The sequence below is a fragment of the Sphaeramia orbicularis genome, chromosome 21, assembly GCF_902148855.1.
Source record: "Sphaeramia orbicularis chromosome 21, fSphaOr1.1, whole genome shotgun sequence".
NCBI classification, from domain to species: Eukaryota; Metazoa; Chordata; class Actinopteri; order Kurtiformes; family Apogonidae; genus Sphaeramia; species Sphaeramia orbicularis.
The window spans coordinates 24608939-24681027 of record NC_043977.1 but is presented as its reverse complement, the minus strand read 5'-3'; the positions used below and the strand labels follow the sequence as shown (position 1 = coordinate 24681027).

At 38.1% G+C, this 72089-nt stretch overlaps 3 protein-coding genes across 4 annotated transcripts in view; 2 read left to right on the top strand and 1 right to left on the bottom strand.

Moving 5' to 3' along the window:
• The window catches only part of LOC115412712 (protocadherin 8), a 4095-nt gene extending 3541 nt beyond the window's left edge, over nt 1-554 (bottom strand). Inside the window, exon 1 of the mRNA XM_030125337.1 lies at nt 1-554. This exon is cut by the window's left edge and continues 2287 nt beyond it. Within this exon, the coding sequence (XP_029981197.1) occupies nt 1-179 (179 nt within the window). The 5' untranslated portion in view covers nt 180-554.
• Nucleotides 555-37851: 37297 nt separating this feature from the next.
• On the top strand, nt 37852-41495 carry LOC115413011 (protocadherin 8). Its single transcript, XM_030125728.1, has 4 exons — nt 37852-40291; nt 40421-40491; nt 40736-40869; nt 41008-41495. Exons 1-4 carry the CDS (start codon nt 37934-37936, stop codon nt 41355-41357), a joined length of 2913 nt encoding a protein of 970 aa, XP_029981588.1. The 5' UTR covers nt 37852-37933; the 3' UTR covers nt 41358-41495.
• Nucleotides 41496-56970: 15475 nt separating this feature from the next.
• Nucleotides 56971-71537, top strand: LOC115413046 (protocadherin-17-like). Of its 2 annotated transcripts, none has more exons than XM_030125793.1 (4): nt 56971-60400; nt 61777-61835; nt 61989-62158; nt 70294-71537. In XM_030125793.1, exons 1-4 carry the CDS (start codon nt 58127-58129, stop codon nt 70869-70871), a joined length of 3081 nt encoding a protein of 1026 aa, XP_029981653.1. In that variant the 5' UTR covers nt 56971-58126; the 3' UTR covers nt 70872-71537. The 2 variants fall into 2 exon arrangements, with proteins under 2 accessions (XP_029981653.1, XP_029981652.1); XM_030125792.1 differs by having other exon boundaries at nt 56971-60595.
• The last annotated feature ends 552 nt before the right edge of the window (nt 71538-72089 follow it).

The following is a 72089-nucleotide window of genomic DNA, read 5'->3' as shown; positions in this document are numbered from 1 at the left end:
ACTGTACCAGGTGCGTCCTCCTCATTGGTCTGGTATCGTATAGTATTTCCATCAGACTCAGCCACTGAGACAAAGAAAAATTGATGGATGAAAATAATAAAAATCCACCGATGCAAATAAGTTATAAATTTGACTCCTATCATCTTCTTAGCAGTCTTCCCTTCGGTAAGCAGCCTCATCCTTTCTGAACAGATAAGCCCGGTTCACCTCTGGACTGAGCTCTCCATACAGCAGCCCGTTTTAATGAACTGAACTGTGCTCAAAGTGAAAGTTACTTGCTCCTTGCGCGCAGCCAGTCAGATACGCTTGTTGCCTCGCCTTCAACACAGCTCAAAATTCTGCAGTGGCGGGGTTTATACAGCTCCTCATGCTAATGAGAAGAAGTGTGACCAATCCCTCGCTTTAGAATTAAAAATACCCCCTTATGAAAAACCTCTAAGCCTGTTTTTAGAGTGCACATTGAAGGAAGTTGCAGAATAGAAAAAAAGCAGAAAGATGTGCCATTGCTTAGAGATAGTTCCTGCACTGCTTATCATCTTACTACAGCTATTACAGAGTGGAGGTTTTACTCAGTAAATATCCATTTATTTTTTCTTTTGAGTTCGGCAATTGCGCGTATATTTTTTCTTTCTTTCTTTTTTTTCTGTGTGCGCGTCTGTGCGTGTTTAAGCGCTTGCAAAGGCAGCTCGATTGTTTCTGGCAAGAAAGGCTTTGTTCAGGCGCCGCTTATTTGAGAACAACTTAATTATCTGGTGACAAGCTCTCCTGATGCATCCACAGCCCATCCGAGAGGGCAGTGGCGCTACCCCTCTCCTCATACAGCATGCGGGTTATTTCTGGTAAAATGGTAAACGGGCAAAATATGAGCCACAGACAGTCCTGTGAGTTCCAAGGAAAAAAAAATAGATATAGACATAAAAAGAAACTGGGTAAATGGATAGTATGAAGAATTTATAATCTTCTTAATCTGTGAAAATTACTATATATATTAAGAATCCCATCATATTCTGTGCAACATCTCATATGTTGAGAATGATGTATTTATCATAACCACCTCAGGATGTCCAACAGGAATCACAGCCAAACGCATACAGACTCATCATACTGTGTATTTATAAAGACCAGTCCCTCAGCTCGCCAGAAAAATCTTAGCTGGGCAGCATTCAAGGGTATTTCAGACAAACACAGCGTCCAAATATCTCACTGCAGACTGGGGAGGGGGGTCCTGTTTTTGATATGACAATCTCCCTGAATACAAAGAGGAGGTCCACGAACACTTTTTTTTTCTGTGTTTGATCTGGACGAACTGCAGAGAGCTCTGACCTCAACCTAGTCAAATACCCTCAGGATAAACCGGGACGCTATCTTGAGCCAAGCCTTATCACCAAACATGAGTAACAGATGTCACTAATGCTCTAGTGGTTGGAATGAGAGAAAAACCTCAAGCCAGGTTTTTTAAATCTTATGGAAATCTTTCACAAAAGATTAAGGGCTGTTGGACCTGCATATAGTTTTGGACTGGGATTATCACCTCTCACATATGTCAGAGTGTCAGGGCACATGCCTAAAACCATAACAGTCTACAAACAAAGGTGAACTGTAATCAAAGAGTACATCTATTTCATCAAAAAAACAAACCACAGCGCACCGCATTAGCATATATCGCTGGACTATTTGGTTCCAGACATGTTGTTGTTATTGTGAGATGCTGATAAACAAGTCAAGCCTTGTTAAGAGAATTCTGAATTCCAAATGCCCAAAATATGATAGATTTAATTGGATGTATGAACATTTTTTTCTAGTTACACTGGAGGGGGAGAATCAAAGATCTAAACAAGAATCTGATTTCATTTCTACCAAATATTTGTAAGCATATGAGCTTGTTTTTTTCCTTTAAGCTGTCCTGCTAAACCTTCACTGGAGCTTATTAGATTTGATGGAGTTATTTTTTTTAATAGTATAAATTCCTCTTATTATTATGTTTTGCACTCTTTGCACGCTTTAGCTTCCAAACAAGGCACAGACGATATATGATGTTGACAGTTATTGAGAAACTAGCATCTAGGTTTTGACTTCATGTTTATCTCTCACTTCTTATTTCTAAGTTCTCCATCCACAGCGTTGCTTAATAGGAGGTGGAGGAGAGTGGATGAATATAACAGCTTGTGTCTATATTTCTCAGAACGATTCATTAGTCAGCCATAGAGTCCACAGCGTGCTGGAGTTGAAGCACTAACAATAATTTGAATCAATAACACTAACAATTGCAATAATTATCTGCAACACAGTGAAAAGCCCACAGAGACATATTGTAATGGAACAGGCTGCAGTAAACAACAAAGGTAGGTGGGAAATTTTACAGTATAAGCTTTACAGCTAATGGAGAGACCCACTGTGACAAAATGTATTTGTTTCATAAAGCAGAGGTTATCACACTGGGGAATAAACTGTGTTTTGATTCCGCTGTTCAGTGAGATTATATATTAAATTTTTCAGAGTACAAATAATAATTAACTTTTCTAATCCTCTAATCAGATTCTCACCACAGATGAAATATTTTTCAAGAGAACTCTCATAATAAAATATAGTCAGCTCAAATTATCCTTGCAAAAATAATAAAATGTAAATGGACTCAAAAAGCAATGACCTATATCAAGCCTCCCGACGGCAAAATATGTTCTTATATGCTCTACATCTGAATGAGATACAATATAATTAATTTCAGTGATCAGAATGTGTTCAACCATAAAAGCAACAACAGAGAAACATGTATTTGAGGAGCATCCATTCAGGTTTCCCAGTGAAAACCTTAAAATGTCATCACCTGTTCTGGATTGGATCTGATTCTATAAGCCACATTTCACTGGAAAATAACAAGGGTGAACCTTTGAGCGTGGAATGTGTTATACAATCTGATTATGGCTCAAGCACAAGGTTTTGTGTCTGTCAGTTCTTTACAGTGTTTCTGTGAAATTCTGAATTCACATCTGGGCCCATGTGGTTGTTTGATGTTGTCTTTCTAAATTTGGATGCGTTCCACTGGGAATGAAATTGAGAAAAATGGTGAAGCGAACCCCACACTCAGGGGATTTCATGTGGGTATGAACATACGGCCTGGATGAGGTTTACTGGAAATGTTAAAGTTAAAATAAAACTTCACTAATCAATGTTTTTGTGTGATGATGCGTTGTTTGACAGGTGTAGCTAGTAAAACCACCTGAGCATTTTCACTTGACTCTGCAGTTCGCTTCAGCTCTGTGGAGCATTTGGTTTTACAGCCTGTAAATTTCACCAGCTGTCCAGCTGTAGAACGCAGCTGCTTTAAATGAAAAAACTCAGATAAACCTACCTGGTCAGCAGAAAAAAACTGAGGAGCTTCTTCTTACTGAACACATATTGTATAGCATTTGGCAGCTTAACGCAAGATGTTGGACCGAACAGGATTCTAAACCAAGACAAAATTAGATGCGCATTCATCAGGTGGAAACAACTCAGCTCCAAACTAGGCAATTAAATCTTCCATCCTGAATAATTACACTATGTTGTGAATATGCTCAAACAAAAGACATGTATCAGACGTTAATTCCTTGTGGATTTATGTGTCTCTACTTGTGTTGGAGTGGGTACAATTTCATTGGCAATACTATCAGTTCTATTGAATACTGATGGAGTATGAAAAGGTCTTCAATCAAAAGAAAGGAATTAACAGTGAGAATAAATACCAAATCTGAAGTTACTATCTTCAAAACTGAGGTCAGAACACCCATCAAATATGGTGAATTTAGACATGAAGTGAAAAATATCCTCTCAGTTCTGAATCTTTTTTCTTTTTGTAGCTTTAGCTTTCCCACTTTAGCTTTAAAGCTGCCTTCATTTCTGATAAAAATCACAAAAATAGTCTCCCTGTGGTGGAAAATCTTTAAAAACAATTCTGAACCTTTATCCAGATTAGGACTGTCTTCTAGTCAAAATGTGCTATCGGTCCAAAAGATATTGAGTCGCAGATACAGTCAGACAGAGAAGGCATCCCATTTCTAGAGAAGTGGGTACATTTATAATGAAATGCAAACAAACATACAAACAAAACTAAAACAGAACAAAAACAAAAATCTGTGATCTATTAATGTATCTGAATCTGAAGATATATGATGTTGTAACTGCATTTTGTAAATGTAAATAACAGAAATGTAAAGTGATGTAAAATTTGATGCTTGCCACTACATGTGACCTGTGACACCACCTTACTGCGAAAATGAAAATCTTACCAAGTGTATTTTTCTCATTTTAGTCAAAATATCATATCACACTTAAAATAAGACATTATCACCTAAAGAGTAACTTTTCAGTGAAATATAAGAACTTATTTTTTTTAGACAATAGATCTTTAAAATCTTATTTCAAGAAATCTTACCAAGATAATTTTCACTTGTTCCACTGGCAGATTTTTTTTGCTTAATTCAAGATTTTTTTTGCTTATTTCAAGCAAAAAAAATCTGCCAATGGAACAAGTGAAAATTATCTTGGTAAGATTTCTTGAAATAACATTTGTCTAAAAATAAGTTCTTATATCTCACTGAAAAGTTACTCTTTAGGTGATTATGTCTTATTTTAAGTGTGATGAGATATTTTGACAAGAAATGAGAAAAAAACACTTGGTAAGGCTTTGATTTTTTCCAGTGCTTACATGATCAGTATATTTATGTGGGATAAGGGAAGCTGGTTGTCACTAAACACAGTCTTTTGCATCCAGAAATGCAATATAAAACTGGATTAGACAAAGAAGAGCTCTATGTCACCTTGATGAGGTAACGTTTCCATTGTCAATTTTTCAGGAAAAATGGACGCTGAATTTTATGTAAGATGAAATAAAAAGTGAAAGTAGCAAAAATAGCATCTGTGATGGTCTGGGGGCGCATTAGTGTCTGTAGCACCACTGACCTGAATACAGTATCTGTGAAAGTACCACTGATGCAAAGGCATATTTTGGAATTTCAGGTGGTGTATGCTGCCAAAACATTGACATTTTTCCCATGATGTCTGTGTTTATTTCAGCAGAACCATGCCAGACCTCATTCTGCATGACTTCCAACAGTCTGGCTTTGTAGTCACAGTGTACATGTGTTAGACTGTCCTGCCTGCAGTCCACATCTGTCTCCTATTGAAAATGTATGAACATCATAAATAAAAGGATCACACAACAGGGTTCATGGACTATTGAGCAGATGGAGTCTTGTAAACAGCACGAAGGGGCAAACATTTCACTCAAAGAATTGCAGCAAATGCAACAATTAGTATCGTCATTTCCCAAGCAATTAAAAAGTGTAATAAAAAGGAAATGAACAGTGTGTCAGGCACTGAAATCTAACGTTAGTTATAATAATAACATATAATCAGTCAGTTAACCCTTAGGGGTCCACGGTCATGGCCCCGTGACTAAATCACATGACATATTCAACACGTCGTAGCATCAGAAGTCGGTCACATAGACCACTGGGGACTATTGCATTTGAAAGTGCAGACGTGAAACACTCTCCCTCGTTTTATTTGATGTTGATAGAGCAAATACAACCGGAGATATAATGGTTTGAACTCAGAGCAAACAAACATGAGTAAAAGTATGAAAATGAGGTGGGGGGGGTTATATTTCTGACCATATCTTCATCACTTTTTGTCCTTTTTCAAAATGGAAGAAACTGGCAGAATCTGCTGATTCTAATCCACAGACTGCATTAGCATAGTTGGTGAGGGTGAGAATGACCGCACCTGAAGCCGGGAGGACTGGGGGTGAGGAGGTGGGGGGAGGGTGGAGAAAACCAGAGAAAACGCCTATGTAAAGACATGCTTTTATATCAAATATTTGAGTATAGTTTTAATTTATTACAATTTTAATGTTATAAACCTAATATTTGGAACCAATATTCACATTTAAAGTTTTTGAAAAGGTTTGTTAAGTATCTTTGTGTTATTTATGCAATACATTCTATACATTTTTCAAATTAGATTTTATATTTTTTTGTGTTTTTGGTCCTTTCGTGTTGATATAGTAGGTTAAAGTGAAAAAATAATAGGCAGATGAGATAGATAAAGTTGTGCTGAAAAAAAAAAGATACCAAACATGGGTGTAGTAAACATTTCTTTATACAGTATATAAATGCAAAAACAAAAGCACTTAAAAACGACCAAAATAGGCTCAGACCCCTGAGGGTTAAAATAGATTGAATTAATCCATTGGAGATGTTAGTCTTAATTACATTCCAGAAAGTATCACAACTTCCTGTCAAAAAAAAAAAAAAAAGTTTGTTGATTCTTTTCAGAAGGTGGGAGTTTACATAAGCTTAAGTTTTTGCCCATATGTTTTCTGTGAACTTTAAAAAACAGTGACAGTATTCGGCTTCAGGTAAAAACTCGACTCTCCTTTGCTGGTTCAAGTTGTTGTTATGTTGACTGTAATGGTGCAGTAGCTATCTAACCGTCTTAATCAAAATATAGAAACGGAAAAACAAACCTGCACTGTATAGCTTCCCCAGAGATGTCATAATTTCAAAGCTGAAGTAGGCTAGTAAAATAACAAACTGTGCTTTGTGTGCAGCAAAGAAAAAGATGGAAACCACTGTGAGAGGCTCACAGTTTTTTCTTCTTTCAGCTCAATTTATCGCCACTTGATATGTAGGTTGATTTTTACTTTAATGAGAGCAGAGGTGATCATAGATTCAGCACGGGTAATTCTCATTGGATTACATTAAACCAGGTCAAATGGCTGCGCTGATAGATGGATTATTAAACAACAATATAGCATTAGGTTGAACTGGGGCACGGAGATGTTTATGTAAACATGATTAGGCTACTAAAAGCTTGCTTATTGATGCTAAAGGTTATTTAGCAGATGGTTGGTTTTCATTGTTGTGCAAACACCTGCATGTACATATTATGTGTATATTTATTGCATTTGGTTATCTTCTTTTGCATATTTTTTGGGTGATATGTCTCCTTCTGCAAGACAGAAACACAAATGACAGACAAGATATAAAACTACCTTTTTTTATTTATAGAAAATAAAACACGTGTCCATAGGTGGATTGAAGGTCAGAATGCAGTACAACACGATCTGATAAAATTAGCTCCTGGGCTGACACCTCTCCTTAATATGTGTGATAAGGGGCATCTCGTCTAGTAATCTAAACACAAAAATGCACAGAATGGTTTTTGCAGTGATAGATCTATTGTTCCTTATGACCTGGCAGAGTTTCAGGCTACATGGATATTTTAGTTTCAGATAAGCAGAGCTCTACAGTTAGATGTGATAAAAGCAGAGAGCAGAATCTGATACTTGGAAAAAAAAAATCCCCTTTCTAATACAAGGTCGTGTCAACAAAAAGATTTCATACTGCATCCCAGGCACTGACTTCAAGTGGCAATTATATTTATATTCACACTGAAAGTAACTTACTGTCACAATCATCAGTCATTAAAAATGTCTGCATGATGCTGATGGAAAATTATGATAGCATTCTCGTGATTAATGTTATATAATTGTGTCAAGTGAAGCTATTTCCATTAAAAAGTTACTCACCAATTATTCACAGCCTCAAACAGATTCACTAAGAAAGTGAAGGAAGCAAGCGGCAAATGGAAAATGTATGAGGAAAAAAAAAAAAAAAATCTCTTGCAGGGAAGATATTTCAAATTTACTGTTGGCCCACAGACACAATTCCATATTTAATGGGATTGTAAATGCATTCAGTTTCAAGGGATGCCTTTGCATTTTAAGTTCTCTAATCACTCCGGTCCATAATGTGCCTGAAGAAATGCCATGATAGTCTGCATTTGTGGAAGGCACTTAGCTCTACATTCTTTTCTAAAGATTAGAAATCAGAAGCAAATTACAATGTGGTGGAGCTCCATTCAGCTGAATATATCTTTAGCGGGAGATCGCTTGTCTTAAAGAACTCATGATTCCATATCTTTTTTTCTCTTTGTACATCTGTCTCTCTCCTCTTTAGAGCTTCCTGTCGCTTATGCCCAAGTTCAACTTGACATTAAAATATCATTTTGGAGCTGCAGTTGAGCGCTTTTTTTATCTATATTTCATGTAAATTTATGCTTCATTGCTTTATTAAAATTGTTTTGTTCTTAGGAAGATTTAGTAAACACCTTTCATGGAAGATGACAAATGTAAAAAAAAAAAAAATTAATAAAGCCAGAATTGTTCTCACTTTCTTTGTCAAAGCAGGATTTAAGAGCTGGAGCTTAAAGGATTTGTTTCACCTCTGAGATAATACCGTAATGGGGTCACGGTCCCCTCCTATTTAGACATGCCTGTTGTCTTTCACTGGTACCTACATATTTGTTGATCTGATCCACATAATTGCCCTGTTGTGTTTTCACAATGGACACGCTTTGCAGGGTTTTAACCATCACATGAAAGTTGTGTTAAAACATACCAAGCAATGAGGTTATTTGAGTCAACACTTATTTTGAACAGAAGACTTTGAAGTCAGCCTAAACCATAGAGGGAATAGAGGAGGACATTAAAAAATCTGTGCTATACACGGAGAAAAAAAAAGATTGGCTGAGTTATTAGAGGAGCTATAGATCGTCTTAGCTTATTATAGCTGCTGAAATGCATTCTTCAAAACATGCTTTTAAATGCGGGCTATGAAATCTCAGATGGCCACAGATCCCACAGGCAACATCAGATCTTTTTGTTCTGAAGATGCTCTCCGCTGATTAATTCAAACATCAAAATAAAACTCGGGTGTTTTTATATGCGAGAGTAAAGCTTCCAACGTCACATGGAGGATTCAAACCCCATCGGAAGCCTTAAACTCAGAAAGACGCCAATGTTATGTTTTATTGATTCTTCTCCTGGAGTTTGGAGACAATAAGGCAAGTGAATATTTCATTTCTCTCTTTATGTTTGGGATGAGAGCTGTCCCAGTGTTCAAGGTGTCTCTCCAGACATGTCCCATAGCAGACATAAACAAAGTTATTAGATGAGCAAGACAAGATTCAGTGGGAAATTCAATGCTGAGAGCTTTGGAGGAGCCCTCTGACAGTACGTTCTGGTAATTCAGACTGTCATGGTTTATTGTTCATTGGGGAGCATGGTTGTTGTTTGACTTTGAATGTTACCACAGAGCTTATACACTCACCGGTGGAGAGTCTCATTTTGTAATATTGTGCATGTAAATGTGAATTTATGTTTTGGAATGAGGTGGTGCACTATGGGTTTTGCATACTGAAGGCGGATCATGTTAAATATGTACAGTTAGTGCAAAGCAGTGAAGAAATTTAGGTCATCTTTCTCAGGCAGTGAGATTTTCCCTCTTTGTATGTTTTAAGAGGAGGCGGTATATGTGTATTTGCACACGCATGGGGGGGTTGGGGGGTCATATCAGTAACGCACACAAGGCCATTACATATCACACAATGCAGATGGAGGAAACGGCTTCCACGTTCAGTGTTTTCTTGCTCCAAGCATTAATATGGCTGATTCTCCTGATGCTGTTTTGCTGCGAGCAACATGGTGTTTGAGGCATGTGCTTCACAGGACTGGATGAGGTATAATTATGTAAATTGCATTCAAAGGAATCAGCAATAGCTCATGTGGAATGGATGTGTCAACAAGGTGTCCACATTCACTGGGAGAATTTGCTAATTAAACATGACACCGTTTCTCCCTCAACACATGAGCACAGCGAGACACTACGATTCAAGCAAAAAATACTTTGGTGTATATTGTATGGCTGGCTAAAAAATAATCTTCTTGGAAAAATAAGCTTTCATTTTGCCTCTGGAAGTGTAAAAAAATGCCCCCGAGTTCACTACAGGACCATTAAACTTTATACATGTTGTTGACATGTGTGTAATGAAAGTGCCTAAACTTCAAACAGCCTGTCCACACAGCCTCTCTGATGCTCTGCTACACAAAAAGGGATGATTTATTACACTGGTTATTTGTCTGGCCCACTAAATGCTTGAATTCTGTTTGACAGCAAGCGTAGATAAACTACTTTGCCTCAATGTCTGAAAAGCACTGTACCTGAAAAGCAAAGATTAATCCAATCCATCAGAAAACAGAAAAACATTTCCCTTTTTAGTATGTGATATCTTTCCCAAATGAAATAGTCTGTGTACACTATACCTTATCTATTGTAAACTTATCAACATGGAGAACAAGACAGAGGGGAATAGCCAAGTTACAATCTCTACAGCTTCGGTTGTAGTCAAGGCACGTGACGTGGGTAGAGCACTGAGACAATTAATGAAGGAGAGACAAAGTGCTCAGAGAGCTTGTGAATGACACTTGAGCTCTGGCAATGAGTGAAAAAATGAGTTTTGAAGTTTTCCTTTTACTCCCTCCTCCTCTTGTGTTTGCCCAAGATGAATTGGCTTTTCAGATTTAAGAAAGTGCATGGCTGAAATACAAAGAGAGGCTCATCTATCAGCCCTGAATAGTGAGAGAAAATCCTATGGCTGGGAGGAAGGAGAGAGCTGAGGAGGGTGCGTTGTTGGTCCCTGATTAGACCCAGGGCCAGTTCTACTCAGGGGCTTGCAGCACAAACATCAATCCTCTCTTCTTCCACTTCAAATCCTTTGAATCACTTGAGACAATTTCTTCACTGTAAGCTTCCTTTTAAAGATATGCTTTATTAAATGTGCCAGCAAACTGTATCTACACTTATTGCAGCTTGGTTGTTTATATGTAAAATTCCAACTTGACAAAAGCAAACTCCGGGCACCATCAGTGAGAGTTAAAAAACAATATCCAAGCTACACTTCCATCAGTCAAATTCAAACTGTCTGAGTGATTGAGTGGAAAAGGAAAAAAGTAGAGCATTTAAAAGGACTCTATGTTTGGGTATGTCAATATAAATACAGAATAGGGGAAATACATTTTAAGAAGCTGGCTGTCCTCTTGATACACACACACACGCACACACATGCACATACACAAAAAAAAAGCATAACCAATTACACACAGAGTGGCATTATAGAAAGCTTTTATAATGTTTCCAGGGCGTCAAGATCTTAATTTTTGATGCTGCTTTATGTGCATCCAGAGTATAAATTGGCTTCCACAGTTTTCTGAAGTGATAAGAGGTAAACACCAAAAACCAATAACTGTCAGCTGAACATTAAATCAAACTGACATGTCTCTTAAAGGTATGGCTATGAAAAATTAACTGGGAGATTTTGAGGAGACTCAAAATGTGGAGTGTGTGTTTTTTTTTTCCATCTATCTCTGCTGGTGTGATCTACATTTTCTACTCGGTGACACACTTGAGTCTGAGCTGGAATACAACCAATTTAGATGCTGAAGCAATTTAATAGCAATTGCAACAAAGTCCATGCAAAAAAAAAAAAAAAATGATAATAATAATAACGTTCTTTTTCTTCATTCATCACATGCTGCGTGTGATGACTTATATTAGCACATCTTTTTTCTCGCTGGAAGAGCAAGTCAAAGGAGGTTACCCTGACATAAATATATTGACTCAGGTCAAAATGTTCACCCTGATTTCCTGTGAAACAGCCTCTGAAGATTCAGTTTCCTCACGGCCAAGTCTGTGACCCCCAACTGCAGACTTTAAAGATTTTATGGGCTCAGTCAGTCTCATCTGTGTCTTGGGCATGAGAAAACTAACAGAGAGAGCATCAAGTCAGCCCTGACAGACTACAAGTGACATTAAACCCTTAATAGTTATTGGTAAGATATTAAGGGATTACAGCACCATGGGTTACTGAGTCCAAATGGGAAAACTATCTGTCAAATATCCTCTCTCAGATTACCATGTTACATGCTGATGTGTCTAACAGCCCCTCTGTATATACCATAAATCTCATCAAAATGTGCATATATGGCAGTTCTGGAAATGCAGACTAAAATTAAAGGAGAAGAGCTTTATTGCCCTGACACATGTAGGTCTTGAGTCGTCCGGTTTTGCTTGGTTTTCAGAGAGCAATCACACAAAGATTGAGCAAAGGTACGGCCAACTTAAACATGTCAGCCAATTTCAGATGTGTGAAGCAACAGAGTGCTTCAGCAGCGCTAGCGGCTCATGGCCTTGGGCCTTGGGCTGTCTGAATCTGAAATTCACAGTTCACAGCACACCCGGAGATGGAGCCGTAGAAATCCTTGATGCCCTGCACAATGAGGCCATTTCATAGTAGATCAGGGTAGTCTCTTGCTGGTGTTGAAGGAAGAGGAAAAGCATTTTGACAGGCCAATGAAGAATTTATTTGAAATGTCTTGTGGTGTTGAGAAGATTTGCGTGCTCTTCAAAAAGCTCCGAGGGAAAACACTGAGGGGCACACAGATATGAATTTTTACAGCTCTTCCTCTTTCCTAGTTTAGATGTTTTTTCCAGTCTTATATCAACTAGTATTGAAGATGATCACTGCTGTATCAACAAAAATCTTGGAGTATTTATGTCTGAATTCTCAGTTTGAAGTTTGTGGTGAGTTGAGCACATCACTACAGACAGTTTGTGTGCATAGACTAAGCAGGCCACACAGATTGCATGGTATCTCGCTGTGCACAGCAGTTTATACGAAAACATGCAACCGAGAGAAAGACATTGAACATGAGGGAGCATCAGAGGAAATGATTTGGACTGACAACAGAGTTATCTTTTTGATTTCTGTGGTGACAGGCTGTGACACTGCTCAAAGTGGAAGGTAGGAAACAACAGTGGAAAAATTTGCTTTGAGTGTTTGCAGAAGCATATCTGTTACCAAACATAAATGGAAAGGATGATAACTATAAAGGGCTGGTTCAACCAAATAAGAGAAATATATTTTCTTGATAGTGGTAGTTTTGTAGATATTTTGACTTGGTTTTGGATATACAATATGCCCCTGAGATCTTTGCCTCCACACAGATACAGTGAGGATGAACAGAATTACATTTGAGGTGCACAGCGCTGAGAAAAGCAGAAAAAAACTCTACTGATATCAGTCTTTTCATAGAAAGTGTATCCAGATCTATACACCTGTCCATATGAAACCAAATCTACACGCAATAAAATATCACTGGAGAAAAGTAAGAATAAGGTTCTTTCTAATGTACTATATCTTTACTTTTACTTTATCTAATCTAAGGTCAGTTTGGTCGATATACAGTTGGAGCAAAAGTAATATCAAACCTGAAAAGACTGTATTGTATACTGAACTCAACACCTGGTATTTCAAGAAAGCTGTTTTACAATGAATAAAAATAGGATCAACGGCCCTGTAGCTCACATGTATGTTCTATAAAGAATCAAGAACAACTCAAGCAAGGTTATCAGGCTCCGGCGCTATGTTCGAGTCATGTGGTCTTGATGCAGGAGGTCAATCTCTCAATAGAAGTGGGTGGTACTTTCACTAGAGGAGAACTCAACTAATTAAATAAAAGTACATATATGACTTCCTATCAGTGCTCAACAGTAGCTATATTATTATCTCTAACCATTTCCATGTGCCGATGGTCTGCACTGGACATGGTCAGTTCTGTCTGAGGTTTAGAGGGGCTCAGCTATGGAACAGTTCTATTCAAATCACATCTCAGTCTACCTCACTTAGTTTAAGTTTAGGCCTAGGAAAGATTTGATTCAACAAATTTAAATATTTCTCATACACACACTCTCCCACCCTGACACACACTTACACATACTCTTTTTCTTTTATTCTCTGTTTATATTTCTGTTGTACTTTGTATATTATTGTTTTATTCCTATTGTCTTTCTTTAAGCTAATGCTATAATGAGGTGAGATTAATTTTATAAGCTCCACAGGGTTTTCTGATCTCACCTGCACAGTTTGTTTTTTTGTTTGTCTTAATGTGTGCAAAATAAATAAATACAAAATACATACACAAGCCATAAAATACGGCCCATTATAAGTACAGGCAAACTTTTAATATTTTAAAAAATTCATCAAAAATTGTAAAATCTAAATATCTCAAAACTGTGAACAAACTTTGTAGACATTGTCCCAAGGAAGTTACATAAATTTTAAATGAATTCGACCAGTAGTTTCAGAGAAGAAGATTGTTGAAATTGGTGACCTTGAGTTTGACCCTTCAAGGTCCCTCAAGGTCAAAGGTCATGAACCGAAATGAAAGTTCATATATGACTTCCTATCACTGCTCAATAGTAACTATATTATTATCACTAACCATTCCCATGCTATAAGACATCAAAATATGGACCATCATAAGTAAAGGCAGATTTGTAATATTAAAAAAATTTGTCAAAAATGTTTAAAAAAATCAAAATTTCTCAAAACTGTGATCAGACTTTGTAGACATTGTACCAAGTAAGCTACATGAAAAAATTTAAATGAATCTGACCTGTTTTGTCAGAGAAGACGTTTGAAGAAATTGCTAATGAAGACGACGTCAATGAAGACAACGCAGGACACAGCACCTTCACAATAGCCTCATGGCCTAAAAAACAAAGTGATTATGAGTCATTTGTTTGTTAAAGACTTGTGATGTATCATTTATGTTAATATTTTGTGCAGGCACATCATCAGTCAAGTCTAAGCCCTGTAATAAAAACCTGTGAACTAAAAAAACATTTGCTTTAAAATATACAATACTTCAAGCAGTAAACAAAGTATATATCACTGGATTAAATTGCTGAGGCATTAACATGCTCATCATTAATACTGTAGCTGGTAATGAGGCTAATTTTACTAATTATCCTATATGCTGTAAATCTTAAACTGTAGTATAATTATACATCACAAGTGTCTTTTCTTTATTTAAGTTAATGATGCACATCTTCAGAGTGAGAAGTACTTGTAGTGCAGTACACGTCTTAAATAACAGAAAAGGTAAAGTGCTGGCGCCTCATATTTATACCTGAATAAATGTATTTAGCTACATTCCACCGCTGATGATCGATTGACTGTTTTGTCTGTTGTCAAATGATTTGAAAGACTAAATCTGTGCCTGGAGGGCATGCAGACCTGTAGCTGTACTGGCTGGTTCAATATCTGTGAAAAAGTCAGTATGTACAAGCCAGAGGGCATGTGAAATAATTTACTTTATGCTGTACTCCTGTCTAACTGTCACTGTCTTTTATTTCCAGGCAAGTGCAGAATATTATCTTCTAGATTGTTTTTTGTAGGATTTTTAATATTTAAAGACCGGTTCTTCCGTTGGGTTTCCTTATGTCAGACAATGGGAGCACTGGTACAGTTTCCATTTAAGCACTGTATGCCACATGATGTTTTCTGAGAAGAGGTGCATAGCGTTAAATGTGGATCACATTGGAAGTTTGTTTGGATTTGTTGTGATAAACCTCCAGTGAGTGTCTGTCTTCTCTAATTTGGTCCCATTTGTTGAAGAGTATCAATATTTATAATATTTAAACTAATCCACTGCAGCAGAATCAGTTAAATCATTTTTTTATTCTTGATATAAATTCACAGGGTGTTTCAAATAAAATCCTAAATGTTAAAAAAAAAAGATTCAGAAAATGATGATACTACTACTACAACTACTAAACATTAATTTCTCACATTCAGGCTGCAAGGCATTTAAGAAAAAGTTGGAACAGGGTTCATTTAAGGTCAGTAATAAGTTTTAAAAAAAATAATAAATATCAACTAACAATGTGAAATAATGTGATTAAATCATGATTTGATACAAAAGCAGCCTCCAGGAAAGGTGTGGTCCTTCAGGACCAAAAAAGGAGTGAAGAGTCGTCAAACAAAAGCAAGAAAAAGCATTCCCGAGATTAGGGATCAAGATATTCCACCTCTACAGTACAACAAAAGATTCAAGGAAACTGAATGTACATTGTATGAAAAACAAAATTACTGGATTACATCAAACCTACTGCTTGTTAAACTTTTATTTTGTGATAGCATCATGATAAAAATGTCCATGTCTATTAAAGTTTAAGTTAGCCAGTAAAGACCCTGTGCTTCTTAAATTTTCCTCTCTATTTAACCTTTCTTAAGCAATTTATCACTATTTATTATAAAACTATCCTCTGAATTTTGTGTTTTTCATTGAGAATCATGTATTTTCCTATATTTAATTCACTGATCATATAGATGTTCATTAAAGCTCAGATTGAAGTTGAAGGTTATTATATCAAAAAGCGAGAAAACTAAAGAAAAAGCGACATTTTCAGAAAAATATATCAATAAAAAAAGAATAAAAAGTGTCTCCATTCACTTTCATTGATCCAACTCCATGGGTTTTACTGGTGAATCAATGTTAAAGGTGACAATGTTTCCACGTTCACTACGGAGCCTCTGAACATCCAAATGGGTCATATCTGATGACCATGAAAAGATGACAAACTGCATTTTACACCAATTATTTACACAGATTGATAGGATTAATGGATCCGAAGTTATTAAACATCTTAGAACAATAGATGGTTTTGTTTGCCAGTGGCTGTGTGCGTCTTTATGGGTTAAGGTTCACTCATTTTAGTATCCCGATGGGGAAACTGAGACACTGTTCATACAAGGGGTGATTCTTGGATCAGAGGTTTAGGGGTGCTGAGCACCCAGAGTGCCGCAAGAGAAATTTCACTGTTTTGTACATTTTAACGCAATTTTGGACCATCATTCCTACATTTGTGAAAGAGAAGCATAACGTTTTTTGGGTATGGGAAACTCTGTGACTAAACCATCAAATCTGATAAAAGTTATTTAAATGCTGAGCCACAATAAAAGAGGAATGGATTGGAATCATAAAAGAAATAAACCCTAACTCTAATTGCTGGTGGAAAACAATCCTCCATTTTGATACAGCAGCTCTTCATCATATATATATATATATATATATATATATATATATATATATATATATATATATATATATATATATATATATATATATATATATATTAGTCTACACAGGAGAATGGGTTTAACTCCAGAGGAATATTAGTGTCAGATCTACCAGATCTACTTCAAAACACTGTACATGACAATACATACAGTTTACAGGTTCTATCAGTGGAACATTTATAAATCTGTTTATAAATGGACAGAAACCAACATATATGTGGAAGAACACTCCATCATATACTGTCAAAACATCAGCAAACCGTTTTTTCTCATTTGTTTTCCAATTAATCTGATTAAAATACGTAACATTTAGCACATTTAATCTGAGGCAGATAATTTCTAAAAAAAACTGTAGACCAGTGTATATGTTAAGCATTTCTTGGCTCTCCTCTCTCTCTTTGTGCTTTAACCAAAAGGCAAAAAACCAAACAATGTGTTTTATATCTAATAAGAGATATAAACTGGTACATTTATTCAACTTACAATATCATTCTAATAGAATATTTGGTTGCTGTGGAAAATGAGGTTACATGAGTTGATCTTAGAATCTTACCTGAATCTGGCTCTTTTTTTATTTTTAGAAAAAAGCTAAACAAAACAGAACAATCATACGTTCATGATGAGGCTAGCTGTCTGCGCACACACACACACACACACACACACACACACACACACACACCAACAATAGGAGTTAATGGACATCTAGTCAGATAAAGTCAGTAGCACCTTGTCTTTAATCTGAACACATGCACAGACACAACAGCAGCTTCTGTCAGTCCAGTTCAAACAGAGGACAGAGGTGGACTGAACCACATGGAACGTTTCTTAGCTAGAAAAAACATCAGCTAACTCCTACCTAACAGCATAAACAGTGATCTACGTTTCAATGCAGCAAAAATAGGGACTGGTGATGATAATAATGTGTTAAGTGGTTGAAATAAAGAAATGTGTCACATGTCCTGGTTTACACTAAGTACATACACTACTACCATTTCCCAACTCTGGAAGGCAGCGCGCGCGCACACTGCTCTGTAGATGAGTTTCAATGTTTACTAACAACAGTGATGCGCGCGCAACTCGGAGGCAAAAACAGGAGTACCAGCTACCAGCCGGCTCACATCAGCCGCGTACACCTCCAGTCTCTCCCCCGGAACATTAACTGTCTCTGTCCAAAAGCCGGTCCCATCTTCTCTTTCACGGCCGCATAATTTGACTTGACCGCATCGGGAAGGCTGTCCCATAGTAGAAAAGTAGGCAGTATTGTCACCAGCTCCAGCTGAACTCACCAGTGTCGCCCACCCTAGCTCCGACTGCCACTTCCAGCTGCTTCACCCAGCTGAGGAAACTCAAAGGGAGCAGGTAGATCCACAATCTCTCTCTCTCTCTAGGGTGATAGGCCAGGGGAAGTCCTCCTGGTAGGTTTAAAGGGGTCTTCATCACCGTACCATATGATGACAATTCTTTTTTCCACGCCGCTAAGCACAACAGGCACGCAGGCTAACTGTACTGAGAGGCTAAGCTAACCGCGGTTATAACTCTAAACAGCGGTCGGCAGACCAGAACCACCGCTGCCACCAGTGGAACCAAGCGGTCTTTCTGCCTAACTTATAATTGGTGAAAACTAAGTAATAAATGGCACACAGGAGTTTAGCATGTCCATCGTTGAACACGCTACGAACTCGGCGTGACTTCCGCCTCCAAGACTTAACGAATGCATACGTCACATGAATCTCATCTTGTCTGAATTGAGGAAAGAGGGAGGGATGGGGAGGATCCAACCATTTTCGAGACAAGGTGGGGGGAGGGCTGTATTTTTGTTGTTAAAATATTACGTTTCAGCCATGTATTGCGTATGGTTTTGACATTTTTCTAGCATGTTAAGAATGGACATAAAGTAAACAAGAAAAAAGAAAAATTTCAGCAATCTTAAAATATTTTAGGGGTGCTGAAGCACCCCCAAAAATGGGCTAAAAACGCCCATGGTCCATACAAAGACAGTTTCGATCATATCCGCAAAAGTTTTGAATTGGATAGGCCTTTTGTTCACAGGAAACAGAGGTTTTTCAGTCACTGAAACTGCAACTTTTTGAAACAGGGTTCCAGAGTGGATGAATTTAAAAACACCATTTTTGCATCTTCATCCAAAACCAACCAACCAAACCAACCAACCACAACTTTTCTAAAACGCCACTTCACAACAACAACAATGGCAGACTACAGAGTAGTGCTCGCGCTGCAACAGCTATTGAGTTTATTGGAAATATTGACTCAAAGTCTTCAGCTACTCTTTCATTACAATGAGCAACAAACAACCATAGCTAACAATATTACCTACATGCTCTTGGATCTACTGTGGGGAAGGGCCAAAAGGCAACCAGGAAGAAATATTGGATCAGACCAAGTAGAACCAAATAAGCTTTATGCGCATGCTCCACATCTTCTTCTCCATTTTTTGCGAGAGCATTACAACGCCACCTACAGGCCTAGCATTTGTACTACATTGTTTTCAGAAGTTTTCAGTGGTTTCATCTGGACGCAGATATTTCCTGAAATGACTCTGTGTTTACGGAGTGCTTTTTTGAAAATGACAAAGAAAAAGATCAGATAGGAAAAAATGCAGTTTTGTGTGGACATTGGCTGAGTGTCTGCATTTTACACCATCCTAATACACACTCAGCTCCTAGCATTAGCATTTGTGATTAGCATCAGCACTTAGCACATTAGGGTAAGTGAGCTGCTGTTGAAGCTGTTTGGATACCAACTCCAGATCTTCATCAGCTCTGTGGTAAAAGGCACTGACACTGACACTACCTCTGGGTGAAAACACAGAAAGGCCCTCGTTCAAAAAAGAACATCTTAGCTATTATTATTGTCACTATTATCGCTGCACTTGTTGTCAATAATCGTCACAATACATGGAAAATCAATATTTCCTCTAAGTGCAAATGTTTGTGTTTTTTCTTTTTTTTGTTTTTTTTCTCGAGTTTGAGTTAATGAAACAAGAGAATTGCCTGTAGTTTAAAATGATTATTTATGGTCATAACAAGATGAATATTTCAGAAAACCAGAGGTGGAACATTTAAAACAAGAATAATGATCAATATTAAGCAAAGGGGGGAACAGTTAGCAAACATTTTAAATGACAATATAAACACAATAAAAAGGATATAGAACGCGTACTGCAATGATATTTTTCACAAAATTAAATCATACACAGCCGGGCAAGAAAATAAAGTCACCACTTTCAGCTCCGACAAGTTATTTAGTTAACTTAACTAAGGGTGTATTCACACCTACCACGTTTGGTCCGGACCAGAGTTTGTTTCCCCAGAAAGTCCGGACTTTTTTCAGGTGTGAATACAAACATGTGAACTCTGATTCGAACCAAACAAGCGGACCGCGGTCCGCTTCCAAGCGGACTCTGGGCCGGTTCACTTCTGGTGTGAATATAACCGACCTCAAACCGAACCAAACCAAGGAATCTTGAGCCTTTTTGTGCTTGACGAGCCACCGTAGCCGCTGGAAGTACCCGAGGTTTATGGGTGGTCAGAGCTAATAGCAGCAGCTATGAGCTGTGGACAGACGTGGAGCAATGAGGAAATTGAATGTGCCATTGACATTTGGTCAGATGCCCGGATTATGAAACTGGCTCCAACTGAGCTTTTCATGAGTGTTAACATTATTTTCGTAAATTTGTGTCTGTAAAAAAACAATTTATATTCCAAAAATGATAACTCTAGGTAGGAGCACCATGTCTATTTTCATCAACACCGGCTGTCTCTGATTCACCCTGCCCCCGACTTTTCTGTCCAATGCCAGCGCAGTTCGTCACATGCGTGCTTCTGTTCACGCATTTTGGTCCACTAGAAAAAAGTGCAATGTGAATGCGATCTGACCCAAATGAAAAAAATAAAGTCCGCATTTGATCCAAATCAAATAAGCGGACCAAAGGACTTTTCAGGTGTAAATACACCCTGAGAGATGCAGCAAGAGCATAACGATTGGACTGTGTCAATGTGAAAGGGTCATGTGGTCTGATGAGTCCAGACTAACCCTGTCCCAGAGTTATGGATGCATCAGGGTGAGAAAAGAGGCATATGAAGTAATTACCCATCATGCCTACCACCTACAGTTCAAGCCTTTGGGAGCAGTGTCGTAATCTGGGGTTGCTGCAGTTGTTCAGGCAGATTCAGCAACATTATGTGTCCAAAAAATGCCAGAAATAAATATTGTTATGCTGCTTGAGCTTATTGAATGGTGCCAAAGTGGATGTATGCTATAGTCAAAGCTAAAGGCTAAAAATTGGAGGGTTGTTTTGGTCATTCTATATATTATAACATTTGTCAACAACAATGTTGACAATGAAAAACATGAATTCAATGTGTCCCAATGCACCAGTGCATGAAGGGCAAGCGCACAAGCCTAAGCTGAACACTTTGTGATCTCCTATCTCACATGGCACCCTTTCAAGAACCATCATTCATCTATAGCTGATAGAACCACATGGGCTCAGGATTAGTGTGGCAAACATTTGTCAAACACAACAATATGGAGTTACATCCACAAATGCCAATTCAAATTTGACTGTGGCAACAGGAAACCTTATGTTAACGGTGTCCAGAAGCATTGTCAACTTCTCTGAGCTCTGAGGCATCTGGGATGGACCACCACTCATTGGAAATGTGGACTGTGTTCAGATGAATCAGTACTCTAGGTTTCTTTTTTTTTTTTTTTAATAAATGGGCGCTGTGTGTCCTGGCCCAAAGATGAAAAGGATCATCCAGACTATTACCAGCTATGGGTCCAGAGGCTGGGGGTCTGTTGTGGTCTGGGGTTATATTTGTGTCCTTGGCAAAGGTTATTTGCACTTCTGTGATGCTGCAGTAATGCTGAAAAGTATATTTTGAAGCCACACATGTTTCAAAATGACAACTTTCCTACTGACCATGCATATTTGAACAAGACAATGCAAAACCACATTGTGCACACAATACAAAGGCATGGTTGAGGGAGAAGAGAGGATGGGGTTGGATACAGAATGTGTGGCGAAGAGACTGGAGGAGAATAACGCAAAATTTAATATGTTGTGTTCGTACTATCTGCAAAATGAATTTCAACATCATTTTCTTTTTCCATACCGTCCCAACTTTTTCTAAAGGTGCAGTGGTAAAAGTCCTTAGAGTGGTGTAAGTGTATTAGCAGTCTTGGCCACTGACATATGTCCGTGTTTTGTTCTTCTGCATTCTCCCCACACCGGCTCATTCCTTCAGCCTCAGACACACAGGTTAATGAGGCACAGGTGCTCTGTTGACCTGCCGGATTGCTCATGGCTCTTTCCAAAGCTCACTCTATGTGCTGCTAGTTACACGGCTCTAACCAGAAATGCCAGCACCCCAGATTAAGGCAGCCACTGAAATCAGTCCCTGCAAACACTGGATTTCCTCCAGACATTTAATACAAGCCTTCCACTAAAGCACCAGAGAATTAATAGTGCTCTAAATATATGGGATAACTCTTATTTTTTGTTGTGTTTCTTGAGTCAACCGGGTTCAGTGGAGAAAAATATGCACAGTATCCGCACCAAAATCATCAATTCTATTATACATGTGTTCCATTGTCACATTGTTAAACAACACTGGATGATTGAAACAGAATATGTTTTATGTATGGAAGCCGATAACCTCTCTCATCTCCACTTTTTATGTCTCTACAACTGACTGTCATGTCAAGGCCATTCAGCCTATCGGGCATCATTGCTCAGTTAACATGAGGACTACAAAGAGGAATTGACTAGTCACTGAGTATGGTGTACTGGAAGCTACAGAGTGAATAAAAGATGGTTTAAATATTAAACTAGATTCCCTCAAAACATAAAACAGATCTCCCCTTGTTCTCTGTCTCTCTGTGTTGTTAAATATATTCATACAGGCTGGCTGCGTGTGCCAATAGTAGTAGGTGCATAAAAAATCCAAAGTTCATAAATGATAGATTGAAAAAAAAGGAACTGTTCGGATTTTCTTTTATGAGGTGAACAAAATCAGCCATGCCCTGATTATTGTTATCTCTCTTGAACTAATATCTTCGGGGCTCTGCTTATGGTCGAGGACAATACATGTTGCTATCGTCTCTTCTTCGGCTTGAATTAAATATTTAGTCTGTTTTGTGAAGAGGGTCATTTCGATTCGGCTCCTGCAGGCTCTTCTAGCCTTTCTATTGCGTAACTCACAATGGAAAAGCTAACAATAGTTCATTTCCTGCTCCTGAAGCTCCTAAATGTACTTCCCTGTTACCTGGGTTTCAACATGAAAGTTGATTTTATTCTTGCGGACTGACTGACCTCTGCTCTGCTCCGTATTCTGTGCTTCTCTCATATACCCCAAAGGAACACAGGAGCCTTGCATTATGCATTCAGCCTGGGTATGGCAAAGAAACTGATTGTATTAAGGAAAAAAAAATGTGATGCCGCCGCAATGTTTTGCACATTTCTGGTCCTGTTGTGAACGTTTGCAATTCAAATGTAAACATGTCCAATGTTTAAAATAGATTTCAGAAAACAAATCATGAACACACCTATATTCCTGATCTGTTAAAGAGTGTGTTTTTGCTCTAGATTCAACATACTAATTAGCCCCTAGGAGAACCATCTAACAGTTTGTGATTTTTTCCCTGATTTTTAATCAGTCTAATTTCTCTCTCCAACACACAGACACGTTCAGTGCCATACACACAAAGCCTCTGTTTGCATAATGTGCTCACTGTCTGCTCCTCTGAGACTAAGCACTGTTTGTGCATCCCTGCATCTATGTGTATCTCCTGCTCTATGTGTGTGTCTGTGTGTATGTCTGTGTGTGTGCACGCGTGTGCAAGCATGTGATTGTTCAAGTTCATTTGTATGTGTTTTGGGAAAGAGGGCTCAACCCACCCAACCCCCACTCCTTTTAGTCTGCTGCCCTGGCTGCGGCTCGACCATGATTGCTCTGACAATTCAACAGAAAAAAAAAACACCTTCTGCCAGACTGTTTTCCCTGTTCTGTTATGGAAATGAGATTTTCCATCTCACTTCATCTTCAGTACTTAAATACCTCTTTGCTGAGAATAGGACTGTCTAGTCTGTTAACACATTTCCTCCCATATAAGTGCTCTGTTGTTCTGCAAAGCTTAGTCGAATTTTAGCCTCTGTGTCTTCACAAAGAAATGAGATTTGCTACAAACTGTGTGAAAAGTGAACTGTCCTATTAGTCATACGTTTATTGCTCTCTAAATCACAGTTAGCGTAAGTTGTCTTGGTGGCAGAATGTTTGTATTCTTCCCAAAGTCATATTTTATTGTTCTCTTGTTTCATTCTTCTACTCAGTCATGCCACATTGTGAGCTACAGTTTTACCCACATTAAGGGTAGCACTTTACATTACAGCTCAACAATTAAATAAGCAATAGCAGAGTAATAGTTTGATGAGAAAGCAGTGATAATTAAGTAATTTATATGTTAAACAAGTTGTGCCAGGCACAACAAACCCTGCCCCTCGCATGTGTTTTGCCCTTCATAAGTAAATGGGAAAATTTTTTAAAAAAATCATTAAGAAAATTTTACTTTGACCCATCTTTCCCAATATGTAATGACATCTATTCTGGGTCACTTGCAATCTATGAACCCAATTTGGTATGAATTAAACCAACAGTTTGCTGCTAAAATGTTAACAAACAAAGAAACAAACAAACTGAACCAAAAACAATACCCCTTGCCTCCCCTTCAGGGGCCGGGGTAATAATAATAAATGAGTAACAATCAGGTGAAAGGTTGGTATTAACTATGGGTATTAGCTATGGGTGTAAGTGTAATACAAGACTGGCAACAGGTAGGGTAACAAGTGGTGTCAGGCGCAACAAACCCCGCCCCTTGCACATATTGTATTTTGTTTTGGTATTGATCCAGCTGATGTCTATGTGTGTGGTGATGTCAGCATGTCAGTTGCCTCTATATATGTGCCAAGTTTGAAGTAAATTTAAACAAAATAGTTGTTTTTATAAACATTTGAAATTTCACCCATTATAAGTAAATGGGAGAAAAGAATGATTTAAAAAATTCATAACAATTTTTTTAACTTTGATCTTTTCATTCATTCATTATCTGAACCTGCTTTATCCTCACTAGGGTCACGGGGGTCACTTGGGGCCTATCCCAGCTACTTACGGGCGAAGGCGGGTACACCCTGGACATTTTGCCAGTTCATCACAGGGCTGACATATAGAGACAAACAATCACTCTAACATTCACACCTGTGGGCAATTTAGATTAACCAGTGAACCTATCAGTGCATGTCTTTGGATTGTGGGAGGAGCCAGAGTACCCGGAGAGAACCCACACAGACACGGGGAGAACATGCAAACTCCACACAGAAAGGTCCCATCCCCCGTTGACTGGTGTTGGAATCGAACCCAAGACCTTCTTGCTGTGAGGCATGAGTGCTATCCACTGCAGCACTGTGTCGCCCAACTTTGTTCTACTGTTCCCAAAATGTAACCACATCTTTTCTTGGTCACTGGCAATTTATAAACCCAATTTGGTATGAATGAATGGTATGAATTCAACCAAAAGTTTTGCTGCAAAGAAAGAAAGAAACAAACAAACTGAACCAAAAACGATACCCCTTGCCTCCTCTTTGGGGGGGCGAGGTAACAAGTGGTGCCAGGCACAATAAACCCCGCCCCTCGCACATATTGTAGCTTGTTTTGACATCAATCCAGCTGATGTCATCATGTCTATGCATGTGCTGAAGTCAGCATCTAGACAGCAAAGACAAATTTCGGCCATTATAAGTAAATGAGGAAAAAAAAAAGGTTTTAAAAATTCATTAAAAAATTGAATTTTGACCTATGGTTCCCAAAATGTAATCACATCTATTCTGGGTCACCAACAATCTATAAACCCAATCTGGTATGAATTCAACCAAAAGTTTTGCTGCTAAAGTGTTAACAAACAAAGACATACTGACCCAAAAACAATACCCCTTGCCTCCTCCCTTTTGGGGGGCAGAGTAATAATGGCGGTAACACCAACATAACAACCATACAATGCAATTTTGCAATATTTTGGTAATTATAGATTAAATTAACTAGGTATTTCAACATGTTGCAGCCCTGATTTATAAACTACAAGCATGTCACACCATTAAACACATAATTTATACCAGATTCCCCATGAAACATAAAGAAATGTTTGGAACATGAGGATGGACAAACCATCCAGCATTGTAATATAATAAATACCATTTTTGAATTCCAAGAACTTTCATATAATTTTGAAGGTATGATGCTATTAGAAGCCTTTAATACTAAACTATATGAGCTGATTACCAGTTAATGTCACCATATTACTATTTTTATTCCAAAAATATGACCATTTTAGTATCAACATATTGTTAGCCCTTACTGCATGTTACATGAATTAATGTTCCCACAGTTAATTCCAAGCTACTTCCCTTTTTATTACTTTAGTAATTACATGGAATCACTTAATCATCAAAATATTACTGTGTTATCACTGAGCTGTACTGTAAAGTGCCCCCTTGTTGAGCTTTTTCAGTGCCACAAGCTCATTTGTAGAGTTTGGGGAATGTGAATTCCTATAGGAGTTCATCCAAAGGTCCTGCTACAACCTTTGCAAAATGGTAAATGCACAGAAATACAAACAATTATGGGCTGCAGTTAAAACAAAAGACAGCTTAAAAGTTCTATATTAAGTGTTTGTCCTAGTTCGACAGACTGAGAAAAGAGAGATGGCATACCAGTCAATTTGTAGAAGCATGATGTCAGTGACTCATAAAGTGAAATTAATTTAATACTTAATAAAACAATTAAGCTAATCTGCCCTCCACAGAAAACAAAGCAGACACGAGAAACATAGCTGCAGAGCGGGAAGAGAATTTCTTAATCTCAGATAATTAATAACCAGGCCTTCATAAAACACTCATTTGGTTTTGCTCTGGAGTATGTGGAATCTCTTCAAATATACACCGACTGTATTCTTTATCAGGCCTTGTTCTGTAAAAGCACAGAGCTGAGATTCATTTTTACGAGAGCTTACAGTATTCTATTCATAGAGCCCTTTAGAAATAGCAAGCATTCATAATGGAGCTGGAATCTGATTAACCTCCCTGCTTGCCAGCACAATGGCAGGCTACCCTGAGACTCAGCCCCGTAATGGAGTCCGCTATCACCAAGCACACTCCAAACATTCTTCGCACCGCAGGACTCGACGACCAGATTGGAATCCCTTAACTCCCCTCTGCACTCGGCACCCAGTGGGGAAACAAAACATCCTCTAAGCTGGTGCCCCTCAACATTTATCTATCTCTTTACTGCATTCATGCAATTGTGCACACACATATATTATACCCCCTAGACATCATTGTTAGTGCCTTTGTTGCAACTTTGCATTCATAATTGTAAACTCTTTCGTGTAGAAGCAAAAAAAAAACAAAACAGTTTTCTCATTATGGGAGCTTTCAGTTCAAAACACCTGAACCCCATGGAATGTGAATGAATATACTGACCATTGTGCTTATCATTGTAAATTCTACACATCGTGGTGTAATTTTACCTTATTTTACACTATATTTTATCAGCTATTATGATGTGCAATGAGCTCGGGCAATATTTTCTTCATAATTTGAACAAAGTAGAAGGTAATGCAATATAATAGAGGAGTATTTAGTAAAAATGCTTTGTTATTATGTGGTATGTATGTTGGATATTTCAAGGTTTTTATATGTAATTTCTCATGACATTCTCATCTTCATTTGCTTTCTGTATAGCCTTTTATTATATGAACCATTACAAGGTTGAATTGTTTCAAACGTGCATCTCCCCACCTCAATGTTGCCATCTCCTGGCCTAACTGGATTAAGCAAGATGATCGCACCAGCCTTTCTGTTGTCTAGCAAATGGATTGCCTGTGCCAAATATGTCAGGGGGAGTGATTACACCCCTCAGTGGTCAGTTGGCCCAACAGTCCGCCCCCAGTGGCCAGCCCTGCGGAGGCTGTATGGACCAGGCATACTGGAGCTTGGTAAGGAGCCAGTGGTACGTTTAACAGCCAGCTTCTGCTCGGCCCAAGTGTCATCCGCACCTGCCAATAGGAAGCAGTTCTCACCCATCAGATAATGGCTGAGAGGAAATTGCTTCAAGGAGGCAGCATTCTAGGATGGCAATATGGAGATGTGAAAATATATTCAAGGAGAAGGAAAGGGGGCTGGGTCCTTGAAAAGGCACAAATTAGTAATGACACTCACATGCAGCCACGGAAGCATAAATACACTCATCACCTTTTTTTTTTTTCATGCTTGCATATAGCACACACACATACACACTCAAATAGGCTATACTTAATCTTCCTTTCTTTGAATATTATAACAGTCCAAGAGAAAATCACATTTATTCACAGCCTGGACGACCAAACAAATTCTTATTTACCCCACCTGATATAGTAACTGCCAAAACACCGTGAAAATACGGATGCAAGTATGTTCATCCTGCACACACAAAGAGCCATTTTCAGCAACCCCTAGTATCTGCAATGACCGTTCAGTAGTGACATGGAAAATGAAAATTAAAGTGAAAGTTGGAAAGGGATATGTCAAGTCAAATATGAAGCTGCTATCATCGCTTACTGGAGGTTAATGTGCAGGCCTGCTGATCTTTTGGGGCCTTCGAGCATGCTGCTTAAGGCAATGGAATTCAATGTGAAGCGTGAAATGTGAAGTAGTCAACATAATTGGATTGAACCCCGTAGTGGATCCTTTACCAACAGAAAGTATAAAGAACACACCAAGGCCTCACTCTCCACTAAAAGGGTGGGAGCTGAGTCCAATTGTTTGGCGCACTATTTTGAGCTTGCAGGTGTCTGTTCTAATTAGTTTATTACACCTTCTGTGAGGGCTACACATCTCTTCAAACAACTGCCTCAAATAGTGTCTTATCATTCATTAGCAGAGAAGGTATTTATCTTTGTCTGAGTCTTGATGTAGAGAAAGGCCACATGCTTTTCATCATCTCCAACTGCTGTCTGCGGTCGACGTGGTAAACTTTCGTCCTGTAGATGGCACTCTCATCCCTGGTTTTAATCCAAACCTTAGGGGTCGACTCCCCATTTTGAAATAACTGTCCTCAATTTCAGAACCTGCTTTCTTTGTTTGTCATTATGATTCTTTAGCACGTATTTTAGTAAAGGTGTATCCGTGTGGTGACAGAGAGTTTTGTCTTTTATCCCTTGGTGCTTGAATTATAATGACAAATATTCCTTGTGTAGAGCAGCGCCATACCTGTTTTTTCTACATATGGTCAAAGCTTATTCAAAAAATGTTTATGCATAATGAAGTGCAGCTAGCAACTGTTGTTCCAATCGTTCTCAGGCAGCAAGCATTAGTTACACAGTGGGGAATGGTTGGAGTTGAGTGGGGGTAGAGGAACCTCAGCCAAACATGATTTGTCTCTGAATACTAATGCTGCTTTTGATCTGCTTCAGCTTTTAGGAGATTTAAACAACAAAATCTGTCTTTCCAAATTTCTTAATAGACCCAGCCTTTTGTGGCCAACATGAAGAAATCCTAGAAACATGTTTACACGGCATCCATATTAATGTTCTGGATTTGTTTAAAACATGTACAGTCCGTTGAGATCTAATTACAGGAAAACCCTGTATTATTCATGCTCGGCCCTAATAGACTAATTAATTTATCATAAAATAGTAAGGCGTTTAATATTTTCTTATGTTACGCATTTATTTCCATAATTGATCTTTGTTTTACAAATATATCTTTTTAAGTTGCCCCTCACATGTCCTAAATTCCAGAGCTGTGCAAAAGAGACTTCATCCCTCCTGAAATGATATGAATACATTAGTTACAGAGCTGAGGCAAAAAAAAAGAAACCAACAGGAAGGAAAAAAACAATTAGACCTAATAACATCAAGTCTACAAGCACCTATGTGATTTATATGGCCCTAAAAGCAGTTTAGGAGCATATTGTGACAGAATGCTAAGTGTGATTAGGGACAGTATGTTAAACATTTGGCCAGTTGTAATCAGTTGGAGAGCTGTGAGGATGAGCTGTGGTTGGGGGGTTATCTGTGCCTGTAACGCCACAGGAGGTGCCAAAAGCAACAGAGACCACTAGCCAGTCTGAGTATTTGGCACCTCCACAGCTGCTGCTCACATGCTTCCACCCTATCGTCTCACCAAGGGCTGGTACCAAGCGCGGAATAATCTCATTTTATCTGCCTTTCAGACAGCACAAATGGCTGAGATTAAACCCTCCACATGACCCTCACGGCCGGGGCCCTGACATCTATACCCCCAGTTTATTAGAGCACCTAAGGTTAAAGTGAGATGAAGAAACTGATAAGGGTGTGACCCCAAGATGCCTGAGTGAATTTCCAGGCTTTGTAAGAAGACTGTGGAACTTTTAAGATTAATGCATTCTTTGTGTGTGTCATGAATATCTAAATAGATAGATAGATAGATAGATAGATAGATAGATAGATAGATAGATAGATAGATAGATAGATAGATAGATAGATAGATAGATAGATAGATAGATAGATAGATAGATAGATAGATAGATAGATAGATAGATAGATAGATAGATAGATAGATAGATAGATAGATAGATAGATAGATACTTTATTGATTCCAAGGGAAATTCAAGATTCATCTGTTCATTTCATTTCGTTTCATTTCATTTATTTCATTCATGGGTGTTGCATTTCATCAGCAAACATTCAATAATCATCCAGTAAACAAACATGTACACACCCATGCTCCAAAAGGAGCAGGATGAAGAAAATCTTACATTTCCTGCCCCCTTCTAAATAATAATAACCTTAACGGTTAGCTATACACAACTAGCTATAAAATCATACTGTATTAAGTCAGACAAACCAGTCTAAATACACCCAAAGATAGTACAAAATGAATACAAAACCAAGTGCAAAACTACATGTCCAGAAAGTACAAAACATAGGTAAATATATACCTGACAAAATGATGCAAAAACATTATACCAGACCAAAATAAGCAAATAAATATGTCATAAGATGCTATTCAAATACAAAGCAGAATGTAAAACTTATAACTGTTCATATAATGTCATTGTTTCTTTCATCAAGGTTGTTTTAAAAGAACCTGATTTTAGCAACAGGGAAATGCTGATATGACCAGGTATTAGTTGCAGATGGTTAAACAAGCATTAGTCAGATTAATAAAAATGATGCATTTCTCATGAATCCAAGTGATTCTAACTTTGTTCCTAAGTAGATAAACATTACCGAGATGATGTAAGGTGAATTTTCAGGATGCATAAGTTATATCCGGTTATGTATTTTTAAGAAAGACACCAGATTATATATAATGAAGTGGATTGTGTAATACTTAAACCACAGTACATTCAATATGCAAAGAAATCTGACAAAATCTGCATGTCAGAGCTGTCATTTAAGTCGAGTGTTTAATGGTCTAGCACACAATACAACACAGAGCTGAATAATGGTTTTATTCTTGTCATGTTTTCGTTAATGCATGGCAGCTTGTCTGTGCTTCGTATTAATTATGCAGTTTTGTTCTGCATAACAGTTTGGTTCTGCTTTGTTTTCTGAGTAACTGTCTTTGCTGAACTGTGTATATTATTGCAGGTATTTGATGTATAGCTGGCAGACTCCATTTCACTTGTTGACTGCTGATCGTATATATTTCCATAATAATATCCGAAAGACTGAAAAAAATCAACAAAATAACACAAAAAGTACCAAAAATGAAATAGCATGGCAACATGGCATCTGTGATTTTCTCTCTGTATTTTGAAGAAGGGCTGGCATTTCTTAGCAGTGCTTGACACAGTGGCTGTTTTCCAAAAGGTGGGCCTCTGAGACATTTGTTCCCAGTGGCATATGCCAGGATTACTGCACCTAGTGTCAACCAAATGCTTTCCCTGCCTCCCGACCTGGTGGTAGAAGATGAAGAGAGCACAGTTCTCAAAAGGCCTCCAAATTGAGTCAAAGGTTGACATCGGACTGATTTCTGACCGTCATTGTGATTGTTGTGATGTTAGCTGCCAAGGCACGATTAACAATATTCTTACCATTAATTAAAATCACCTCAGTGAGAGAACAGATGGCCAAACCCATTAATCTGCTGTAATGCTCTTACTGTCACCACACACATCTTAATCAAGCCGTGATCTGCATTAATCACCTGACTTAAGTGACAAACAAGTATCACTCCTGTGTTAGCCTGGCTTTGTTTGTGGAGGGACCTTTGCTGACCTTCTAGTGATGTATTGATTAGGAAAATACTTTGGACATGAGTAGATGATGTGTTTTTATTAAAGAACTTGGCTCGAACACAAAGTAGGCGCCATACTGAGCACCATACAGATTGAGAAATTAACTCTCTACCTGTACAGCGGCTGTTTTCACTCATAACAATCTGCATTTTTATATCCAAACTGTTATATTTCCATCTACAGCTGCACTGTGTTTACCTCTAAAACTATCCCATCACAAAGTTTTAAGTGCGTGAGACATTTGATCAGATTAAAACATAATCCTCTTAGTGACAAACAACTAATTTGGCCAATAATTGTGTGTTACCTCCTGACTCTTTATAGCCATAAAATCCAGGATTTTAACACTCTGTCAGCATGGGGCCATTGTGCAAAAGGCTTTGTGTGTCTGGTAATGGCTGTAAAGTATCTTATGTTTGATCCCTCTTTGGCTCAGTGCTCTTTTCAGTATATTAGTGTGATCTTGCTTTTAATAAACTATAATAGTGATAAACAGGAGATAGAAGCAAAATTGCTCCTTCTGTGAAGCTATGTTTCATGGTTTATATTAAGTATTTGTAATGATCTGTGACACAGTGCAGGCCTCAGCATTCTGGAGATGTTGTTCAATTGGTTTGTGATTGATTTAAGAGTGAACTATTGACATCCACCGTTAATGTTGTGTGACTTGACTGGAGCTGTGTAAGGGAATATTACGACTTTCAATAAGCAAACCATTTCAGTCATTTGTTTTTGCTTTATCCTTTCATTTATTGTTGAAAAAAATCAGTTTTAGTATGTAAGTGCTTTGGTAATTAAACAGATAGTAGGTCCTCTTGCTGATAGATAATCACAAGTCTCTGCTCTCTGTGGATTTTTATTCTGTGCTTTCTTTGACGCCTATGTGTGTTTGCACTCTTGGAGGCTCAGACAAATGTAACCCAGACTTTTGTAAGGTGTCAAGAGCTCTTTGAAGGGCTATAGACGACATTTAATCAGCAAAAGCTAATCACCCATATGGTTGACAAAGGTCTGGTTGACTCATGCTCTTTTGTTACGACTTGTGGAGCCGTTACCAGTGTGAATGTGAGAGATGACGGGGTGGCAGTGGCAGTGGCAGTGGGGGTGGGTGGTCTTTCAATGCAATTACTTCCTCTGACTTCTTTATTTTGTTGTCTTCCAAAGCCCCTGTTACAGAACTATTGCTGAAAAGGGTAAATTAAGTGCAACTGAATATGTGTTACAACAACGATCTTGATTACACAGGGAAGTTTTTTTTTTTTTTTTTCTTCTTGGACTCCAGAGCTACAGTGATAATGTATGTGTAATTAACACGGTGGGTGTCAAGAACATAGTACTAATCAAATGACATGATTGTCTGGTCTTGTGGGTTTTCTTAAGTGCATTACTTTGAAATTCCTCCTCTGCTATTTGCATATATGAGTCAACATCTATAGTTGCATGGAACATATTGTTTTCGATTTGGCCTTTGAGAGAAAATCTATCTATCTATTATAATCTAATGTTTTCCAGGGAATTCTAACAACCAGACATATGGAAATAAGGCATCTTTGAAAATCTCTTAGGCTAATGCCGAGATAGGTTGCAGTATACTAGCATAGGATCAGATGCATTCAGTAAACGCATCACAATTTCCAAGCAAGCACTTCAAGAAATATTACATTCAGCACCAACCTCTTGAACCATGTGCAGCATTAATATCATCCAGGAGTTGTTGTGTTTCTGACTGTTTCCATATTTTGGTTCTAACACATAACGCCCTAGTGGTGCATATTTCTCCGCTCCAGTCATGTGATCCACAAATGAAATAAACGTTATGCCAAAGCTTTAGTTTTAATACAACATTATGGCCCTGTCCCCCCATAGGGGAGGCAAGGGGTATTGCTTTTGGTTCAGTTTGTTGGTTTCTTTATTTGTTAACACTCTAGCACCAAAACTATTAGTTGAGTTGATACCAAATCTGGTTTATAGATTGCCAGTGACCCAGAAAAGTAGGTCAAAGTTCAATTTTTTAATGAATTTTTAAAATCTTTTTATTCCCCATTTACTTATAATGGGCAAAATTTCAAATGCCTGTAGCAGCAAAACTCTTAGTTGAATTCATACCAAATTGGGTTTATAGATTGCCAGTGACCCAGAATAATTACCTCCACCAGGAGGTATTGTGATCGCTTTGCTTTGTGTGTTTGCATGTGTGCGTGCGTGTTTGTTTGCGTGTTTGCTTGCTAGTAAGATAACTCAAAAAGTCAAAAAGATGGATTTTCATGAAATTTTCAGGAAATGTTGATACTGGCAAAAGGAAGAAATTCTTAAATTTTGGTGGTGATCGGGGTGGGGGGGTGGGGGGGGTGGAGATCTGTCTTGGCGGAGGTCTGCGCTCTCCGAGTGCTTTTCTTGTTGTCACTACATTTTTGGAAAAGTGGGTCAAAGTTTACATTTTTTATGAATTTTTTAAGCTTTTTTTCTCCATTTGCTTATAATGGGCAAAATATAAAAAAACATCAATTTTGTTTCAATTTACTTCAGACTTGGCACATATATAGCAGTAATTGATATGCTGACATCACCACATGCATAGACATGATGACATCAGCTGGATTGATAAGTTACAATATGTGCAATGGGTGGGCTTTGTTGTGCTTGGCACCACTTGTTTTTACTTGTGTGTTTTTGACCAAGCTTTTGCCAGTTTTACATTTTTATAATGCTATTTGTGGCATTTTTCAATGCCACTATGAGGAAGGTGGCAAAGGACATCCAGGAAGGACACATCTTTCAATCCCCTGTACATAGCAACCAGCATCACTATGTGAAATGGATGCTATATGTCTTTGTTCTGTGAAATCCATGCAGTTCATTTTCACAGTACAGTACTTATGTTTTTAAAGTGCATTTCTTTGTAGTACTTACCATGCACTACTACACTACTAAGTCACTTTTAAAATAGTTTAGAATAATCAAAATTCTTATGACTCCTGTGTGTATATTTGTTATAGTTTTTACCCTATTATGCACATTTTAACTGTGTTTTTTAAAATATGTGTGAGATATTTCTTTTTTTTTTTCCTTGACTCAAGAGCGGCACAACAGAAATTCCAGTGTACGTGTCCAAATGGCAATAAACTGTATTTATTTTGTAGCACTTTTAAATTTTACAAACCCCAAATGAATTGTGAGAAACATATAAAATAGACTCTATGATTAAAATCTGCATCTCTAACAGTTACAGGCAGAAAGGCAGACAGACCTGTTTCAGAGCTGAGAATCTGTGCACATTTAGCTGCCATATAATCAGCCATTAGACAATCACTACTCTGGATATAAATGTAATAGTGCCTCTCAATTTGTTTATTTCTAGAGGGCAGCTATGGCTTCTTTTTTTAGTTTTTCCCTCTACTTTTCAATCTCTTTCTATAGCTGCTTCTGTTTGTTTTATTTTTATTTATTTATATTTTATTGGTTTATTTAATAGGAACCATGCATATTTATGAACATTGCTGTATAAAAAATACACCCATGTAAATATGCCAGAATTAGTAAAAATAACTACTTTTCATCTGCAGTCCCTAGGCAGGTGACAGAAACGAGACATAAAACAGCTAACATTAAAACATCCATAAAGACCCAAACAGCCACTGGCGACAAAAATCATCTACTGATCTAAACTGTAATCCTATCAATACATGTAAATAATTGGTGTAAAATGTAGATTGTCATCTTTTCATGGTCATCAGATATGACCCATTTAGACGTTCAGAGGCTCTGTAGTGAACGTGGAAACACCGTCATCTTCTACAACATTGATTCCCCAGTAAAACCCATGGAATTGGATCAATGACAGTGGATGAACATACTTGTTTTTATGTTCAGTTATTGATATCTTTGCTGAAAAAGTCACTTTTTCTTCAGTTTTCTCTCTTTCTGATATAATAACCCTCAACTTTAATCTGAGTTTATATGAATATCTACATGATCAGTGAATTAACACATAAAGACCCAAACATCCACCGTCAACCAAATCCATCCACTGATGTAAACTCTTCATCCACTAATCCTATCAATACGTGTAAATAATTAGTTTAAAATGTGTTTGTTATCTTTTCATGATCATCAGATATGACCCATCTGGACATTCAGAGGCTAATAAAGTGAGTGAACACAAAGACACAATTTTTCAGAGGTACAGGGATAAGGGAGGTGTTGGGGATCACTGGGTGATATAAAGATGTACAAGTATGTGGTAAGTGTGTGTATATGTATGTATAGGTGTGCATGTGTGTGTATATATATATGTAGGTGTATATGTGTGTGTATAGATCTGTGTATGAATATGTATTTACATATATGTGTTATTGTATTATGTGTTTATGTAAATCATATTATATTTGTTCATAATAATATAAAGCCAGAAACCCAATTATTTACTAGTAAGTATCAGTCATATTATGGCATAGTGTATAGATATGATTAAACTAGGGAGGTAATTATTGTTATTAATTATATAAGGAGAAGGAGTAGGAGTTTATAAGTAATACTTCTTCTCACTCCTTTTCGAATATGTATTATATGTCTTATGTTTAAGTGTTTTGTTTATTTATTTTCTTCTGTTTGACATTCATGTTCGAAATAAATACATCAATCAATTTATCAATCAATCAGTCAATCAAACCTTAACCCATGAAGACTAACACAGCCACTGGCAACCAAAACCATCTATTGATCTAAGATGTTTAATAACTTTGGATCCATTGATCCTATCAATCCATGTAAATAATTGGTGTAAAATGCAGTTTGTTGTCTTTTCATGGTCATCAGATATGACCCATTTGGACGTTCAGAGGCTCCGTAGTGAAGTAGTGAACATGGAAACACTGTCATCTTCTACAACATTGATTCACCAGTAAAACCCATGGAGTTGGATCAATGATAGTTGATGGAGACACTTGTTTTATGTTCAGTTAATGATATATTTTACAGAAAAAGTCATTTTTTCTTCAGTTTTATTCTGTTTTGATACAATAACCTTTGACTTTACTCTGAGCTTTTATGAATATTTATATGATCAGGTAGTTAAACTTTGGAAAAAAAGACGATTTTCACCATAAAAAATGTAAAATTCAGAGTATAGTATTACAATAAATGGTGATAAATCACTTCAGAAAGGTTAAATAGAGAGAAAAAATCATTTGGAAACTGCCACAAAAGTCACACTGGGTCCTAATGGGTTAAATATAGGAAAATACATGATTTACACAGAAAAAACACAAAATAAGGAGGATGATTATACAATCAGCGGTGATAAATCAGAAAGGTTAAATATAGAGAAAACTGCCACAAAAGTAGCTCTGGGTCTGTATGTGTTAATTCCTTAAAACTGGATAAAAACAGAATTATCAGTCTTTTGTCACACCCAACATGTAGATCTGCTTTGATGCTCTATTCTAAAACATCCCTCTAACTGACTTTTCTTGTTAATTAATTGCCATGGGTGGATTAATTTAAGTAACACTATTATCTGTCTGATTAAAGCTTAACAACAACTTTATCTTAAAAACCATTTGCACCCTAAACAGTGAGCAGCAGTCTCTTGCAGAGCCAAACGTTCTCCATTTGGTGAACCCCTGCAAGGCCATTGGTCGATGGGCCAGGCTATTTGCATATGCCGGGGTTTATAGTCCAGTTAACTCCGTGTTCAACTCAGTTGTCAGTTCATCTGACAGGGTAAAGGTCTGGGATTTACTTGAATTATTTATGACTTTGTGTGGCTGTGTTTTTTTTTTTTTTACACCCTCAACATGGGATTTTTCAGACTTGGAGGAGTTGGACTAGTGTTTGTTTTCCTCACACACACTATCCAATGCACAACTACACGGTATTTCACCTATGAAGAGGACGCGCCCGGGACACAAATAGGAAATTTGTCTCAAGATTTAAAGATTGATCCAGCTGAAGACCCTGAGACATCGTTCCGCTTCATGCAAGAAAGCAACTCTTCTGTGATCCAAATGAGGGAGATAGACGGACTTCTGAGCGTTGCAGAAAGAATTGATCGAGAGCAGCTCTGCCCCAGATCTCCGCGTTGCTTCATCGCCTTTGACATTGTGGCCTTCTCTAAAGAAAAGTTCCAACTCATCCACGTCGAAATCGAAGTAAAAGACATCAACGACCACGCACCTGTGTTTCCTCGCAATGAATCAAGCCTTGAAATAGTAGAGAATGTACCCGTGAACTCCAGATTTCCTCTGGATGTTGCTCTGGACCAGGATGTTGGGGAAAACTACATCCAGACCTATAACATATCCCCCTCTAATCATTTTGTTATTGAGGTGAGTGATCGGGAGGATGGGGTGAAGTATGCTGAGCTGGTCCTGATGGAGGAGCTGGACAGAGAGGTGGAGGACTCCTACACCATAGAAGTGACTGCCACTGATGGAGGAGTGCCCCCAAAGTCTGGGTCAGTGACTGTAAATATTAAAGTGTTGGACTTCAATGACAACAGCCCAACATTCGAACACAGATCTATCAAAGTGGAGCTGAATGAAGACTCTCCAGTGGGTCATAGGGTTCTTAAAGTGCACGCATTTGACCCTGACGACGGCGTTAATGGGGAGGTGTTTTACGCATTTGGTGATGGGTTAACACCTGAAGCTGAGCGCCTTTTCCACATCGATTCCCACTCCGGTGATGTGACTTTAAAGGCGTTGGTTGACTATGAGAAGAGGAGGTCGTACGAGTTGAATATTAAAGCCTCCGATTTAGGCGCAAACTCAGTCCCTTCCAGCTGCAAAGTTGTGATAGACATCGTGGACGTCAATGACAATGCACCTGAAATCAACATCAAACCAATGACCTCCAGCAGTGACGGTGTTGCATACATCACTGAAGCAGCAGCGGCAGAAAGTTTCGTGGCTCTGATCAGCACCTCGGACAGAGACAGTGGATCAAACGGGTACGTGCGCGTCAGTCTCCTCGGGCACGAGCATTTCACCCTCCAGCAGGCATATGGAGACACCTTCATGATTATCACCACCGCCACTTTAGACAGAGAGAAAATCCAAGAGTATAACCTCACAATTGTGGCAGAGGACCTGGGGAGTCCGCCTTTCAAAACTGTCAGACAGTACACCATCCAGGTCACAGATGAGAATGACAACCCTCCTCTGTTCAGCAAGTCAGTTTATGAAGTCTCTGCCTTAGAGAATAATATTCCAGGATCATACATAACCACTGTGGTCGCCCGTGACCCTGATATGGGAAAGAATGCCAAAGTGTCGTACAAACTCATAGACTCAGAGGTTCCAGGTGGATCTCTGGTGTCCACGTATGTCTCTGTGGACTCACTCTCAGGGTCCTTGTATAGTTTAAGGTCTTTTGATTATGAGACTCTTGAGCAGATTGAGCTGGTCATCCAAGCCGAAGATAGAGGCTCCCCCTCTCTTTCAAGTACTTCGACGATTAAGATAAGAGTTGTAGATCAGAATGACAACTACCCATACTTTACTTTCCCTGTCCTACTTAATGATTCTGCTGATATTCCTCTGCCTTATAATGCACCTGCTGGATTTCTTGCCCTCCGTGTTTCAGCTGATGATGAGGATGAGGGAGTGAACAGTGAGCTCTCCTACCAAATTATACAAGGTGACCCAAAGCTGTTCACTATGAACAAAGACACTGGAGAAATTGCTTTAAAACAATGGCTGACAGCCGAAATTGGAGACGTGCTGGAAATGAAAATTGCTGTGACTGACAATGGCAGGTCCCCACTCTCTAGTGGTGCCACGATCAGGTTTGTCGTCTCAGACACAGAGCCCTCTGAAGACCAAGTCGTTATTGTGTTGCGGTCAAGCGATGAAGAAGGCTTCAGCTTGGATGGCTCCCTAATTGTCATTATTATGCTCAGTGGGGGTTGTGCATTGTTGCTGATTGCAATAGTGGTTGTTGTTGTCACATGCAAACTCAGCCGTAGGCCGAGAAACCGCAGCTCCAAGAGAGAAGTGTGTCACAGCCTGTTTGATAGCGGGCCCATGACCATGATGGGCTCCGCAGGAACAAACATATACACTGGACATAAAGACTTTTTCCATGAGAGAACCTCTTCATCTCTGGATGGTTCCTGCCTATATGAGGAGAAGAGTAGGGACTCAGAGACAAAGGTGAGTCAACTGCACGGGTATTTTTTCATATTTATTTTCATATGCATGTGATATTTTCAAGTGCTGCCTTGATCTTAGTGCCAGAAATGGAAACTAAGCCCTCTGCTGTCATTTTGTTTGTTCTCTTAGATGTTCCTGCCCTCCAAGCATTTCCAACCAACATCTGTGTGGCAAAGTGACAAATATTGCTTGCAAGTGAGGTAAGACAACTCAGTGTAATGTCTTTTCTCATATATGATATGCTTTATTCATAGTCAAATCTTCCTGTATAGAGAGTACTTAACATGCTCTAAGCATACTTTTATCTGCTTGTAGCATTCATGCAGAATGAGGTTAGATGAGTAGCAAAGGGACAGGACTTGTATCCGGAAAAACAACACATCAATAATCAAGCTAATGTGGTGGGATGGTGGCTCATACAGTATTTGTTGATTGTATTTGCAGTGGCATTGGCAACACCGACCAGCTGAGCGTGAAGGACAGTGGCAAAGGCGACAGTGACTTCAATGACAGTGACTCTGATATCAGCGGTGACAGCGGGAAGAGGAACTTTAGTACCTTCCAGCCGAGGCTAAAAAGTGAGTTTTGGAGTTTGGACATCTCACAGTTCTAAATAAAACATCCCCCTAAATGACATAAATGATAAAAGGTAGTAACAGCATAACTGCGTGAAAGATTTGTCATCCTTATCATTATGTGTGTGTCTGTGTTTTCAGGTTCATCCAGTGCTGCTAACAGCTTATCTGGAGATGGCCAAGGCACTTACTGTGCAATACCAGCTCAGAGCGTCAGGACCACCAGAGATAACGCTTACAGAATAGGCTTCTCCCCAGCACCGGTCTTCAGTAATCCTCATGGCTTCCCTACCTCTTGGAAGGAATCTGGTTATGGTACAAATCGGCCAAAATCAAGGAGCAGCTTACACAGTTTCTCCAGGACAGGAACCCTTCCTTCCTACTTTTCACAACAACACCACAATGCCGCTGTGGGAAGCGCTGAAACTCCCAATCAGTGTCCAAATATAGTAACAGTGGCATCTGCATTTGAGGTTGCAACTATCTTTTGAATAATGTTTCACTAAAGGAGATGTACCCTAAAGATGTAAATATTTGTAAAAGTCTGTGCTGCTATATGCGACACAGATGTACATTGCTTATGGGTATTATTATAAATCATATTGTGTTTATTTTTTACATATTTTGGTTTCAGTTCTGTATTATATGTAGATATGATGTTTTATACCAGCGCCTTTTTTCAATAAAATAAAATGATGAAACATGCTGTATATTCAGATATTTTGTTAACTATGATATCATATGAAGGTAGACATACCTCAATTCAATTATTATTTAGAAATTAAGATTTGTTAATTGAGAAATTTCAAAGGAACATGAATATTCTGAATACAAATTATTTTCCTGAAGCTATCAGAAACTCCAGTCTGAATATGTAAACATGTAGAACTCTTCCCCCAGTTTGACTCTACATGATCAAAACTCGAGTCAGTGATGATCAGATGTAAAATCTCAACCTGCTCCATTACCTGGGAGACTAGCTTTGAAGACTCCTAGGTTGCTTGGTTGAGTTTCTTGCATACAAATGAGGGAGTTGAGTAGCGTTCTCAAGTGGAAAATAAAGTATAAACCATTATTCCTACAAAATATGCTGGGTACTGTCACACCTGCTCCAAATCTTCTAAATAATTTACATCCCTGAACACAACACGTATTAGGTTCTCTGACAAATCTGTCATTTGTAGCTACGTGGAGCAAATGTTCAGCTCTTGTATATAAATTCAACTGACTTTACCTGGTGTGAGACAAAATATGCACAATATTCCCTCCTCTAAGCTCTCCTCTGAAAACGTTCATGCTGCTTGCCCGGCATCGTTGTCTTTTGCCGAAAATGACATTATTAAATTCAACTCAGGCATGAATATGTAGGGCAAGAGCAAACTTTCCCTGTCTCGTGGATTATTTATTGATGAGATATTGATGAGTGTAAAAACCATAAACAACACTGATAAACATCAACCTGAATAATGCTCGCTTTTAATATATGTGTGTATGGAATAACTCACAGCATCGGAATTGTTTTCATAGGATAAAGAACATATTTCTTTAGCAAAATCTATCAACGGCAGCGACAGGACTATACAAAAGTAAATCAGGACACATTTGCAAGAACCCAGAAAATCTGTTACTAAATTATGCAAGATAAAATCAATTAAATACACCCCTCAATCAAGGGACCAGGTCCATGGGGAGATGCAGAGGTTTTCATCAACAACTTCAAATGTACAGGGCTGCTTTAATATTGCTTTTTCATCACCATTTTAAATGTTGTTGTCGAGTTGAATAAGCGAAGAGCTCAGTGAAAATATGCATTTTAAACATCAGTTTGTACCTGCTCATTTTCATCTCGATACGCACAGGTTTGTCGGGGCATTTTGTTGTCGGCATTTGAAGAGTTACTTTAAATGATGTAATGGAGAAAATGAGACAAAACTTAAGAAAAAAAGTGTTACAAATTACATAATAACCATCTGAAGGCCAATCCTGAAGAAAAAAATAAATAGTTTCCAAATCTGCTTCCTAGGATGTGCTATCAGTGAAAACTAATGGCAGGATGAGTCATTTTTTTTCTGCTCATTTGCTAGGAAAAAAGGGCTAAGAGCAGTACTCATTTGCATAGGCATAAATACCTGCTTTTTAAAAACTTTTGATGGCAGTTATAAAAGCTGGGACAGAGCGAAACAGATACCTTTTTACATAACTGTAAAGCACTGAGAAGACTTCACACTGCCATACTATGCATCATGAATAGAGAAAATAGTTCAAACTGAATAATCCATGATTAGATTATCCTGACAAATTTTTATGAAATATTTCCAGTTGGCAAAGTGAATACAGTTTGAGAGGTTATTACCTTTATTTCTAATGTGTCAAGGCCAAAAGGCAAGCAAATGGAAGAAGGTCATATTTATGCTCCCAGTGATGTGCACTGGTCTGACAGATAGCCAATTGTAGAGAGGGAAAATGCATTTATCAGTCAATACAATATGGCTCCCTTCATCATTGCCTCATGCTCCTTGTAGGTCACATAGTTGTGCAGTGACCGATAATTTGTGCCACAAGGTATATTCATCTGCAAAGAAAAAGTGTGTCTATTTGAAAAGCCATTGCAGAGTTCATTCGTATCCAAATGGACTTCACATTAACAGCCGCTCTCACAGCTTGAAACCTCCCTAGGTAATGGAAAATGAGTGTTTTAGAGCTGGTTTGGCATTCATCAGTAGTCCACTGGTAAATGAGTCAGATCTGTGCACATCATTTCTAGCCTCTGCACCTGTTAGTGGCGTGTTTATTTGTGACAAATGTCTAACTGTATAGCCGCGATTATGTTGTTATGGCCTCTTAGCATCTCAACTTTAAGACATAATTCCCAAGTGGAGCCAGTGTTGGAAAGATGGAGCTTTTCTGAATCGATGTCATTTGCTGCTTTAGGCCCATCCCACAGCACAATGTTTTGTACAACTCGCACCTCATCTTCATCTTTGTCTGAAGTGCCCGGCATGGATATTGACTTTTGGATGTTTTGAATTGTAGGGCTGGTGTGAAAAAATAACACCATTTGTTTTCCACTTGACAGTTTGTCTAGAAGGTGAAGTTGTGGCTATGTTTATTTACCATTAAGATGTTTTCTGCTTCATTTACAATAAGTTATATCAAACTGCACTCATTCCCACATCAATGTCTGATACTTAAGGATAGTTAAAACATGAGCTATACGAAAGGCAAATGCAACACTTTCTTCAAAATTATGGGATGTTATCACTAGGCTTTTGTCATCCCCCTGTAATTACTGACTAAACATATGTTGTTGGTACAAGTTATTCACTGTTGGCCTCCTAGATGTGTTTGTTAATCTCATCCCATTTTGACAATATACGATGTGTGTTTTACCAAAAGACAACACGTTTACATGTTAAATTTTGTTTGATTGCCACAGGAAGCAAAGTATTCTCTAGTCTTGTCTTAATATTGGGTAAAATTTCACCTAATAAGGACATGTACTCTTCTGTTTTCTTCTGTTTTTTTGCCACTGATTCACTGAAAAAGTATAAATCTTCATATTCTGATCAGTGCCTAGAGTACAGAGTTTGCTTATGCGCCAAATTACACCATATGTTTGTATCTGTGATAGTACAAAGCTGTACAAGTGGGAGCCCGGGTCCATGACTTGGATCACAACCATGAGGCTACCCACTGTATTAAACATATCAGAGCCTCAGTGTGTGAACACAAGATGCTGAACTTCGATGCTTCTGCTTTAAACATGGGCTTCTTCTTCATGTGTCATAAACAGTCAGGAATTGCTTACATTTTAGGAAAAGCTTGAGAAATGAGAAAAACTGAATTAATGTTAATAATATACCCCACTCCATTTAATTTGATCGGTTATCTTTACTGTCGCAGATGTTGCATTGATATTCTCCCAGGTTTTTACTTGTTATATGTTTCATAATTCAATTAGTGACAACAGAGACACTTTTAGCAAAGAACAGTGTTATATATTGACTAACCTCATTAAGATGCAGGACTGAGAGCTATAGAAGATCCTTCATGCCCACTGCCATCAGACTCTGCAACACCTCAGTCTGGTGATTCATAGAGTGGTGATTGCTCATTCATTAATTCTGTTTATTTGCCTGCTTTTCTTTCTTTCTTTTTATTGAGCTGATGAAAAAAAAAGCAAATTTCCATTTGAAGATCAATAATGTTCATCTGTATTTATATTAATATGCAGTTGTGTTTTATATCCAAACATTGCAGTGTGTTCATATCACATTCTAATGTCATACTCTGTGTTTCCAGTGTTTACTTATTGTTTATTATTTATTCAGATCCCCGTTAGCTGTGCCCTAGAGCGCATCTACTCTTCCTCGGGTCTGAGGGGAGGAAAAAAGAGCATCTGTAGCGTCTTTTTTGTAAAATATTAGCCGTATAGGAGAGGTTGAAAGCAAAAGATAAAAAATAATAAATGCGAGGTGCTTGGAGTGGACATTTTCTGCCGACATCTTTGCTTGCAGTTTAAATTTAGTGATATGATTTATAGCCCATCTACTGCATTAAAGTAAGTCATCATTTATTTTATGTTTTGTTTCTTGGCAGAGAGAATGTGTGTGATCCATTCAGGTCAGGTAGACCTACATAGACCTTTGGTGGTTTTAAAGCAAATAGTACTTGTAGATTCTGCATGTAGCCTGTAACACTAAGCAACATCTCAACGTCTGTCTGTCTCTATTTTAGCTTTTATACCACTAGGGGGAAACATCATGCTATGTAAGTGTATAAAATGCAGCCTACCCAAACATCACCCACACTTATGTGCCACAGGTTTGCTTCAGCAAGCTGGCACAAATGTCATGTGAACAATATGATTTAACAAACTTAATAGCACATTTATTTCTTTGCTATTGTGATAAGTTCATCAGAAAGAAAATTTCCCCCGCTGCTATAAAGCACAGTCTAATTTCATGAGCTTTTGCCATGCTATTACAAAATGTCAGCTTTTAATGGGTTTTCAGTGTCACGAGAAGCCTATGATCAGCTGTTACATCACATAATGTAACAATAATGTGTCAGTACTTTTACATTCTCACTTCTACTTCAGATGTGATCATTGCATACCCAGTGCTTTTAGGGAAAAGTTCATCCAATACTACAATTGTTCTGGCTATTTTATGAAAGGCTGCAGGTAATTTAAATATGTCAGTACAGGCTGGCATTATCTGGATGGTAAAGGAGTTGGTGTATTCACATCTGGTGAATAAACAAAGAATGAGTGCACTTTAAAAAGCTTTGGCAGTCACACTATTGAGGACTATTTTTCAACCAGCTAACTTCCATAGATGTAATATATTTTAGACATATATCTGTATATTAAACACAATTAAGAACCTGACCCACCAAAAGCATCTTGAAGCATAATAATCCTGCTTTTGGCCGTTACTGTAAACTATATTCAGTAATCCATATCTTCATCCTCAGGAGCATATTTACAATAGTGTACTACAAAAGCTCAATTCCCAATTGGGCTTGTATTCAAGATGAGCTTATTATGCATCTTTATAAATAAAAAATGTGCACTGCATGCATGACTGATCAGAGTGTTTTGAATGTTACCTCAGTGACAGAAGCGGCAACAAAAAATAACAATAAACATAAATGATCTCCCTTCAAGCCTCTTTGTTATACGGCGTCTACATAAACTAATCCAAAACAGAATGCATCACTTCATCAGGCTGACAATCACAGGCACATTAATTGAGTTTATCGCTGTATAAATGTACACACAGAGCGACTGCTGCTTTCCCACCTCAGCAGCAGACAGGTTGACCTCTGTCTTAAACAGTAATGGCAGTGCCTGCAGTTCTCTATCTGCAGAGTGTGTCAGCTCACACATAGAGCTTTGGTCCTGAGCTGATGATGATAAATCTGTGCCAGTTGTTCACCAGTTGACTGTGGTTTACTGCTGAGCAGGGAGGGTGTTTCATTGTGTCAGTGTGAGCCGTCATGGAGACAGCTGCCAAAGGAAACGCAGCCTTTATGCTGTTCGCCACTATATGGAAGAGAAAATTAGAGAGCGAGGGGAAGGGGAGAGAGGCAGGGAACGGGAATGTGAAAGGGTGCACGGAATAATATGTTGCATCAATCAGTCTAAATGACTTGCTTATGTAATTAGCTAACAATGTTTTGTTTCTCCGGTTCCCTGAAGTTATTAGCAGTTCACAGTTAACCTTGAAGTAATTGGAATGGCTCTGTTGATGTTCTTCCTATCTGTATAGGACTGACAGTTTATTTTTCTTCTGTGGATGGCTTCCCTCCTCTTTCATGTTGCTACAGTATTTATGAATTAGTTTCCTGTCACTTTACAGTACAGCCTAATACTAATTGGTGGTGAGATATATGGGTTATTCACATCCCACTAGGTGGCATGCTGTCTTCCTTCCTTCCCATCATTAACATGACTGAGAATTGTCGAAACTAATAACATGGTGTAGCTGTGGTAATACTGCTGCACAAATTACACCTTCCTTGAAAATGGCATAATATCTTACATAAATTTAAACACCACTAGGACTCTGGAGCCACTGCCTCTTCAAGCACTCCCTGGCATTTTAATTTGATGCTTCATCTGCAATTAGACATGCACTGCATGGCCATTGGCTTATTTTTATTTAGTGGGAATCAAACATTCACTTTGGACTTTCCGTAATTTAAAAGGAGTGACTGAAACAGGCTCAGTGCAGAGGTTTTACCCTCAGTTCTTATTAAGTATTAATAAGCTGGACTGTGTTTCACTGAAAAATGAGTTTAGCTGTCATACCATTGACAACTACTACATCAGTGGCGTGTAGGACACAGTTACAAGACCGGCGGTCAGGTTGACAAGGAAAAGTTTAAACATTTTGTGTGAGTGAGAATGAAGAGCAGCACATCTGTGAAAAGTCTGCTCCTCATTATTTGAAAGACTGAAACAAAGAAAAATCAATCTGTTAGGGAACATCTTGGGATGTTTGCATAGCCAATGCTTTGCTCATTTTTGTTCCATTTCAATTTCACACAGAAAATGTTATGTCCTTTTTAATTTTCTGATAGTCCCATGCCTCTGTTGGCCACTTTGCCGGATAGATATCTGCCCAAGAAGTTAATTTAAATGACTTTTTGAGGATGGTGATTGATCCATTGCATACTAAATAACTTCTCAGCTCAAGATAAAGTGCCACTGCAGAAAGAATAAGGAAATGTCATGAGCTCTCCTAAATCACACCGCTATTGTAACTATCTATTATCCCGTTTTCCATCTAATTATTGAAGCAGTGTTTGTTCTATGGCGCTCACCTTCCAATAATCCCAGACATTATTCAGAAATGCAGCTCTTGTCTGCATGAGAAATTTTACGGCTTTACAGCACGGACATATATTCAGAATGTTGTTTCACACTCTGAAATTTTAATGGTTGTTTTCAAGGGCTGTTTGCTTGGATCTGAAATTTAAAATATATAAAAACAAGAAGTGTTTTGTTTATTGTTTTCTTTGGGATTGTCAAGGATCATAGAGGCTGAGGTAGTTTTTCTTTTGTTTACCCAGAGAGGATCACAGACTGGGTCATATTAGAGATGTTTACTCCTCCTGTCAAAGGATAAGTTGTAAATTTTAGCTCACAGGAAATGAAAGATGTAGTGGCATGCTGAGTACAGACACCAAAGTAATGTCACCTTGAGTGAGCATTGCTCTTGTCTGGACTGGCAGGTGATATCAGAGGATAAACTCCATTTTGACCTTGTGTTCACTCATCACAACAAAAACACAAGAGATGAACAGAGAGAAAACAGCCATCACATTTTAAATATTATTGCTTCAGTCAGCCGATATCATCTGGCACAACTGCAGATAACTGCACTTCATACTGTCTGCTTCAGCGGATGGCTAGGTTTGATGTTAACACTGTTATTAAAAATGCAAAAAAACAACCAAACACGTCTTTATTAATATTCAGTGCCATGAAGGTGTGATTGATTCCATCATCAGCGAAGTTATTTTCGTGGCCAGCATAGGAACATCAAACGCCATGACCTCCATTATTTCCCCTTTGAAATTGCATTCACTTTATTCGCCTCTCTGGCTCTCCAATACCTTGAATCATTTCTCCTGGGAGGTGGTTTTTTCTAACCTGCTGCTTCTCTGCCAGTCCTAAGAGCAATGTAACCAGCAATTCTCTCACACTGTATGTGGGACACTTGAGCTAAGAGTGAGACGAGGCATCTGGCACAACCTTCATGAGACTGTGCACTAGATTCAGCTCAGTGAAATTTAGACAGAAACCCAAAAATAAAGTGACACACATGTTATATTTATCTTGATAATATATGGATATTTTCGTGGCACAAATCAAACTCAGACAGGGCTTGAAAAACATTCATAGCCGTGAAGGTTTTATCTATACTCGTGTAATTCCATTGAAAAAAACATATAATTCTTAAATTTTACACAATGTTGAAGCATGATGACTCATCACATACCCAAGCATGGTGCCAAAAATTGAAGAGGCCCATGACTTGTTGCTCACTTTAAAGTGGTATACTTGCCAGAAGCTGCTATGGATCTTGCTGCTTCCCTGAAAAAAACTTCACCGAAATAGTTTCCCAACATAACTTAACAGCTTTTCCCAGCGCTTTCAGTCACACCACAAGGTCTTCATCATCACATACAATTTTCTGTCTCAGTTGAAACACCGATTCTATGCAAATGTTTTTTTTACACACACCTGAGCCCCTTGTCATCACTATAAGACTGTGTGGTTTATAATATTTCACTGATGTTCTATTTTCTGTTGATATAATCCAGTCCCGTTTATCTCTTTAAGTCAGTATGTGCCAGCAGAAGTCTTTAAGGTTTTGTTTTTTTTTTCTTTTTTATCTACAACCTAGAACTGCACTCAGAGAGCACAGACATCAGCAAAGCCCAGTTTAACTAAAGATTGTCTAACTAAAAAGGGAAGATGATTCTAAATTTGAGGTGTAAACACATTAAAGCCTTGGGGTCTTTAAAAGGAGACCAGAGGCTGTTGTGCTTCAGTGAAATCCTATGAGAGAAATGTCAAAACACTGTAAATAAACTCCTTCTCTGTGAAAATAGTTGGTTTCGTAACAACTGGATGGCCTCTGTGATGGTCTGTAACATCTTTTCTATCATCTGACAAATTATGATCTCCCATGATAAGCTCTAAAATGAAGAAAATTATTGTTTTGAGGAAAGTGACAGTTTGAGGTGTTGTGACAGGCAGGAAATCTCTTATTTTTCTAAGTAAAAAAATGGTCAAAGTCACTAAGAGAATCTCTAATCAGTGCCTGTCATGGCAAAGAAATCTGCCACACTACATGCCATAAACATTAGGAAAACTTGAGTGACTTAATAATACATGTGACCCAAGTTTGAGCTCTTTCACAGCATTTTATCAGTTTTCATCACTGATGAAATGGCTAAATTAGAAATCTTCCCCTTTAGTTATATTATGTCTGGTTTAACTGACAGTTACCATGGTAACAATGGTCTTAGGTATAATTTGTCAGTTTGTGCTGCTGGTTAATTAATGAATTTATGCTTTTTTTTTTTCTTTTTTTTTTCTTCAGACAGAAGCGATCACATAATCTCCATGGACATAGGAAATATTTAGCACAGCCTCTTCGAACACAAGTGTAAAAACTGGAGCAGACTGATGATTTCAATGCCTTTTGTTGGTGCAAACAAGATAAGATAAGATAATGTAAGATCATTTAAAATGATTTAAGATAAGACAAGACGAGACAAGACAAGATAAGATAAGATAAGATAAGATAAGATAAGATAAGATAAGATAAGATAAGATAAGATAAGATAAGATAAGATAAGATAAGATAATTTAAGACACAGGTGTCAAACATGCAGCCCGGGGGCCAAATCCATCCCACCCAAGGGTCCAATCCGGCCCATGGGATGAATTTGTGAAATTACACTGAAGATATTAACAACCAATGGTGTAAAAATCATATCAATTTAGGCTCCACATACAGGCCAATTAGATCTCAAGTGGGTCAGATCAGTAAAATACTATCATAATAACCTATAAATAATGAGAACCACAAATTTTCTCTTTACTTTCGTGTAAAAAAAAAAAAAAAAAAGGAAAATTACATGAAAATATTTACATTAATACACTATCCTTTTCCACAAAATGTGAATAACCTGAACAAAAATGAAAAACATGAAATGTCTTAAGACCAATATTTTGCCTGTTACTAAATGTTTTGCGTATTTGTAATTGTCATGTAAGTTGTAATCCACATGTATAAATGATAAACTGATGCATATTGTTAAAATTGCCCTTGTTTTTCTCAAGACATTTCAAGCTATTCATGTTATTCAGATTTTCAAGGAATTTTTGTAGATGTAAACATTATCATTTATAATTTTACTTTTTCACTGTTATTATTTTACTAGTCTGGCCCACTTGAGATCATATTGGGATGAATGTGGCCCCTAAGCTAAAATGAGTTTAGCACCTCTGATTTAAGATAAGATAAGATAAGATAAGATAAGATAAGATAAGATAAGATAAGATAAGATAAGATAAGCTTTTGGCACACTGATAATTAAAAAGTACACAAAATATATGTAAAAGAGCAAAGTGTGAATAATATTTACACTAAATCTTGCATGTTTTTGAAGGCGATATTCCATCATGTTTGCATATAGTAAGATAGAGATTGCATTGACAGTAAACTGATACTTTGATACTACTGTGTTTTCCTCAGAGTAAAGAGCACAAGCAACATGCAAACAATTTGTAATCAACCTAAATTTGAGATGAACATCTGTTGGTGAATGATAAAAGGAAGTTTACAGTGTCCAAAACACACCTATCAAGAAGTTATTGAAAAGCAAAAATCAAAATAAATCAGAAAACATAGTACAAAAAAAAAAGACTAAATTAAATATAAAAATACCTAAAAGCATGATATCTGCCAGAGGATGCCCAGACAACCTTATTCCTCTAACTCAAGTGTCGATAATCACCAGTAGGATTCAGTATTGGATCTGTCCCCTCACAGGTTAATGTTATTATGTGCTAGATAAACGTCAGAAGCAGCTGTGATGTAGCTTTTGAGCTTTTAACCTTATTTACAGTGCTGATTTTTCTTTACAACAACTAAATAGATGTAAAGACAGTCAGAATGACTCAGGGAATTATGAACATGTATAGATTTAGTCATTGATGTATGCCCTGAACTGCAATGAATGAGCTATGGGATTAGGAAAAAAAGAGTAAACACACCACAGAACTGAGCTCAATCAAACGAAACAATTTGATTCATAAGCTTTTAACTCATATACCATGTGATTTAAAGGGTTTGATGGTAAAATATTCTTGGAAAAAAAAAAACCTCAAAAGAACTGAAAGCCCATTTGATCCATATACTGACTCAGAATTTAAGACTAAATAAAATATGTCATGATCATCAAAGACAAAGACTATGAGAAACTGTGAACATGTGCTGTAAGTTGTGTTTTTTTTTTTTTCTGAAGTTTGAGCAGTAAAATGGCCCTGGATCTTTGAGGCTCTGCGGCATGTAGTAGAGTACCAAAGTCTAACGAGAAAAGACATTACTGAAATGAATAATCAATGTATTTCCAGGAGGGTGATTCTACCTTACTGTTGCAATACTGTAGTCTATCCAGCAAAGGCCATTTATAATTACATGACTAATGTCTAATACAAATTCAAGAATCCTTAATCCTAAAACCTATTTAATCGTAAATAGTATAGATTTGCTGAAATATTTTTAATGCATTTGTGTTTTGTCACCATTAAAATATTGCGCCACCTTCTCATTTACAACTTACCGAGAAGCAGACATGAATACTTTACAGTAATTGATTGTGCTTTAGCATTGTGTTAACTGGGTCAATTTAAAGGTCTATTTAATAACTCAGGTTGTAATCAGCCACTAAGACAGAGTGTAGGCTTATTTTTTGCTCTGGTGCTGTGAAAGTATTAGTCCTGCTAAGTTTTGGCCTATTTAAATGCAGTTATCAGAAGTGCCCTACTGTACACATAAACTATGAACATCACATTGTAGAATATTCTGAGTCCATTTTTTATTTATTGTCAATACGGAAACTCAAGAGATTGTCTCCTAACACATCCCTGGGTATGGTGTTTGTTTTCTTGCTTCTCATAATTATATTCATGATTCCAGTCGCAAACGTTTGATGTGGCTAGAATGTGAATTCTGTTCCAGAAAGTACCTGTTAGTTTTACAATCCTAATGTGTTTTGTGTTTGGATCAGAGCAGTGTATTACACGCTTGTTTTCCAGACTGATTGATGAGCAGGTAATTTGAGAGTTTTTAGGTGCATATTTGCATAAACCTTTTAAAAGGCACATTCTCCATAGACAGTCACATTATTAGCTCCTTCCCCTCCCAAATGCAGATTAGGTTCAGAATTTATTAAACCCATCTTACCGACCACCAACTGAATCTCCACTGGATGCTATAAAGAATCCAAAATGCTTTCAAGTCAGATTTTTAGTTTTAAGAATTTGGCAGAGGGTTGTGTTAGTGTTCAGAGCCCCAGAGAGTTTCTCCAACAATCTAATGCAAAAACATCAACTCTTTAACCCATGCACTCCGGAGAGCAAGACGTTACTGCTGTGTTTTGAATCAGAATAGAAATGTAGGAGAATTGGCACGGTGGCCCTTGAGGATTTGCATTTACATGCAAATCCACAGCTGGTCTGTAACAAAATAATTTATTCCACATGTATCATGATAACAAGGCTTGTGAATTGTGTAAAATTTCTTCTCTTGCATTCACAGTCAGGCCAACAGCTTTGTCTGTGAAGGTCATTGTGGAAGACCCACATTACACGTGTCAAACTACAAAGTACTTGAGTATGACCGCTAATGGAAAGCCAAGGTCCGGTTATCAATGCAGTGTTAAGCAATACCAATGCTGACATTCTGTGGATTTGGCAAATAATACCTGTGTCACTGTTTATGAACCGTGCAAACAATTAAATTTCTGCTTAATATTTAGTCGGATGTTTTTTTCTGTTAGTAGGAGCAACAAATGAATGACTGAAAAATGACAGTAATCACAAAGGACCTGTTGGAATATGTCAGTTTTTGGCATTAATTAGATTAATGTTGATAAAAATGAATGGACAGAGTTTATTTTTGTTTTTAATGTCTATTATTGTTATGAAATGGACAGAGTTTATTTTTGTTTTTAATATGTCTATTATCGTTATGAAATGGACAGAGTTTATTTTTGTTTTTATTATGTCTATTATTGTTATGAAATGGACAAAGTATATTTTGTTTTTTGATATGTGTAATATTGTCATGAAATGGACAGAGTTTATTTTTGTTTTTGATATGTGTATTTTTGTCATGAAATGGACAGAGTTCATTTTTGTTTTTAATATGTGTATTATTGTTATGAAATGGACAGAGTTTATTCTTGTTTTGATTTGTCTATTATTGTTATGAAATGGACAGAGTTTATTTTTATTTTTTGATATAGGTATTATTACTGCTATGAAAGGGATGGAGTTTATTTTTGTTTTTAATATGTGTATTATTGTCATGAAATGGACAGAGTTCATTTTTGTTTCTGATATGTGTAATATTGTTATGAAATGGACAAAGTTTATTTTTGTTTTTGATATGTGTATTATTGTCATGAAATGGACAGAATTTATTTTTGATATGTGTATTATTGTTATGAAATGGACAGAGTTTATTTTTACCTCCACCAGGAGGCATTGTGATCACTTTGCTTTGTGTGTTTGTTTGTTTGTTTGTTTGTTTGTTTGTTTGTTTGTTTGTTTGTTTGTTTGTTTGTTTGTTTGTTTGTTTGTTTGTTTGCAAGATAACTCAAAAAGTTATGGACGGATTTTCATGAAATTTTCAGGAAATGTTGATACTTGCACAAGGAAGAAATGATTAAATTTTGGTGGTGATCGGGGGGACGGGGGATGGGGGACGGGGATGGGACAGATCTGTCTTGGCAGAGGTCTGCGCTCTCCGAGTGCTTTTCTTGTTGTTTTTGATATGTGTATTATTACTGCTACAAAAGGGACAGAGTTTATTTTGATTTGAAATACTGTTGCTAAATGGACAGAGTCTATCTTTGACATGTATAGCATTTTTGTGTTTTGTGTTTAGTCAGAATTTAGTCTGATATGTGTAGGATTTTTGAGTTACTTATGGGATCTGACAAGGGAATTTAGGATAGCTAGAGGGATGGGGTAAGGGGGCGGGAGATTATAAATTAAACTTCATCCCACTCCTTTTTGAGTGTTTTTCTTTCTTTTTATATAAATCTTTTGTGATTTGGTTTTAATGTTATATTTGAAATAAATAAACAATAAATCCTTCTTATCTGACGAAGGGGCTCACTATACTGTATACTTCTTTTGTGCACTGGTGACATATGTATTCATTCATTCATTCATTTTCTGAACCTGCTTTATCCTCACTAGGGTGTGATATATTTATATGTATTGTTATTTTTGTTGATCATCCTCCTTATTCATCTCTATCAGTATTCTAGTGTGTCACTTGAGGTGTGGTGGAAGTAGCAATGGGAGCAAAAACAGAATAATAAACAACTTAATCTCTCTTCTAATCATGCTTGTTCGGAGTAGTAAGTGAATCACATGAAAGAGATGCCAAGATATTGGGCTTATGCTAAAATGAGCCTAGCTACTGTTTGTCATTTCAACCTCTGTGGAATTACAACAGGTATGATTTTACACCCAGAGAATATTGTGCTTTCAAGTAAAAATCAATTCGTCATGAAACAACTGATGCATCCGTGTGTTTTTACTGCCAACAGAGCAGAGTCTGCAGTTCAATCCAGGTGCTGTGGTCTAATTACAGAAAGTTATCCATGGCAAAGTTGCCAGCCTCTACAGAAACAACACAACCGAAGCCACATATTACACTACGGCCTATTTATTATGGATATGAACCACCCTCTCAGAGTTCAGATCATATTAAATGGTATGACTGTGACAATGCAGACACAATTGTCAATAGCAGTTCTTTCCTGAGGTTTTAACATAGACTGAATGATAATTAGTTTCCCTTTGTTGTCCTTATCTCTTACCTGCAGAAATGGCCAATTTATGCAGGCTGCACCCTGGCCAGGCAAAGTTGATGCTCCCCAGAGGAGGGAAACAGCCATGTTTGAGACAATGGAAATGAACTGAGGGACAACTCAAGGTTGATTTAGATCCGGGGTAACATGGAATTAAATGAAGCGCAGGGCCACACTGATCTTGCCCTAGTGTTGACACATCTTCCTTTCCGAATTACACTCAAAGAAACCCACATCACCAAGGAGCTCCTGCGTCACACAGATGTGGTCAAGTGAGAATAAAAATGCAAATGTCATATTGTTGAAATGCTGAGTGAACTAAATGTCAGTCCATCTTTCCAATATGAGATATGAGATTGATGTGGATAGGCTATTGAAGGCAAGTGTGATAGCTGCAGAAGGCAGGTTATACCAACAGCTGTGATATTTGAGCTGGGAAATAAGCCTTGTTATTTTCATAAGCAAACGCAACTCTCATACGTCCTTTAGAGAGATTATCCTGGAAATACTCACAGTCTGTCTTTATTTTATCTGGTGGATAGATTTCAAAAAAAAAAAAAAAAGCTAATCATAACAAGGTGCAATACAGGAGACATCTGGTATTGTTTTCAAATATTGATAAGAATCTTTAGTTATGAATATCTAAAGCACTTCTCTGTTACTGATACTGAGAAGTGAGAACATACTGTAGCACTCTTTGAAGAGCACTATTACTCTTTAAAAGCATCAGCTTTAATTTTACATTCCTTATCACAGATTTAATCCAGTTCTCCCTTGAAATGACCACTTGTCAAGTCCTTACTGCTTCTACTACATCCCAGCCAAACACGTTTCATCGATCTATTCATAATCCCTACTTCACATCCACATGTATTAGGAGCAACATCCACCAGCACGTTTTTTTTTTTTTTTTTTCCTCTGATGCTGCTGCTCTGTTGCGCGCACATCAGTAAATGAATCACGTAGCACTAGAACAGCCCTTCTTCATGCGATCTTGCCAGACCTATTGGAGAAACCCCCCCAAGGCAAGATCTGTCACTGTTCACTCATTTGCTGGAAGACGATCAGAAACTATGTTAAATGCACCAAGAAATACACTGGAGTGTGTTATAAAGGCGTCGAGAGGATTCCAGTCAGATCTCACTGCGAAGGGAGCAGGTTTCAACAGTTGACGCGGGGAACTGAGCGCAGGAAAAGCGATTAATTTTGATTATCTGAAATCTTCCAGCAGCCTTTTTTTTTTTTTATCTTCTTCTTTTTTTTTATTTTTTACCCTGCAAGCTTTCACGGGGACACTACCGGTGTGCATTGTCCGAATGAAGGATGCAAGAGCACTGGGTCCAATTGGACTGGATTATGGGATTACTGGACTGATTATAGGACAATCATCGGGCAAAAGTCGCAGCCGTGCAATAGACGCTCTTGAATGACGGGAACACAAAAGGTTGCAGGGGCGCAATATCTGTGTATGGTGCTTTATTCTACTTTGTGGGCATTGGGGTAGGCGGTAAATGCTACAGGAGGAGCAGAGCCCATATGCAACAGTGTGCCGCACAGAGGGGAGAAAAAAAAAAAAAAAAGTAAATGCATTGTGAATGGTAACATCGGGGAATGCTGCATTTTGAAGGGGCATGCCAGTATTTGCTGTAGCCTAGGTGTAGATGTCGCATGAGGGCAATGCGCTTTTGTAAGCTGCGGTCTAACCTTCACCAGAGATCCAAACGCTTTAACCTTGGATGCAGTGGGGAATATTAATACTTTATAGTCATCGATTATTCATTAAGTCTCTCTCCCCGTAAGGAAAAACAAAGCATTTCTAGTACACTATGTTGAATTTGATCTTTAATTCATGCATTAGGTGTCGTCGGGCGGTCATCTTTGTTTACAGAAAGAGTTCATCATAGCCGATCGGCATGTAAAATAGGTGAAAACATCGATTCAAGCCAGATACGGATGCACGGATCGATTTAATACTTAATTAGTGTGAGATCGGCGACCACCACATGCCTAGTACGGGTTTAGTCCTCTAGGTTTGCCGTAATCAACAGGTTGAAAGTCAACGAGGATTTTTTTTTTTTTTTTTTCTCTGTCTGCCACTACCGCATATCCAGTTGAAGGGATGCGTCTCTCTGTACCCATTTTCTTTCTGTTGTGGGTTAAAGCCCTGACATTGAAAAACCTCAATTATTCTGTCCCGGAGGAGCAAGGACCTGGAACAGTCATAGGTAATATAGCAAAAGATGCCGGATATGGGACCGTGGAGAGAGGGAAAAAATCTAACTTCAGAGTACTGGAGAATTCTGCACCACATCTGGTGGATGTTGACCCGGAGAGTGGACTAATCTTCACCAAACAAAGGATTGACAGGGAAACGTTATGCAGGCGCAACCCAAAGTGCCAGCTTTCAATGGAAGTGTTTGCCAATGATAAGGAAATATGCATGATCAAGATTGATATACAAGACATAAATGACAACTCGCCTACTTTCCTTTCAGATCACGTTAATATTGATATTTCAGAGAACGCAGCTGCTGGAACACGTTTCCCACTGACTATTGCTCATGACTCAGACACCGGGGAAAATGGGATAAAGACCTATCAGGTCACAAGAGATGATTACAATACCTTTTCTTTGGATTTAAAAGTGAGGGGTGATGGGACTATATATCCAGAGCTGGTGGTTCAGAGACCTCTGGATAGGGAGGATCAGAGTCATCACACCCTTCTTCTCACTGCAATTGATGGTGGGGAGTATCCAAGATCGGGCTCCATGCAAATTAATGTCAGAGTGACTGATTCTAATGACAATAGTCCAATTTTTGAGAAATCTTCATATGTGATAGAGATACCAGAAAATTCCCCTCCTGGAAAAGTATTAATTGATTTGAACGCCACAGACCAAGATGAAGGAAGCAACGGGCAGGTTGTCTATTCCTTTACTGGATATGCATCTGAGAGAATACAAGATTTGTTCTCCATTGACCCCAATACTGGCGTCATCAAGGTCCAGGGAGAAATTGACTATGAAGAGAATCCAATCATAGAGTTTGATGTGCAGGCTAAGGACATGGGGCCCAACCCGATACCAGGCCACTGTAAAATTACTGTCAAAGTACTTGACAAAAATGACAACTCGCCAATAATAAGTTTTGTTTCTGTCCGGCAGGGAGCCATCAGCGAGGCGGCACCCCCAGAATCTGTCATTGCGTTGGTCAGAGTGACAGATAAAGATTCAGGTCGAAACGGTCAACTTCAGTGCCGGGTGCTGGGGAATGTACCTTTCAGACTGCAAGAAAACAATGATAATTTTTACACGTTGCTCACAGACAGACCTTTGGACAGAGAAATGAAAGATGAGTACAATGTGACTATTGTGGCCCGAGACAATGGGATCCCCTCTTTGAACTACACTAAGTCTTTTACTGTGAAAATCCTGGATGAAAATGACAATGCACCACGCTTTACAAAAACAGTGTACGTGCTACAGGTGCCTGAGAACAACATCCCAGGGGAGTATCTGGGCTCCGTTCTGGCCCACGACCCAGATGTAGGTCGAAATGGAACTGTGTCGTACTCCATTCTGCCATCACATATAGGAGATGTTTCAGTGTATACTTATGTGTCTGTGAATCCCACTAATGGAGCCATATATGCCTCACGGTCCTTTAACTATGAACAAACGAAGTCCTTTGAGTTCAAAGTTCAAGCTAAAGATGGAGGTTCTCCTCACATGGAGAGCACTTCTACAGTCAGGGTCAACATACTTGATGTTAATGACAATCTCCCAGTTATTATTTTACCCCTTCTGCTAAATGATACAGCTGAAATCCCTGTGCCTAGAAATGTAGGCATTGGGTACATTGTGGCTACAGTAAAAGCTGTAGATCATGACCACGGAGAGAGTGGTCATTTGACCTATGAGATCACCGAGGGAAATGACGACCACCTGTTTGAGATGGACCCAGTGGGAGGAGAGGTCAGAACTGCCCATGCTCTTTGGGAAGAGGTTGCTCCAGTGGTTGAGCTGGTGGTGAAGGTAACTGACCATGGCAAGCCCCCCTTATCTGCCGTGGCTAAGCTGATCATTAAGGCGAACACAGAAGCGGCAGCAGGAGGGGGTTCCAGCGCGAGTGGGGAACAGCAGCACTGGGATGTATCCCTGCCCCTCATAGTTACCCTCTGTATTATCTCTGTCATGCTCTTAGCAGTCATGACCGCCATTGCTGTCAAGTCCAAACATCAAGATAAGGAGACTGGGAATTATAACTGCCGCATGGCTGAGTACTCCAATCCTCCAGTGGGGAAGGGCAAAAAGAAAAGGATCAACAAGAGTGACATCATGCTGGTGCAGAGTGAGATGGAGGAAAGAGATTCTGCAAGCCGGATGAATGTGGTGAGCAGTCCTTCGCTCATCACTTCACCAATATGCTTTGACTACCAGAGCCCTCTGCCACTCACACTTCCCAGGTCAGAGGTCATGTACCTGAAAACCACTCCAAACAGCCTGACAGTCCCCAGGGCAGGTTGCCACTCCAGCTTTGCCGGGCTTAGCACAGACACTCCAGCAAATAGGATGTCAGTGATACAGGTAAGGAGGATGCTGCACTATATTCTTTATCTGCCCTTTATTCCTGCTTATCTGCCCCTGCTGCTTTGCTATACAAATCTGACAAAAGAAAAGTAATCGTCTGAAAAAGGAAAACTCTGTCACTGTGAGCAGACATCATTATTATTTCAATTTTCTTTCCCTGTATTATAACTGCAAATCATTTCCTTCTTATAGAGCATGATACAGCTGTGATGGAATGTATTCCTGTGTTGTAAACAGCATTTTCCTGAAGACTGATTCTTTTCTGCCCGCATGTGTGAAATCAAAATGATTTTAGACATTGGTTCATTGCAAGTCTTCCCCTGCAAAATGGTACAGGTGGTCCGCATAATCAAAAAGTCCTCTCAGTTAGACATGCAAACAGTGTGAGTCTTGAACAAGGCTGCTGTGACCCTGCCAGATTCAGTGCTATAGAGTGAAAACAAAACCCTGCCTGAAATGTGGGATTGGACAGGTGTTTGAGCAGCTTGTCCGATCACATTACTGAACCAATGTGCACCAGAAAGCTAGAATGCACACAGCATAACCTTACAATCGTATTTTTCGCTCTCCACAAATATGGGCCAGATCCACCCATCCGCATCCAAAGTTGGCATCACAAGGCCATTAACAGGGTCCAGCCTTGCCTTGTAGAGATGGCAGGATTGTATGCGGAAGCCAGCTAACATGCTAATTTGACAGCATGGGCTTGTACTGCTGTTTAGCACAGCAGAATTATCTGTTGTAAACGATGTAAATATCTAGGACAGTCTCACAGACAGTCTCATTTGGAGATGATAACACAGATGACAAGGCCTGGCACTGTCACCAGTCACTAGGGTATGTGGGTGTGATCAACACAAACACATTATTCTCAAGATACGGAAAAGGAGGCTGATGATGACAGTGGTTAATGCTTTACTCCTTTGCCTTGCCAAGGAAGCACATATGGTCACAATGCACATTTGTTATGAGTCGTCAACATTATTGGCAGATACGTGTTTAATCATTTAATTTGACTGATAGGTGTCAATAAATAACGTAGACTTGTAGCATTAGTTACAATAAAGTTCTGACATAAATATTTATAATCCGGTCTGAATCTCATCACAACCAGGTTAAAAGCTGCATTTAAATTTTAACAATCTGAGTTCAAAATATTATTTTTTTCCTCTTTCTAGACTGAAAATTTCCCCTCAGAGCCCAATTACGCTGGCAGCAGACAACCATTTGTTCAAAGGTAAGAGCTCCAATGAAAGCCTACCTGACCACTACATTTAGCTTCCTCATTCTTGTCTCAGGGCATCTGCCTATAGATATCAAACAGGGACACTCATACAGAGGTAATGGTAACTAGTGTGTGTTTTTTTTTCTTCCTTCTGTTCTGCTGCAGCTCAACATTTAAGGATGCAGAACGAGCAAGCCTCCGAGACAGTGGCCATGGTGATAGTGACCAGGCTGATAGTGACCAGGATACTAATAAAGGCTCACACTGCGACGCGTCTGCCAGGGAGGCCCTCAAGATGAAAGCAACAGCAGTTAATGGTCAGCCTTTTGAGCAGGGTGAGTGGACATACTCTTTAACTGACATCTTGAAGATGCTGAACTGACTCTTGTTCCAGGTTTTGTTTATATATTATGCAGTGAGAACATGCAGGGAGCTTACTGGTCTTTAAGTGGTGGTCCATCAGCCTCTGGGCACAGCCAATACAGACAAATACTTAATATGGAACAGGTTAACCCAGACTGTTAATATATTCCGTAGCTGCAGTGGGTAGTATTACTTTGTACTGATTTACATTGCAGTCAGTCTCAGCTGTGTTGCAAAGATGACATGAAGGCACCAGAGTGGAAGGTAGAAGGTAGCTGAAGAGGATAAAAGAGCCCATTGGCTTAAGGTAGAATGTTCAAACATCTTCTGTCTGATTTAGCCATCAAACAAACTCATATGCATGGCAAAGTGTACCTCCATCTGCGTTTCTTTTGATCATGTCATTATTTGAACACAACTTCCCCGCATGCATGTCTGGAATAACACGGCAAAGACAAGAATCTATGGTAGACACTTGCGGTGAAAAATGACAGGTATTTCTGGTGAAGCATGACAGTGTTTCCACCTTTGCTTGGAAAGATTTTTCGCAGTTATTATCAGTTTTGCCATGGTTACACTGTTTTGAGACGAGCCCTCCTTTACAACTGAAAATAGAAATGTTAAATTTCATTTCACAAATCTAAAAACAACGCCAGAGCGAGGAGTATAATCATAGATGACTGTCAATCTGTTGCAACCTAGCTGACCTGGTAGGGACTGATATATTTAGCTGTTCTCGATATAAACTGGAAATATGAAAGCAACTCTCACAGGTAAGATAAAAGATAATGGGGGACTTGAGTGAAGTGGCGATGTCTCTCATTTCCTTCAGTGAGCTCTGGAAGAGAATGACTGTGGTCATCAGGTCCCTGCACAGTACTTTCCACACCATTTACATTGCTATGAACTGTTTGTTTGTGGCATGCTCAGGAGGGCAGAGATGGAAACACACTTGCGGCTGCCAGAGGGATGTGTGAATCTCTCTCTCTTTCTCTATCTGTCTCACTTTTGTGTACGTGTGAGTGTTTGTGTGTATATGTGTTTGTCTGTGTGTGCTGTGAGGAATTATGGCAGACCAAACTTGACTCTGTAGGAGGTGTAAATTCAATCACAATTTTTTGCAGCACATTTCAGAATCTGATTCAGCCCGAGTTCTAACGCCAATCACACAGAGAGATTCTGAAAGAGATGTTTTGTACATGCAAGACTGAGCATTTACATGTACGGCGCAGATTTTTACTTGACGGGAATGGCAGCTAATTTATAAACCTGCATTTGTAAGATAAGAGAAATGCAAAGAAGTGGGGCATTGCATTTAATATTAATAGGTTTTACTAATGCCTTTCCAGTTGTGGGAAATGTAGCTAAAAAGTAATAGTTAGATTAAGTGTTGTTCTTTCTGGGTTGGTCAGTTCAACATTAAATGGTTTCACTGTCTGTTGACTACAAGATGGAAGATTTACATTATGCATTATGTTTTAGACCTGATCAGACAAAGACATCACCCTCCAACCCACACACCCCGTCTGTTTCTCACTTGGTCTCGCACATACACACACGCATACACACAAATGCAGGTACATTTATTGAACAACAAAGCCACTGTTTTGCAGATTTTGACAAGGTAACGCTATTATCCAAAATGGAGACACCACAGAATTTTAGATCCAAATGCACCAACACAAAAGCTTGTGGGTTAAGTACTATTGCTTTTATGTCTTTACCTTTACCATCCCTCTAGTCTCTTGGCTGCTTTGATACAGGTAATATATGCACCTGTGCAGCTTCCACTATCATGCACTCTGAATATTTATTCACTCTCACAGACACCAGATGCACAGTGGGTATGTTGCTAGGCTTTCTCTGATTCTATTTATAATGGGCAGGCAGATTCTTTGTTTTTGAGAACATGTTATTTTTCTACTCACAGTCACCCATAAGATCACAGCTATTATGTCACTTTGTCATGAATCTGTTATGTGACTATGTAAATGCTGTGGTCATCCAAGGTTATTGTATAATGCTGTCATTTGAGAGCTGTTATCTAACCATTGTATTAAGTGATCAAATTGAAAATGGAAATGGAAAACTATTGGCAGGCACAATAGATGAAAAACTGACAACAACTCTCATTCGCTTGCTCCTTCTTTTGTTTTGTTTTTTTAAATAACATCCATTATGTAAAGTAAGAGCAGTATATCGCTAGCCTCATAGCATAATATTTACTCATACACTATATGTACAAAAGCATTGGAACCTGTTGAATTCAGGTGTTTCTTTTCTAACAGGGGTCTGGGATACAAAACAGTAATGACAAATGTCAATAGTTTTATAGATTGTGATAAATATCATATTGATTATTAATATTGATGTTTATATGTCAAATCAGCATGAAAAGAACATCTTACAAGCTGTAGCCTTCCTTAAAGTTTAATGGGAGATTTTTCTTCCCAAGTGAGATGTGAAGAAAGTAGATGGTTTGTTGTGGTAGAAAATTATTTTTCACAGTCAGAGCACGAAAAATATTTTGGAAATTTAGAGATAGAGCAATTAAAATCATAGTCATGGATAAAAAAAAACAAAACAAAAAATCAAAATCAGTGTTGAGAGAAATTAAGTCTCTGAGGCATTTTGGAAGCAAAGATAACAATTTAAACCACACTAACTAATGCAATGCAATGATATTTTTCACAACATAAAACTATATTATGACATTTGTTATTATTGTTTTGTAGCCCAGATTCTTTTTTTTAAAAAGAGAAATACCTGAATTCAACGTGCCCCAATACTTTTGTCCATATAGTGCATGACTTAGGCCAGTGTTTTTCAATCTTGGGGTCGGGACCCCATGTGGGGTCGCCTGGAATTGAAATGGGGTCGCCTGGAATTTCTAGTAATTGATAAAAATACAAAATAATAAACTTACGAATAAAAAATATATGGTGAATTGACAGAGACAATTACAATCCATAAAAGTCATAACAAACTCTGAAGCTGAAACTGAAGCACTGTGGTACTGTTTATCTGTCAAATGTTCATTGTGGTTGGTTTCAGATGCTGCAGCTCTTTCATAATTCACAGTTTGAGTTATTGTTTGTTCAGTATTAATTGTCAGCCTTGTAAATCCAAGCTGGACTGACTGTACATATCCTGACCAAGGAAAATCAAATTCTCACTTTGTGCAGTAATCTACACCTGGATTTTCTGCCTCCATCCATAATAATATACATTATATAGACTAAATGTCATCTAAAATTATTGTTTGTTTGCAACATAGTATAGCAAACTATAACATGATCAAAAACAAATTAATTTTAGCAAAAAAAATGTCTTTGTTTTGAATATCTGGGGTCACCAGAAATTTGTGATGTTAAAATGGGGTCACGAGCCAAAAAAGATTGGGAACCACTGACTTAGGCAATTACGCTATGAGGCTAAAGATATGGAATATGAATGCATGTGACCTTAACAAAAGTCTACATGTTGGAAATAGCTTGTATATATCTCTATGTTACACAAACATTACAATTTGAGTTCAAAAAGCTGTGCACGGGTATTTAAAATAAATGGAAAAAAACAACATTTTTTTTCTTCAAAGCAGCAGGAATACATTTTATATAAACATGCAGACACAATGTTTAAATTACACTGGTTACATGGTGGCACACAATAGCACAGTGATAAAAATAACATGCTCTGTTTTTGTAGAACCTTCTAAGCTCATACATCTCTTTGCATCAGCATCATCTGCTAGTTCCTCTGCAATGGTGATAGGTACCATGGAAATGAATTCAGCACCTCCTTGCATCTCTTTGCTTATGCTCATTGTTCTGGCCGGTGTATCTGTGCCTAAGACATACTTTTTCTCTATGGTGCTAGAAGAAAGGCAGAAAACCACAAATGCATGGGGGGACAGAGCTGTAATCTTTGGTGTAGATGCTTCAAAGCATAGCATTTATAATATGCAGGATCTGTATTAGGGTTTTACCAAATCAAAGCCATCATTTAGTTCTCCCTTTTGATGTAAAATGCATTTTGAACTCAAATGCCTTTCTCTTGATGTTAGTCCTGACAAAGATAACACCCTGGAATGGTTTATTCTGAGAATGTAAGAGTGTAAGTTCACATAATATGTAACATGATAGGAAAAAAATCACAGTGTTCAGCTTGGCCATTACACTTGCAGTGTCGTGTAAATTACATCTGTGGACTAACATAAGAGCCAGAATGCTCTGTTCAAGTACTGCTTGTACTTGACAAATTTGGAAATAATAATAATTATAATAATAAAGAAAAGAGAGAGCTCTGTTGAGATTAGTAACAAATCAGTTATAAGAAAAACAGGCTTTGCTACAATGACTAGACCTACTGAAGTATCTACAACGATAGTCCAACTGTTCGCAAACCTTCAACGAATGCATTTGTGACAATAATTTAAAGCATAAAACTGAATGAATAGTGCTCTACTAAATCTGTACCTTTTTTTTTTTTTTTTTTTTTTTTTTTTTTTTACATTTACGAGGATTTTATTCATATATTTAAAATGTTTCCACTTCATTTCATTCAACAATCATTATTGTAATAATTATTAAGTTTTCTATTACTGTTAAAAGTTTAGTTTGGAACAGGTTAGGATTGCCATCTGTTGTGTTTCTGTTCACTTCTTCATGATTTGTTGTAGATATGAAAAATTTTTAGCGCTGAAGTTTTCAATTCACTCAGAAAATAGTTAAAAGCGCCATGATGCCCTGTGGGTGTATGTGTGTGGGTAGGGTGTTTATAGAAGGGAGCAGCAGAATGGTGATAGTAAAGGCCTCTACTTTGCAAATTAACTTGCATTGGATTTGTTGCATATGGTGCTGGTTTACATCTCATGGGGCTTGTGGCAGGGAGAACCTGTGTTTGTTTTCTTTTTTTTTTTTTTACTCCCTCCTTGGGTTGGTGCATCCCCCAGCAAAGAGGTACGAGATAAAGGTACAGTTGCCTTTGAACACTCGGGCCTTCCTAGCTTTTCCAGGAAAAAGGCTTGTCATGTGGAGTTTCCCCCCCAGTTCCAGGCTGATATTCTCATCCTCATCAGGGTTATGTTTCAAAATGAGATCAAACTTCATTCACGGTTAGTCCCCTGCTCATTGTCTTTGATACCACAGAATGACTCGAGCAAGACAGAGCAGCCTTATTTATAGACCAAAGCTATGAGAGAAGATTAGTGTAGTATCAAGTCATGTTGTAATTGGATATAATGTCGCTCTTTCCATAAATAACAGGTTTAATGTTTTGGTTTGAGAAAGAAATACGATGATGAGAAGGAACGTGAGGTGTTAATATGTTCTGTGCGTCTAAATTTAAGAACTTTGCATATTTATGTGCTAATATTTTACTAGGAACATTTGGCTTTTGTCAGATAAGATGTGCATAAGGGGTGGGGGTGGGGGTTTTGTTGCAGATGTGATGTGTGTGTTGGCATATGTGTTGTTCACTTCATATTTGTCTTTGCATGGATTACAGTCACATTTAAATGCTATAGTTGGACATATTTGACAGAGTACAACAGATGTGCAAAACCTAAGTAAATTAGCGAATCCATTATTTTTATTTGTTGCCCTATCTAGTGGAAAAAAATGTCATTACAAGCTCATGGCAAAGACAGCAATGAAAATACATTTATTAACGCTGAATCACTCCAAAGAAAAATAGAAAGATTGCATTTTGATAAATTGCTGTTTTGTTTTCATGTATGACAAATGCAGGGAAACTGTCATTTACTACCAATTTGCAAAGACATTTTTGACATTTTGCTTCATGCTCGTACATATAAAACACCTCAGTCTAACATTGTCAGATTTGTTTTGATTGCTTAGTGTAATGACTTTGGAAAAATGACAACTTCTACATCATAACACCATGAAAATTGGTTCATTCTACACGTCACTCTCAGTATACTTTTTTTTTTTTTTTTTGTATTCAATGTGATGTGAAATGTTAAAGACTGACTTACACCGTAAAGATAAAGTCCTACTCATTGCTTCACTTGACAGTAATACACAGTCAAATGCACGTGTCAAACAGTCCTTTTGTGTGTAGCATCAACTAATGCAGCTCCAGAAATCACCATGCAATCTCCAGCCTATATGGTTTCAGAGGAGAGGCTGGATATTTATTTTATATCGTGTGTGTTTGTTATTTTTATGAAGTGCTGAATATATGCAATGAAATTACTTTCAGACCTAACATAACCTTTTCCACACCTCACTTTCATGTCTCAACACCAACTGGCCCTGCTAGTGTCTAAAACTGCAGTACAAAATTGGAACTGGCTTCAAAAGCGATTCATTTCCCATAAACCGCCCATGTTAAAATCACCAACTTTACAGCGGAAATAAACATGTTTACAGCCTGGTACAAAAATCAGTTTAGGTCTCGGTAGTTAACTCCTCCCTTCGTGACAACTGTACAGAGAGTTAATTTGTATATAAGTATCCCCTTTAGATTATACTAAGCCCTTAAGTTATGAATAATTAAGGGAGTGGCTGCTGTGATTGACAGGTGGCTGCTGTTTGGGCTTTGATTGACAGCTAGCGATATCTCAGGTGCCAAGTTAGAAACTCTGAGCTTTTGTTTATTGAGTAAAATTAATTTTTCTCCCTGACAGGCAGCTCGGTTGTAGTTCCGATTTAAAAATTACACTAACAAGACTATCCGAGGATTCTGTCAGGAAGTTTACCCATACTTAATTACAACATCTGGTGTAACTTAACTGCATTAACTGATGTTAGCATTAATTTGTATTGAATTATATGGTCTGACAGGTAGTCTGCTAATTAACTCAGGTAGCTGTAATTAGTGCGTTTATACATTTCCTGACTTTAACATTCAGGTTATTAAGTACAACCATATGTATTCACATTTATTAGTGTATGAAATGAACTGGATTACACTGCTAGTCAATGTGATGGGTGTTTTTTTTATGTATGTGCTGTAAGTTCCCCAATGAAACCCGCTTGATCCAAATATGGACACTTGTTACACAAACCCACCATGACAACAGTCATGTTATGCATCTCCAAGGTCTAAACCAGCTCTACATGACCTAATGGGTGGTGTCACAGAGGGTATTTATGTACAATCTATTCTGCACATACAAAAGATGTTCCTGCAAGAAAAAAAGCCCACTGCATTACAGTAAACAGTGTTATTTTGTGGCAAGGACATAAAGTGACTATACGCTTTAAAGAAGGGAAATGACGACAGAGAAAGATGTAGCACAGTCACATGAAGATATTTAAAATAAAAAATGGTTAAAGTCTTCAATGTTTGCACTGTTAATCTTGTTTCATTTTATGCCACTTGTTTGTTTCATTATAGATTTTGATCTGATTTTAGCCAAATTTTGATAATGAACATTTTTTCCCATCTCTTAGTTGCCGAAAAAATGATTAAAAGTCAAAAATTATTGGGACTAGCACCATTCTAACTAAAATACTTTCATCAGAAATGAACATCTCCGTTCATGCAGTTGTTTTTCTGCTTATTCCACACAACCTGCTGCTGCTGCTGCTGCTGCTGCTGTAAATGTAAAACACTCTCTTCGCTTCCTCTGCACCAGATGATATTTTGCAGGAAACACCTACACAGGTTGTTTAGAAAAGCAGAAGACAAAGGTTTTATGAATAGGTTAAATTACTGTTGTGATACATTGACCACCAATGGCATGAAGGCAAAAATGGATTTTTTTTTTTTTGTTGTTTTTTTCATGACATTGTTTTGCATGGTAATTTTAAGGTTATACTGCAAGTTGTATCTGAAATGCGAAAGCCTGCTCTTTAGTAACCACAACAACATTGCTAAATTTATACACTGTTGTTGAAAAGGCTGTTGGTTCATATTTTATTCTGAAGAATTCTGGGATGCATAATAAATAACTTCTATCAAAGAACGATTCCATAGTTAGTAGTTGAATTTTAAGGCAAGCGCCGGAATTGGTGTTTGTGTAGAGTGGATTATTGTAGTTGCACATCCCTCAATGTGTCATTTACATTTTTTTTTCCTGTGTTGTTTATTCTTACTCCAGCAGGGTCCAATAACAAATGTTTAACTGTTTTTGCAGAGCAAGACAAATCAGTCCACTGCACCGATGAATGTCGTGCACTGGGACATTCTGACAGATGCTGGATGCCAAAGTTACGGGTAGGAAGCCAAGCAGACAGCGCCGATAATCGCACCAACCTTTTCATCCCTGTGGGAATGGATGCCATGGTAGAGACAGAGATTTATGGCACCATCAGCTGCAGCAGCAGAAAAACCCTCAGCACGTTTGGAAAGGAACAGCGGGACAGTACAATCCTAGTGGCCAATGTCAAACCTTACTTAAAATCCCAGCGTGCACTAAGCCCACCGCTACAGGAGAGTCCATCTGCGTCTAGTAGTCCCACCAAGAGTAGTATGCCCCTGGACTTGGCCAACCAAGAGTCCAAAGAGGAGAGGGAGGGGGGTTCAGACAGCAGTGCCTATGGCCCTCCAGATGGCCAGTGCTCCCCACTGCACACCGTATTGGAGGAGCCCTCCTACCTGACCTGCGAGCTCAGGCCTAAGTCCCTGTCAAGCAGTCTCATTCACAGCTCTGTCATCAGCCAGGAGTGTGGGGGGTCAGAGTGTGCGCTCGACCCACGGGACTCTGGCAACTGACAGGTCAGATGATCCCACTCTTTCTCACCTGCCAGGGGTGTGATGATGATATCACAGATTAATGACCAAGAGGCGATTTATTTTGTCCCACAGAGGAGTCCAGACACGCATTGTATAACCAAAAACCATCTGCTTTGTATGTTTTTTTTGAGTTCGTGACTTGTTGTGTTTAGGTGAAATATGTGTCCTTGACTGCTGTGAAGGTTCTGGGGGAAAATCAGTGCTTACCTGACTTCAAGTGTTTTCATGGTGTACTGTACCTGTCAATTTAGATGTCTGTATTTTACACATTTCAAGCTCCAATTTTGTGAGGCTGTTGAACAAATTGCTACTGTTAAACTATTGAGTCCTGTCTGCTTTTGTACGGTGAAGCTTTTTGTCTCCATTTAGTGTATAAGGAACATCTCTTTCAATATCACAGGCAATTGAAATACATATCAGTGACGTTAAATACAAAAGTGAAGTGTCTTATGAACTGTTAACGGTGGTGCAACAGGGAATGTCCCTTTTCATAAAACCATTTGAGGTTCCTATAAACAGTTTTTTAAGAATGTATTTGTAATTTTATTGTTGTCCTCTGCAGTTTATGTGAAAATAAGCTGAGCTTACACGTGAATGTGGGCTACTGTACTTGTTGTGTATTTTATTAAATTTGTATACACTGTGTGCATGGAAGGTAATTTTTTTTTTTTTACTCGTGACAACTTCTGAAGCTGTCGTATTTGTTGTGTGAAAGAAGTGCATTTCTGTCTACAAGGTGCTTATTACATGTTAATGACAAAAAAAGTCTGCAAACGTGCCACCTTTAGCTATATACTGTATACCAGCACATGTTACATAAAAATCTAGAGGAAAAAAAAAAAGCTAGAGGAACTTCTAAGAGACGTCACAAGCAACACTTTACACAGCAATTTATATTTTAAAGCTCTAATAAAAACAGGCACTGTGTATTAGTGCACCCAAGAGAAGATGAGTGGACTTCCTCTACTTAATACTTTGTGATAGTATGTATTATAATGGGAAAAATGAAAGTGTTGCCAATGCTTTGTTCCTAATTCTCTTAAATTCAAAGTCACCGTAGTAGCTGTCAGTTAATGTCTACTCATCGTTATCGGAAATGTGTTTGACAAAAGATGAGACAGCAGTCTGACAAAAATGAGAACATTCAGATGCAACTAGCAGTTACAAGCAGACTTTTTGAAATGAATTCTTTGATTA

Excerpts from the sequence above, each read along its gene's own strand:
- LOC115413046 (XM_030125792.1), top strand. The coding sequence starts at position 58,127 with ATGCGTCTCTCTGTACCCATTTTCTTTCTGTTGTGGGTTAAAGCCCTG. Across the intron at positions 60,596-61,776 it reads ATAGGATGTCAGTGATACAG|ACTGAAAATTTCCCCTCAGA; the intron begins GTAAGGAGGATG and ends TCCTCTTTCTAG. Across the intron at positions 61,836-61,988 it reads AGACAACCATTTGTTCAAAG|CTCAACATTTAAGGATGCAG; the intron begins GTAAGAGCTCCA and ends GTTCTGCTGCAG.
- LOC115413011 (XM_030125728.1), top strand. The coding sequence starts at position 37,934 with ATGGGATTTTTCAGACTTGGAGGAGTTGGACTAGTGTTTGTTTTCCTC. Across the intron at positions 40,492-40,735 it reads AAATATTGCTTGCAAGTGAG|TGGCATTGGCAACACCGACC; the intron begins GTAAGACAACTC and ends TTGTATTTGCAG. Across the intron at positions 40,870-41,007 it reads CTTCCAGCCGAGGCTAAAAA|GTTCATCCAGTGCTGCTAAC; the intron begins GTGAGTTTTGGA and ends CTGTGTTTTCAG.